This window comes from Oryza sativa, chromosome 9 (assembly GCF_034140825.1).
Source record: "Oryza sativa Japonica Group chromosome 9, ASM3414082v1".
NCBI lineage: Eukaryota > Viridiplantae > Streptophyta > Magnoliopsida > Poales > Poaceae > Oryza > Oryza sativa.
The window spans coordinates 10,308,782-10,379,245 of record NC_089043.1 but is presented as its reverse complement, the minus strand read 5'-3'; the positions used below and the strand labels follow the sequence as shown (position 1 = coordinate 10,379,245).

The 70,464-nt window shown below is 43.4% G+C and overlaps 5 protein-coding genes across 13 annotated transcripts; 2 read left to right on the top strand and 3 right to left on the bottom strand.

Moving 5' to 3' along the window:
* Positions 1-605: 605 nt before the first annotated feature.
* Positions 606-11,999, top strand: LOC4346616 (mediator of RNA polymerase II transcription subunit 14). Of its 2 annotated transcripts, XM_015756452.3 has the most exons (9): positions 1,093-1,239; positions 2,038-2,084; positions 2,233-3,306; positions 4,681-4,778; positions 5,724-5,898; positions 6,469-7,270; positions 7,921-8,897; positions 8,979-10,030; positions 10,774-11,999. In XM_015756452.3, the coding sequence occupies exons 3-9, from the start codon at positions 2,323-2,325 to the stop codon at positions 11,567-11,569; spliced, it is 4,884 nt and encodes a 1,627-aa protein (XP_015611938.1). In that variant the 5' UTR covers positions 1,093-1,239; positions 2,038-2,084; positions 2,233-2,322; the 3' UTR covers positions 11,570-11,999. The 2 variants fall into 2 exon arrangements, with proteins under 2 accessions (XP_015611937.1, XP_015611938.1); XM_015756451.3 differs by lacking the exon at positions 2,038-2,084 and having other exon boundaries at positions 606-1,239.
* A 2,745-nt stretch (positions 12,000-14,744) lies between these two features.
* Positions 14,745-18,674, bottom strand: LOC4346615 (uncharacterized). The gene is made up of 2 exons (XM_015755325.3): positions 18,238-18,674; positions 14,745-15,855 (listed from the first exon to the last, which is right to left on the bottom strand). The coding sequence occupies exons 1-2, from the start codon at positions 18,557-18,559 to the stop codon at positions 14,855-14,857; spliced, it is 1,323 nt and encodes a 440-aa protein (XP_015610811.1). The 5' UTR covers positions 18,560-18,674; the 3' UTR covers positions 14,745-14,854.
* Positions 18,675-24,178: 5,504 nt separating this feature from the next.
* Positions 24,179-27,930, bottom strand: LOC4346614 (ras-related protein RGP1-like). Its single transcript, NM_001422716.1, has 2 exons — positions 27,230-27,930; positions 24,179-24,886 (listed from the first exon to the last, which is right to left on the bottom strand). The coding sequence occupies exons 1-2, from the start codon at positions 27,463-27,465 to the stop codon at positions 24,442-24,444; spliced, it is 681 nt and encodes a 226-aa protein (NP_001409645.1). The 5' UTR covers positions 27,466-27,930; the 3' UTR covers positions 24,179-24,441.
* A 1,591-nt stretch (positions 27,931-29,521) lies between these two features.
* LOC4346613 (SURP and G-patch domain-containing protein 1-like protein) lies at positions 29,522-33,497 on the bottom strand. Of its 6 annotated transcripts, none has more exons than XM_066304015.1 (10): positions 33,396-33,497; positions 32,686-33,126; positions 31,860-31,986; positions 31,597-31,703; positions 31,369-31,512; positions 30,875-30,997; positions 30,594-30,776; positions 29,979-30,157; positions 29,846-29,900; positions 29,522-29,756 (listed from the first exon to the last, which is right to left on the bottom strand). In XM_066304015.1, the coding sequence occupies exons 2-9, from the start codon at positions 33,089-33,091 to the stop codon at positions 29,874-29,876; spliced, it is 1,296 nt and encodes a 431-aa protein (XP_066160112.1). In that variant the 5' UTR covers positions 33,092-33,126; positions 33,396-33,497; the 3' UTR covers positions 29,522-29,756; positions 29,846-29,873. The 6 variants fall into 6 exon arrangements, with proteins under 6 accessions (XP_066160112.1, XP_066160115.1, XP_066160111.1 ...); XM_066304018.1 differs by having other exon boundaries at positions 29,522-29,753; XM_066304014.1 differs by having other exon boundaries at positions 32,686-33,114.
* A 19,888-nt stretch (positions 33,498-53,385) lies between these two features.
* LOC4346612 (uncharacterized) lies at positions 53,386-58,682 on the top strand. Of its 3 annotated transcripts, none has more exons than XM_015795797.3 (4): positions 53,386-53,483; positions 53,596-53,754; positions 57,670-57,872; positions 57,964-58,682. In XM_015795797.3, the coding sequence occupies exons 2-4, from the start codon at positions 53,650-53,652 to the stop codon at positions 58,226-58,228; spliced, it is 573 nt and encodes a 190-aa protein (XP_015651283.1). In that variant the 5' UTR covers positions 53,386-53,483; positions 53,596-53,649; the 3' UTR covers positions 58,229-58,682. The 3 variants fall into 3 exon arrangements, with proteins under 3 accessions (XP_015651283.1, XP_015651281.1, XP_015651282.1); XM_015795795.3 differs by having other exon boundaries at positions 53,593-53,754; XM_015795796.3 differs by having other exon boundaries at positions 53,560-53,754.
* The last annotated feature ends 11,782 nt before the right edge of the window (positions 58,683-70,464 follow it).

The window sequence follows — 70,464 nt, the reverse complement described above, 5'->3', positions numbered from 1 at the left end:
AGTAGAACAAAGTCAAAATGTACAATAGTATGATTTTATGAAAATATTATGACCATAATACCTGGTGTTACGTGTCATGTTCCAAAATACCTGCGATTTTGTGTCACTTAGATCGTATTTTCTGTGATTAGGTGAAATTTACTCAATATAAACTTATATGGATGAAAATCTAATAGGATCTAAACTATAAAATCTTTAATTTTATGATAACTTTAATATTAAATAAGTAGTTCTGCGATAAATTTAGTGCTAAATATGCTCCATATTTTTTGATACAACATCTTAAACATATAGTGATGTGATAAATTTAGTGCTACATCTGTAATTTTATAATACATCATTTTATATATCTATAGATTTACAATAATTTAATCGATGTATATATACTTTTGTGAAATTTACTCAAATTAAAAATGCAGTTCCTTACCTGTGAAGAAATTCAGGAAAGAAAACGCTTGTCCGAACTCGAACTCGAACTCGAACTCGAACATCCTTAGCCGTTGATTTTCCGGATCGGACGGCTGATAAATACGCGCGGGCCAAAACTAGTTTCCCTACGCACACGCGTTCATCCACTACTCCACCACCCTCCCTCCCTCCCTCCCGTTGGACACACCGACCCCCAAATCGGCAAATCCTATTCGCTCCGCCGCCGCCGCCGCCGCCGCCGTCGCCGGCGATCCTCCACCGAGCCGGCCTCTCTCCTCCCTCGCCGGCGGCCTCCTCGAACGACGTTCGTCCCCCACCCTCCGACACACTCTGTCTACACGCGCGCGGCCGCTGAATCCTCGCGCCTCATCACCCCGTGCTGGGGGGTGCCACCACTGAGGCGGCGGAGGCGGCGGGGGAGGGGAGGGGGAGGATCTCCGGTTCCTCCGCCGGCGCATGCGGTCACTGGTGGTGGGTGGGATTCATCGGGCCCCTCTCGCGCGCGGGGTGGAGGGGGGGAAGTGAGGCCGGGCGGCGGGAAACCCTAGCTCCGGGGCGGTTATGGCGGAGGGGGAGCTGGGGCAGCAGACGGTGGAGCTGGGCGCGGTGGTGCGGCGGGCGGCGGAGGAGTCGTACCTCTCGCTGCGGGAGCTCGTGGAGAAGTCGCAGGACGAGGGCGAGGGGAAGGGTGGCGCCTATGGCGCGCGGCAGCGGTCCGACTCCGAGAAGAAGATCGACCTGCTCAAATTCATCGCCCGCACCCGCCAGCGCATGCTCCGCCTCCATGTCCTTGCCAAATGGTGCCAACAGGTCCGTGTCTCTTCACATTTTATCTTGTTGCCTCCATTTACTGATGTACTCCTAGTCTGTAATGGAATGTGGATAATCGGATGGGTGAATTCCTAGCCAAGAGACTTCAGTCCCCATCTATCCTTGCACGCTTTTCACATTACAAAGGATGTCCATTTTGATTGATTGATTGATTGATGCAAACGGCTTCTATTCAGTAGAAAGATATCCTGGTGTTAACAACATTAATATTTCAGTTAACTTATTTTCCTAGTGTACTGTACTGTACTTTCACCTAGGCCATCTGTAGTGAACTTTCACCAGGTCAGGTTTATTGGTTAGTGGTTACTGTTGGGTGGTTCCAGCTGATCCACCACTCTAGATCTCCTTTTTAAGGGAAGTACACTGTCAGCATATATTGATAACCAGTAAGTTATTGAGTGGATACTGTTGTCATGCTTTTGTACATTTTTTCGAAATGTTGGTGCAGATAATTTTACATTTTTTTAAACCTAGAAACATATATTTTTAAGACTTAAGAACATCATTTTAGTTTTTCTGATATTTTGGTTTGGTGGTATGCTCTAGCAATGCATTTAAGAACATAGTCTCATGTAGTCAAGAAACAGTAACTGAAATCACGATTCTATCTACAAACAATTGTTGCGAACTGATGTTTGGACAAATTCTGTTAAACAGAGGATATATACCTATCATCTGTACAGGTTGAGAATGGAATCTTTAAGGTTGATATAATATTCCATAGGTTATTCTGTCCATGTACTTTGCAGTCTTCTTCTTATACGTGTACTCGTGTAGATTCAAAGTGATTTGCGTGATTCCGCCGAGCTATTGTCTTGCACTAGGTACACCCCTCCAATTCTTCATTTTGTTGTTTCTCAATTGAACCTATCTAATATTTTGGTGCAAAAGCTTTGTTTTTTTGGACAGTTACTCTTCAAAAGATTCATTACTTCTATTTACCAAATAAGATTTTCCTTTTAATTTGTGCAGGTTCCATTGGTTAATTATTGTCAACAGCTTGGATCAACTCTCTCCAGCCATGAAACATGTTTCACACAAACAGCTGATTCGCTGTACTTTATGCATGAGGGGTTGCAGCAAGCTCGAGCTCCTATGTTTGACATCCCTTCTGCTTTAGAAGTCATGCTTACAGGAAACTATCAAAGATTGCCATTATGTATAGAAGATATAGGAAGCCAAAATAAACTTTCTCCGGATGAAGAGAAGCGTGCTTTACAGAAGTTGAATGCAAGCGTGCGGTACAAAGTTCTTGTGACTCCAAGACCCAAAGAAGTTTCTAATGTTTCAGTAGCTGATGGAATAGCTGTTTTTCGTGTGGATGGAGAATTTAAAGTTCTTCTTACACTTGGTTATCGTGGCCACTTAGATTTATGGAGGATTTTGCATTTAGAGGTACTTGTTGGTGACAAAGGCGGGCCTATTAAGCTAGAAGAGAGGAGGAGATTTGCACTTGGTGATGATATAGAAAGACGAATGGCAGTTTCTGAGAATCCCTTCATGGTGCTGTATGCCATACTTCATGAGTTGTGCATCTCACTTGCTATGGACACTATCATTAGGAAGACCAATGTTCTTCGGCAGGGAAGGTGGAAAGATGCAATAAGATCTGAGCTTGTCTTAGATAGCACCACAGGGCAAACTGGGAGTGCTCCTCTAATGCAGCTTGGTCAGGATGGGGAATATGATTTGAGTGGTTCTAGGATACCTGGCCTAAAAATAAATTACTGGCTTGATGAAAAAGCTGGTGGCTCAGCAGAATCTGATTCATCACCATTTATCAAAATTGAGGCCAGGCAAGACATGCAGATAAAGTGCCAGCATAGTTCGTTTATACTTGATCCTTTGACGGATAAAGAAGCCAATCTTTCTCTTGATCTGTGTTGCATTGATGTTGAACAGCTCATTTTGAGAGCAATTGCTTCTAATAGGCACACTCGTCTTCTTGATATCCAGAGACAGCTGTCCAAAAATGTTCAAATTTCTCAGTCACCAAAAGATGTTATCCTCAAACGAGATGTTGAAATAGCAAAGGACCCGGTGAAGGTAATAATAGGAAATATCATTCTTATTTACATTCCTGTTTGTAGCAGCATATTACAATTCATAACAGATCTACTGTTGACTAAACATTAATTCAATATTATATCTGAGCTGAGTTGGTATAGTTTATCTGAATTCAACCTATTCTGGTTTTCCCTTACCTCACCTGTTGCTCTTCCATATTTACAGATTTACTTATAAAAGACAAAAAAATGTTTGGGCAATTAAAAGAATTGAGTACAGTTATAGTGCTGTAGTGCGTTTTGTACTTATTTGTGTAGGTAACTTATATTGTTATGTGCATGCATATGTTAGTTTGGTTGTGCTAAAAATAGTTTACCTTATGATGTTTAAACTACATGTTGTATTGACACTTTTCTGTTTGCTGGCATAATCAAACTATTAGTTATTTTCAAATCTCAAACCTATATACATGATTATATGAAACCAATCGGCCACCTGCTTATACTCATATGCAAAGATGCAATATTTTTCTATCAAAATCTTACAACTAACATATGTTTTCCTACATATTTACACCCGCAAAAGATCTGCAGTGCAGTGTGTGTAGAAGTAACATATGTTTTACTCCCTCTTGTAAGGAGTATAAGATAAGATATGTATATTCTAGGTAAAATTTACAGCTTTAGTTTTAACATCAAATCAACTGATGGTTTGCAAGATGAAATTCTGAAGAACTCCTTACGGAGCATATGATATTTCCTGAGAGGTCTAGAGCTGAACCTTTTGTTTTGTTCAATTTAATATTATTATTGGTTCTGAATCTAGTGAAAAGTGGAGAATGCTTCTATTGAAAGTTGATCTACAGAGGATCTCACCGGGATAGGGGACATAAGTTGTTCCTTTCCTAACTTATCCTTCTCTGCTGTGGTCATGTTTGAATGTGAAATTTCTAATATTGTAGCTCAGTCCATATGTCACCTATATAATTTTTTTCCTGATGGGATACTTTTATATGTATCTGATAACTGAACTGGTAGAATTAGCATGTTAGTACCAAATTTGTTGTCTGAACTCAATAAACCCCTGCGCAGTCACTTGATTCGTGGCATGCTTGCTTAATTCACACCATATCAACCTTTTTTCTGTAATAACTTCTAATGATGTGCAAAGCATTGAAAGATGCGTGCCATCTTAGTACTGATTATTTACTCCAGGATAACATGGTAATATAATTCCTGAACAGATGATTGATAAATGAGGCACAAACATGGAATGATATATTTTTCATGTAGTAATTTTAATTGATGCATTACGGATCTTTTGTTTACATCATCTCCTTATGCAGTTGTGGCTATATATTAATCTTGTTCATTTGATTGAACTTTAATGTTAAACATTTACGAACTTGCGCAGAAAACAGAGCAAAAGGATTTTGCAGATTGTTGTGGAAATGAGGTGCTTCAAGTGAGGGCCTATGGTCAAGCATATATTGGTCTTGGAATAAATATCAGGTTGCTCAATTTTCAGTACTTCATTAACCGCCTCGTGCTAGTCTTCTTTATTTGAAAATAGAAGGTTTCTTTGTTTTGAATAAAATCATTATGCCTGTAATTGCGCAATTCTTTGTCACCTCATCTAGTCAGCATATAGATACACACTATTATAACGATAGTCTCATATTACTTAGCCAATCACAATAAACATTCCAATCAATGAAGTTTCTCACTTCTCGGTGCTTCATTGATCTTACATATTGGATGTACTGTTGTTACTAATGTTATTACGAAATATCTCATTGGTCCTAGTGGTTATCTTTCTAAAATAGAAGAATATTGGTTGCCTTGTCTCATCGTCTGTTAGCTTATAGAACCAGGCTGTTCGAGCTATAAGTAATCCCAAATTACACGGGGTATCAGAAGACACATTCTGGTGCTGAATGACAGACCCGCCTCTTTTACTGATGAATTGATCCTAGCAATTCAAATTGACTGTTAGATTGTTGATTGCCTGTGGGCATCTTTTCCTTCCCTACTCTAAAAGCATGTGGTACCTAAAGTTGTTTGATGGGTATTTTCCTACTTATAATATTGTTCGAACAAGTCTGGTCTGTCCCAGGTTTATACACCTGCTTCAGAATGAGAATCTTGGACAGAGATCGTTCCTTCAATTTTGGAATCAATTTAGACCCATAGTTCCGTACTGACATAGATTGATTAGATTGAAGCATGACTTGCCATTTCAGTGCTTGGCGCTTCTCTCGGGAACATTGTTGTGAATTGGTATAATAGAATATTTCCGCCCATAGTTGAGCACTGAATGATATAGCGTGCTGACAGTTTTGCTGTTTGCCTTGTTGCAATGATACCATCGTACCGTCTATGTATTGCACACGAACTCTTGACTGACTTTTTCTTTTTCTTTCTCCTAATATTTTAACTCTTTCCTAACTTTAATAGGAGCGGTCGTTTCCTCCTCCAGTCGCCGGAAAACATCTTACCCCCTTCTGCACTGCTAGATTGTGAAGAAGCTCTAAATAAAGGGAGTATTACAGCTACTGATGTTTTTGCAAGCTTAAGAACCAGGAGCATCCTCCACCTATTTGCTGCTACTGGAAGTTTTTTTGGCCTTAAGGTTGTCAAACTGTCTTGATCATATCTTAACTTCTTGACCATTGAAATTTGTAACACATGTATACAAGAATGTCATTGTGAGTGTGTGCAGACACACTTTTTCAATTTTATTGAATAATAATATCCTTAAAAATAGCATTATGAGGACATGTTTTTCCCCTGTAGACCCAGGATTTAGTTTGTGCTATTTATTTGCTAGTCAAACCTTTTTCTCTTGACGATTAGCCCATGGTACAAAAAATGTGTTTGTAAAGAGCATTAAAAAAATGCATGCAGCCATATATCATAGTCACTACAATCAATATGATCTTAATAATGCTTAGCTGTCACCTGTCGGACAACTCATGTGGTTCTGAAGTGTGAACCAACAACATTTCTGAAAGATTTTTTCACTTAGGGTCAACATGTTAATTACTGATATTTCCACTATTCGCAACCTTATGAACTTTCTTCTGTGTAGTCTGCTGATAAGAGTGTCTGGATGTGGTTACACAGTTGCCATCCTTTAGTTACTAAGCTAAGTTTGCTATGGTTCCTAGGTATGATGTGCTAAAATTCTGTTATTTTCCAGGTTTATGAGAAGTCTCAAGGTACTCTAAAGATTCCAAAGGACATATTGCATGGTTCAGACCTGATGGTGATGGGATTTCCACAGTGTGCAAATGCCTATTATCTATTGATGCAACTTGATAAGGACTTCAGGCCTGTTTTTCATTTGCTTGAGACACAATCTGATGCAAATGATAAGACAAACACAAATGCATGCACAAAGGAAGCTTTGAGGTTTAATAAGATTGATATTGGACAGATACAGATTAGTAAAAGTGAATCGAATACAAATATGTTTGATGCGAAGCTGCATGCCCTACAGAATATAGGGAATTGTGATGACGTAATGGAAAATAGACTCCCCATTCAAAGTGGCATTGAGCCTCTTCCACTGCTGCCTGCTTGTTCACCATCGTTCTCTTCTGTTGTTGATGAAGTTTTTGAATATGAACACGGGGCTCTTGCTGTTCCAAACCATTCTTTGCCGCAAACTACTTTGCAGTCTACCTCTCATCCAGGTTCTCTTTCTGTTGGTTTTCAAGGAGTAGGTACTAGAGCTAATGCATCAATTGAAGGGGCCTCATCAGCTTACAGTGGATCAAAATTTTCTCCCGGGGTTGGTTTGAACAGTTATTTACCAAGTAATTTGAGACATGTACAAAGTACAAACGCCTTTTCCTCAAGCACTGTAACAAAATCATCTTCAATCAAGTTGCCAAGTTCTAATTCTAATCATGAACTGAGCTCATTGAGCTCTCCAACTGAACATGTGATTGCTGATGGAAGTAAATCACTTCAGCTCGTCCCTGCAAGCAAGATTAATGGTAATTAAATCCCTGCTCAAAGTTCATATACAGGCAGTTTTGGAATAAGTTTTATGATAAATTAGATAGTTTTATAGTTTCTCTCCCTCAAACAAATTTGTCCAGCCACCTTGCACAGGCCAAGACACCAAATCAAAAAACTGTTAATAATAATATGGGCCATGCACACCCTATTTAATGGAATTACAGATGTATTCAAATTTGTATCAGTAAGATAGTGGTGGAGAGTGCAAATATAATATAATCATATTCTTAATTTCCCATTGAACTTCATTTTGAAGCAACACATAGCAATAAAATGGACTTAGGCTTTGTTTGTTACTGGTATGGATTATGATAATCTCCTTTGGTGCAACTGCTTTTAGTCATTTTTTTTCCTGTTTGGTGAACTGCTTTCCTTTTAATATCAAAGTTAATGATAATACGAATTGTATTAAAAAAGATTGCGCACTTGTGAGAAAACATTACCGTTGAATGGCATACTTTCTGTAACATTAATTTGATATGTAAATCAAACCACAAGGATTATATAGTTACATTTCTATAGTAATTTAAAAATAAGCACGGTGCAGCACAGCAACCAGAAAATAAGCCTTTGGTTGTGAAGGGGTTATAGTGAATATGTTTATCTTACTTGGGCATTTTGGCAGGATCAATCAACCTTATCACTATGGGCTCTGATGGTGCATCTAGAAAGCGTTCTATTTCAGATTTATTTCTGAACCTCCCTTCATTGCAAGGATTGAAACCCAGTAGCCCAAGGAAGCGAAGAAGAATATCAGAATCAATGGAGAGTTGGTCTCCTTTGCAAGCATATTCATCAGACTCACAATCAAGAACAAGCCTCACCTACGGAAATATTCTGGCTGAAAGAAATAATTGTGTCCCAGCAACTACATATGCTTCGGTGCTACTACATGTCATAAGACACTGTTCATTGTCCATTAAACATGCTCAAATAACTGCCCAGATGGATTCTCTTGCCATTCCATATGTTGAAGAAGTGGGCTTACGATCACCATCCTCTAATCTTTGGCTAAGGTTACCTTTTGCTCGGGATGATTCTTGGAAACACATATGCTTACGCCTCGGCAAGGCTGGAAGTATGTCTTGGGATGTTAGGATAAACGATCCACATTTTAGGGAACTCTGGGAGCTAAGTACAGGAAGCACCACAACCTCATGGGGTGTTGGTGTTCGTGTCGCAAACACCTCTGAGATGGATTCGCATATCTCTTTTGATGCAGAAGGTGTTATTTTAACTTACAGCAATGTTGAACCAGACAGTGTTCAGAAGCTTGTGTCAGATCTACGAAGGCTTGCAAATGCCCGTTCATTTGCCCGTGGAATGAGGAGATTGATTGGTGTCAAACTTAATGACAAGCTAGATGATGATCAGACATCTACGGATATAAAGTCGCAGCCTGTTAATAAGGGTAATAGTGATGCTGCAGACAGGCTATCTGAACAAATGAGAAAGACTTTCAGGATTGAAGCTGTTGGCTTAATGAGCTTGTGGTTCAGTTATGGCACAATGCCTATGGTACACTTTGTTGTTGAGTGGGAAAGTGCTAAGGGAGGCTGCACAATGCATGTTTCTCCTGATCAGCTTTGGCCACACACAAAGGTTTGCCAGTTTTTCTTTAGTTTTCTACTTATGTTTTTCTACTGAGAATGTTTAGTTATAATCAATTTCACATAAATGCAGTTTTTGGAGGATTTCGTGAACGGTGGTGAGGTAGCATCCTTCCTGGACTGCATTCGGCTGACAGCAGGGCCTTTGCTTGCCCTTGGGGGTGCAATTCGTCCAGCAAGAATGCCTGTAACGGTTTCTTCTGGATACAACTCCATGCCAAAGCAGATGAACAACATCCCCACCCAGGGACCATTAGCAAATGGTTCATCATCAACAACCATGCATCACGCACCTTCCCCCGCAAATGTTGCTGCCACCCATTTGGGAAGTCATAATCTCCACACTGCTGCGATGCTTTCCGCTGCTGGACGGGGTGGGCCTGGACTTGTTCCTAGTTCTTTGCTGCCCTTTGATGTTTCTGTTGTGCTCCGTGGGCCATACTGGATACGCATTATATATCGGAAGAAATTTTCTGTTGACATGCGCTGTTTCGCTGGGGATCAGGTTTGGCTACAACCAGCAACTCCTCCTAAAGGAGGACCTCTGGTTGGTGGATCGTTGCCGTGCCCACAATTTCGACCATTCATAATGGAACATGTTGCTCAGGGTCTAAATGCTCTTGAACCCAGTTTCATGAATGCTACACAGGCCGGTGCGCATTTAAATAGCAGTGCTGGAACTCTGCAACCTGCACCCAATGCAAATCGTGTAAACGCGACTCAAGGTATTGGTATGTCCAGGCCTGCTTCTGGAGTTGCTAACCATGTAGCAGCCAATTTGAGTCGAGCAGGTAATGCCATGTTGGCCTCTTCAGGACTTGCTTCAGGGATTGGTGGGGCCTCTGTGCGACTAACATCTGGAGCTAACCTCCCTGTTCATGTGAAAGGAGAGCTGAATACAGCTTTCATTGGGCTTGGGGATGATGGTGGCTACGGTGGTGGTTGGGTTCCTTTGGCAGCTCTCAAGAAGGTTTTAAGAGGGATCCTCAAGTACCTTGGAGTTCTATGGTTGTTTGCACAATTGCCTGAACTTCTGAAAGAGATACTGGGGTCGATTTTGAAGGAAAATGAGGGTGCTCTCTTGAATTTGGATCAAGAGCAACCTGCACTCCGGTTCTATGTGGGGTAAAATTACTGTTCTAATCTCTACTATTGCTTGAGAACCTGAAGTGTGTTGTCATGTTTTGATATCATAAAAAAATGTTATTCACTTCTACATTGAAGTAAGCTACAATAAAATAGTCGATTGCTAATCAGGGTTCAAAAACGAATGGCAACCAGCCAGTCACCGGTCTAGGGTAGTTGAGTGGTTATCAGCTGGAAGGATGCGAATTCAAATTGAAAAAGAATATAATATTTACTATTTAAATTTAGATTTTGTTTGGCCAGCCACTTTTCAAAATTTCAAATATTTGGATCTAATTTTTTTGTCCAGAAAAATTTGGTAATTGTCCAGTTACTGGTTTTCACCAGGGTCCAGTACTTCTGGCAAAACTGGCTTTGGAACCTTGGGGTCAATACTCAATAGCCCAATAATCTTATTGTACATAGGCAGTTCCCATCCATATCACTCTAGTGTTAACAATATTGAGCTCTTCCTGATTTTCTTTGGGAAATTGTGCCACTGCCCAGTGCCCACTACCCTTGAATGCTTCTTTTTTTTTTCTTTTGTAGTGACTATTGTTCTGATGTTCATTTTATTTATTGGGCTGTGATCAACATAACTATGCAAACCTAGTCTCAAGCGATAAGCTGGAAAAGTGACTCTTTATGCAGCTCAAAGTGCTTCTTATTTTTGTGTTCTTTCAATCAAGTTCAAGTATTGAAGAATTTATTATCTCTGGTAAATATTTTCTTCTATCTTGCAGAGGTTATGTATTTGCAGTTAGTGTTCATCGGGTTCAATTGCTTCTACAAGTTTTAAGCGTCAAGCGATTCCATCACCAGCAACAGCAGCAGCAAGCTCAGAACAGTGCACAGGAAGAGCTAGCTCCACCTGAAATCAACGAGATATGTGATTATTTCAGCAGGCGTGTTGCCTCTGAACCATATGATGCTTCCAGAGTTGCTTCATTTATCACTTTGCTTACACTACCGATTTCAGTGCTGCGAGAATTTTTAAAACTAATTGCTTGGAAGAAAGGTTTCTCCCAGGCTCATGGGGACATGGCCACTGCTCAGAGAGCCCGGATTGAGATTTGTCTGGAAAATCATTCAGGGTCAGTTTCAGATGATATCACAGAAAGCACTTTGGCTAAGAGCAATGTTAAGTATGATAGAGCCCACAGTTCTCTAGAGTTTGCTCTGACCTTTGTACTTGATCATGCTCTCATTCCTCATATGAATGTAGCTGGCGGAGCTGCCTGGCTTCCGTATTGTGTATCCGTACGACTAAAGTATTCTTTTGGGGAAAGCAACCATATAGCATACCTTGCAATGGACGGTAGCCATGGTGGCAGAGCTTGCTGGTTGCAATACGAGGACTGGGAAAGATGTAAGCAGAAGGTCGCCAGGGCAGTGGAGACTGTGAATGGCTCTGTTGCGGTTGGAGAATCAGGCCAAGGAAGATTGCGAATGGTCGCCGAGATGATCCAAAAGCAACTTCAGCTCTGTCTTCAGCAGCTGAGAGATGGTCCTCTTTCTGCTGGCTCAACTGCATCATGAGCAGACAAGTCTGTTGGGGGAATTTAGTGGCCAGGTTAGAGAATTTTGTCGCAACAGTTTGTCTCATTGAGTGCTGGGGATAGTCTCAGCGCCAAAGGCTCTTATTGTTATGAATGTTTTGTACAGTAAAGGTGTGAAGCCCTTGTGTTGCTTAACCTAGCCCCTTCCTGTAACATAGAAAATGTGGGTAATAATGCACCTAGGTGTGGTTGCTCATGGACTTCAGCAGTGCAAATTCAGCATAGATCTGTCCATACAGAATTTGTTATTCCTTTTATCAGAAGGGAGCTGGTGTTTTTGTTGCTGTTAATTTAGACATTTTATCAGGTTTGAGCAGTGTAGTGTACATTATATATAATATACTGGACTTGGACTAGCATTCTGTTTGTAAAATTAGTACTCCCAGTAAAACTAGGCTTTTTGTGCTGTATACTAATTCTTCTTTTTTGTGTTGTCTGGCGTAATAAAGAATTCACTTCATTGTTTCAGTATATTGCGCCCTGCATTTCATTGATCTCACACTATAGCCTGCATCGACTCTGAACATTGTACTTAATTTTTCTTAAAACTGAAACCAGGTGTCGGAAGCCAGATTTTAACTCATCATTAATTATGTTCCAAGCTTTTGTAGGGATTGTATTTTGGGTATACTAGATTTACCTACAAATAGCAAGTACAATCGTGAGTACAAAGAAGCTTGTCTGTATCTGTTTGTATCGAACTTTTATTTGGCTCCATCGTTAGGCTACTTATGCTTCTCTATGAGGATAGAGACTAATAGATTATCGTAATAGTTAATCCATGTCAGGTCAGGCCCATATAGTTAAAAATAAACTAGGAGCTCATATGTTAACGGCCCTGGATCAGGCCCATATAAGTAGAAATGAACTGGAAGCCCGTATGTTAAGGGGTCTGTCCTATATAATTAGGAAGTGAAAGCTCGTATGTTAACGGCCCTGGATTAGGCCCATATAAGTAAAAATGAACTTAAGGAGCCCGTATGTTAACAGGCCCGCCTATATAATTAGGAAATGACTATGGTCATTTTATCACGTATGGGCGTGTTGCGTATGTTGGAATGAAGGGATGACAGGAGAACGACTTCACTTTTCAAAAAGTAGAGATAATAACTGACATGTTACTATTGTGTTGTAATGAAACTTTAAAAACGAAGAACAATGCCCTTAATAGGAGCAAAAGACTTGGCAACAACCAGAATAATATATTATTTAATCGTGAAAATGCCATGCCAGGGTCACCTGTCAGAATCGTGTGCCATCACGTTTTACAAAGTATGTTTAAGTTTTACATGTAAGCTGTCTACCCACTAGAGTTTCGACCAACCACTACTGGTCAATTCCACTTTGAGGTCACCCTAACTCTACCATCATTATAGGGGTATGGGGTTTGAGACAAAAGAAGGGTATCAGTTTTTTTCTATATACTACATTCGTTCCAAAATGTTGCTACCTAGTACTAGTAATTGGACACTTGTTAGTACAACGAATATAGACAGGAAGTATCCGATTTCGTACTAGGTAGCAATATTTTAGGACGGGGAATTACTTTACTTGATCCATTTTTATGCTATTAGATATTATGTTGATTCTTCTCCAAACAGGAACACCAACTTACAAATTTTATCAACTGCGGATTTTAGTGAGACAGGTAAACCCTAAAAAGTTTCTTCACGGAAAACAGTGGTTGGTGGTGGTTTATGTCATATTCACCTCACTTCAATCATTCTTTTAAAATATGAGTACATATACAGATAGGATATTCTATTAGTAGATACTAGTTGATACCCTGTGCGTTGCAACAGGCATACGCTATAAAATTTTCCAAGTGCATAAAATAGATGCAAATTGGTCACTGAATCAGCATATATACGAAGAAAAGGATATTTACAATGCTGAGATAGAAATGCGCCTAAATGTTTGTTTGAACATATACAGTTCAATTAGGAAAGCAACCCCAATTCATGGTACATGGTATTCTACCATACTGAGCTGGTCGATTTGCTGGATTGCTTTGAAGATATGGTAGATGTAAAAATCAGGATTAGCCTCTTAGCAATATGATTAACTGAGTAAGTTTAAAACTTTATTAAACATAAATGGTATCTCACCTTCAGCAGACTTGAACCTTTAAGGAAAGTTAGTAGAACTGCAACTCAATTCTAGCAAGTAGCAACATGGCTGCCTTCTTCTCATCCTCTGGATAAAGCTAGGCTACATAAAGGCCATATTTATAGCATCTCTAACATGTATTCCAAGAAATCTATATATATTTTGGAACCGAATTCATACTGAAATTTATGGTTCGAGCACGTTAGGTGTACATCAAATTTGAGAAACGTGGTGTACTTTGCCCAGCATCCATTGGGTAAGCCCTTTGTTTTTTTATTTCAATCAACAGAGCTACTGGTTATATATTTTCAAATTATTGAAACTTTGCAAATTCAATCATGAGGGATACTGAATATATATTTTAAAATTATTGGAACTTTGCGAGTGTAGGATCTTAAAACGCATGAGCTATATTTGAAGCATGAAATGCAATGATAGGATAACGAAAGAAAACGACGGGTGCACGCAGCATGACCAACATAGGATAAGGTAAAAAAAACACATACCAGTAATATGCTTTGATGGGAGTCCTTTGCTAGGAAGATTATCCGTTGGTATGACAATCCTCGTATTTTTCCCCATGTGCTGGAATATCCTTCTATCTATTAAATCCATAGCACAATAAGCATAGGTCGCCAGCAGTATAAATCTTCTTTTTAAGAAGCTAACTTCTTTTAAGAAACTAAAAAATAGTCAATACACAAGTGTAGTACTACTAATAGTCGTTCTTTATTTAAGTTAGCATAAACAATTCATCAAAAACTTTTAGCTCGATAAGTAAACATAAGCAATTCACATATACAGAATTGTTATACAAATTATTATAAAAAAATTGTAGCGTTTAGTAGTTTAGGAAACGTGCGCATGAAAGATAAGTATAAGTTGAGAAAGTTGGGGAAAGAACACAGTCTAAATATAGCAGTAGGCTTGTAGTCTTGTACTGTTAAACTTGCTCTTATACAATGACATGGGTTGTGAAGATCATGCGCGCGGAACGGAAGTAGCGGGTGTCCGTAAATTAGCAAAATCAAAACCACCCAATAGACTTTGGAAACATGCTCATTTAGTACTAACTATATAAGTAAATAGTAGTTCTCTATTACACAATGTGTAAAACACACATTTTTTCTTGTTAAAATTAAAAAAAGAAAAAAATTCACAACCAGCTGTCCGGGAGGAGGTCGATGTTCTGGAACCTGAAGGACGAGTCCTTGCCGCCCTTGGCGCCGCTGCCGGGGGCCTCGTCGCCGTCGCCACTGGGCGGCGGCGCGTCCCCTTCCGCGTCGGACGGCGGCGGCGACGGCGGCGACGGCAGCATGAGCATTGTCGGCGGCGGCGGCAGCGGCGGCTTGGCCACGACGTCCTTGATGGCGAGGGCGGTGTCCCACATGAGGAAGTGGAGCGTGATGGGGCGGAGCGCGTGGCGGTGCAGCGACAGCTTCTGGCTGAGCGACACCGTGTCGAAGCACTTGACGTCGCCGGCGGTGGACACCATCCAGGGGAGCACCTTCTCGCCGCCGACGCGCGACACCACCAGCAGCCGCGACGCCCTGCGCGCGGCGCGGTGGAGCTCCAGGAGCCCCGACCGCGTCGACGCCACGCCGGGCGTGCTCTCCTCCGCCACCGACGACACGTAAATGAACCCTTCCTCGGTGCGGCTGATGGCGAACCCCAGCCGCGTGTCCCCCGGGAGCAGCTTGATCTCCAGCGCCGCCTCGCCGGCCACCGGCGTGTACCACAGCCGCACGGCGCGCACGACGCCGATGTCCACGCCGTGGTAGTCCTCGAACCCGTACAGGCTGGCGTTCGCCATGTTGGCGAGGTCGGACAGCGAGCCCATGTTCACCGTCGACAGCGCCATCTCGCCGGAGATCTTGGTGAGCAGCGCCTCCGTCTGGACGTTCATGAAGGCGACGGGGACGCCGGCGGCCTGCGACGACACCAGCCACGCGTCGGCGCGGGCGAGGGTGTCCTCCAGCGACTTGTACCGGGTGTGCGACCCGTCGGCGGACTTGGGCAGCAGCAGCATCGACAGGAAGCAGCTCGCCGCCGGCACCGGCAACAACTCCTTCATCTTCTTCTCCCACGGGAACGATTCGTAAGCGTAGCTGATCTTCGCGTCGCGCAGCGCCGCCAACACCTTGGCATTCTTGGATCCTTCATCAAAGATCAAACTATCAAACACTTATTCTTGATTATCACAATCTCAATCTCATCATATGCATGAGTTGAGTCCATTTGATATGCAATTAACCTAATTAAATTAGTATGTGAAGAACTGGAGATTAATTAGAAAAGGAAGTGCGAATGCTGTGCAGATTAACTAACAATTCTTGATGATGCCAATCTCAATCTCATATGAGTCCATTTGATATGCTAATTAATTAGTATTTGAAGAGCTGATGATTAGAAAAGAAAATACAAGTTCTGTGCAGATTAATAAACAATTCTTCATTATAGAAATGAGTTTTGGATCAAGGAACAAAATTAATCAAATGCTCACAAGTGGTCTCCACATTGATCAGTGATTAAGATCACTTGTTTACTGAAAGATATGCAACCTTGGCATGCGTTTTCTTTGACATTATTCAGAATGTCACAAAGATCAAGACATGCTTTGCAAGTGGAATTATTTTGCCTTCTTGATTTCTAAGCTGCCACTCTGCCAGTGTTTAAGGAAGCATTGGAGATCTAGCTGGCCGATGCTCTTCGCTCCATGAACTTGTTGAGATCCAAATCCAACAGAAAATCCAGTGGGAATCTTTTAACCAAATTGGCAGCTAGAAAGATATCATGGTCATGAAGTAAGAGGCTCCGAATGCAGATATTTTTAATAAAACAAGTGAGATAATGAGCACAATGCACGAGTCAATTGTTGCTTAACTGTCAGACAAGCATATGTTGGAATTTCGAGTGAAAAAAATAGTACATATGCAGGCATTTCTAAAATGGCTGTGCACCTAAAAAATTTGTGGAAAATTTTGCTTATATTTTTATGCTAGTAATGAATCAAGTAGACCATTTGTGGGTGCCACGTTTCAGTACTCCTTTCCTTCAGTATGACTAGAGCACTGCCAAGTTTTCAGATCCAACCTAAGATTGCATTATCTATAAAAGAAAGTGTGCTGATAAATGTATGGACTATTTGAGAAAGGGACTGCTCAATAAATTTGATCTGCTGTCCAAACTGATATAAGCCACCAATTTGATTAGCATGGGACCCAAGGTATTTTTCTTATGCTCCAGAACATTAAAAGAGCAGGCCAAGAAAGAAAAGGGGAGCCTGCTTGTTAGACTTTGTGATATATGAAAGCTACATCTGGGAAAGAGACAATTTTTCATGTTCTTCAGCTAGTTCAGCAGCTAAGATCTTTAATATGAAAAGGCAACTTTCATCCTCTATATTTGCAAAAGAAAAAAAGAAGAAGAAAAAAAAGAAGGAAATGCAAGAATTAAAAGATAACTATTAACTAGGCGAGGCTTAAGAGGAATGGTTGGATTACTTTACCAAAGAAGACAAGGAAAAGGGACAAAACCCAGCAATTCTGTGTTCTTAAGGAAAATTAAGAATGGCAATATATGTTCCAAACTACGGAAAATTTATTTCTTGTGTACTTAGTGTAGCTTCCAAGAACATGACCCAACATTAATTCTATTAATTACAGGGGAGACTTCGCTGGATAATCATCGATGCTTACGGCGCCACTGAATCATATTGGGATATCTTTATTACAGTACATCCTAACTTCCGTGGTGTTAGTACATGTCTTTCCTAAACATGTCACTGTCATGAATGACAAAAATATTGTGATTAAACAGTAGAATTAGGTGAATACAAAAATGGGTGAGCTCTGCAACTAACAACTTCCACGACCATCACTAACCAATCATAAGTCATTGCTTGTTATATAGTTTTTGCAACAGGGAATAAACATCACAGTACTTAAGAGGGGGGGGGGAAAATGCAATTAAAAAAATCAGCAAGTCCTAACGCACGTTCCCTGATTTGTTGTATTTCATAAAAAAAACATGTGTTCTGGTAATGAAATCCCATTAAAGTAGAAGATGAAATATAAACAATAGTATTAGGAAAAGTATTAAACGAATTATCGATTTATTCATTTTTGCTAACACTATCTTTTAAGACTAATTTATTCTCATTGGTGAATGGACAAACAATTAACAGTTTTGTTTTTTTAGTTTGTTGCATAAACCCCAGCTGTGAACAGTTTACGAAGACTGACTTCAATTATGTGTTTTTAGGTGAGTGTTACACACTTGCTATCATGCGTTCGATTCTCACTATTATAAGCTGGTGCCTTGCGACAATAATCCATAGATAGTTGACTAGTTAAAAAAAATCTAGCACCAAAAGAAAATGCAGAAATGGTTATCGAGAATTTCACGTTGTTTTAAATTTTCACCAAACCATATAAAATTCGCTCTAATTTCACCTAATTGATCCAACGAAGCAGATAAACGGAGAAAAATTAGAACGAATTACTCCAATTAAGGGGGGCAGGCAGGTCGGCTGCTCACCGTCGAGCTCGCCGCTCTCGCCGTCGACGGAGGAGCAGGTGTCGTCGCCCCTCCTCCCGCCGCCGCCGCGCCTCCCGGAAGACGACGACGCCGCCCTGCTGCTGCTCGCCGCCGACGTCGACGACGACCCGGACGCCGACCGGCTCAGCAGGTCCCCCTCCTGGTCGCCGCCGCCACCGCCGCTGCCGGGGTGGTGGTGGTCACCGCCGCGCTTGAACGCCGACTTGAGCAGCTTGTGCACCTTCCCGCCGCCGTGGTGGTGGTGGGCCCCCTTCCCCGCCGCCGCCGCCGCCGCATCCGGGTGGTGGTGGTCGGTCGGCATGGCTTGCTAGCTTCTTCGTCTCCGGCGCCGGCGAGCTGCTCGCTTCTCGGCGGCGGCGGCGGCGATGGAAGAAAGGGACAGTAGAGGTTTTGGTAATTTGGTTTGGTTTTGTTGCATTTGATTTCGAGGGGTTCAGGTTATTTATATATGGGGAAGAAGGGGCGTTGGGATCTGAGGTGGGACTAAAAAAATTGTGGATTAATATTGTATCTGGGCCGTCCAATCGCGTGCGGATGGTCCCGATCCACCGCTGGGAAGAAATTGGAGGGTTGGGATTCCGAGATTTTTGTTTCGCTTTTCCGGACAATCGCGTTGGTTGTAGAGGGACAGGCTCAATCAACTGATACGCAGCCAATCACGTCCGTCCACACCTATCTCAATAAGGCATAAGGGCACCCAGAATGGTTATCTATAGGCTCTCTATAAGATATCCATATCAGCATATTTTTCTACTTGGAAGAGATTAAATGAAGAGAGAGAGCAAAACTATCTACTAACCTGGAGATAGTCTATAGAGAAAAACGAGGCAATGTATTATAGAGCTATAGATACCCATGTAGACATACTATTGAGGTGGTTTATTATTAATCTAGTCTATTGCTGAGATGTACATGTTTTATAGAGAGCACCTTACTTTACTATTGTGGATGCTCTAATAGTCACACGGTTAGGGAACTATTTTATTTCACTATATCCTTCATACGTGTCTTGTGTAGTACTGCATCTATAGTCTATACAAGAATCCTCGTCACTGAGCCTGCTATCATCTGTAACAAGTTTGTGTTTAACATTGGATGGGAAAATAGAATCACAATTTGGTTGGCAAAAGAGAGGTGTCTAATTGAGAGATGCATTTGATAGTACAGTTGTAAGGGATAGAGATCCTCTGTAGTCAAAGTCACGTGTCTTTGTCACTAATATATTAGGGCCCATATGTCAATGATAAAGGCACCGTACATTTGACTGCAGAGGATCTCAGTCTAGTTGCACGAGGTGTGTAGTTTCAATTCTAAGGTCTTGTGTTCAATTCTCAACATGTTCATAATTTTTTCTTAGAAAATGTTCGGATGGACGTCTCTCCTCAAAATCTCTTTTGAGTGGTGTCTAATTGGGGCAAAAGGTAAAAAAAATAATAATAAAAGAATCTTGCAACAAGTAAAGCATTGAATAATTAGGCTATTTTATGTTGACTAAAATAGTGTAAATTTAGGAAGGGTAATGCGGGAAAATGAAGAGAATAGATTAACTCTCAAAGTCAGGGAAGCAAAAGCATATGACCCATTGACCTGAAAGGTGGGCCCGAAGGAATCCAGGGGCAAGAAATGGTGAACTGCACCCAGAGAAACTATTCAAGGTAAACATGATGCACATGATCAGATTAACACAGGGTTCAGAAATTCAGATCAAAGAAGCTGGAAACATTCAGCAGCAGAAATTTTGTCTTCTGTATGTAATCCATCCACCAATGATGCATTTACCTTTAGTACTATTATTATTTTCTTTAGTTCTGAATAGATTAGTCCACTCAAATGATGATAAACTCAGAGCAGAAACCAAGGTGCCAAACATCAAGGGCGCATTGTTCTAGGTCAAGCTCTCGGATCAAGCAAGATCGAACAGGTTAACTTCTGTTTGTTCATCATTGGTCAAGAGCTCTGCCATTCACTAATGATCAAGTTAACTTCAGTTCAGTTCCAAGTAAAAAAAAAAAACTGAACTTTCAGAAAATTCAGTTTAACAGGGGACCAAGAACGCATTCACTTGCAAAGAAAATACGATCTGATCAATTCCGAGGCCAGAATTTCTGCAGAGGGATATGAAATCTCCAAGGTAGATTCTAACTAGCTACTGGTAACTAGTGACCTGGTGTCAACTGATCAATCAACTTTGTTTTGACTACTGGTCCAAATTTGCTGTCTAATCTTGACATTCCAAGCAGATGATCACTAACTCTGACCTCCCGAATTGTACCCAAAACATTTCTTTTTACCAACTACTACTATCTAGTTGCCAACTTGACATGCAGGATAATCACTTGCCTATGGCTATGATCTGCTTGATGGCATGCAGTTTGCATTGCTAATTTTTTATTTGTGCAGTACAAACGAAGTAAAGTGTGAAACATTATTGAAGAAAGAAATTGAACGGACAGATTAATTTGATTCCAACCTAATTAATTAACTGATCAGTTAGTCAAGGGAGAAATTGGAGTACCTTTGGTTGGACTTGTAGGTGAGGAGTTCTTCAGCTTTGGAACGCTCTTTGATCGAATAAGCTTCCAATCCATGCCGATGAATTCGACTTCTTGAAATAGTAGGATCTCAAAATCAGTTTCTACTCTCTCTCCCCCTTCTGAACCAAGAAATTCAGCTATGATCCTAGCTTCCCTTGAACAGAACTAATTTCAGGAACAATTAATCCTCGATTTGTTCAAGGTAGAGAATCATCCAATGCCAGGTTCCTTGTTGCAATGCTGATCTTATGCTTTGGCTATATACCTATAAGATGCCAAGGGCAAAATGCCATTACTTCCAATGTAATTGGTTTGTCTGAAGATGAGAGCTAGCTTCTACATTATTCCAGATTCTGAACCAATTGAAAATTTGACATATAATTTTCTTTGCGTTCATATCCAAATTAGACTGCAAGAATTCTGATGGAGACAGGTGGACGGTGCATAGAATTCATCTCCACCATCACAAACCAAACAGTGAACTTCTGATAATAGCAAAGCTGCAATGCAGTACAGTCTATGCTTATTGTCAATTCAGTAAGTAGTCTTTTTAGACAAAAGTACAAATTGAAACAAATTTTAAATTGTCCAACTGTACTCAAACTTTATTGGCCCAACCAAACAGGAATTCAGGAAACATATATTAGGCCAACTGGTTGGCTTCTCGCTCATTGTGCAATATACAATCTGATCATGCAAATAGAAGTAATTTTCAAGTATCAGAATCAAGCTATTTTTCAAATACTAGTTACAGCATTGGCCTGTTCTTGAAAAGTACTAGTGTACTGCAAACTGTAGCCATTGTACCTGTTTTTTGAATGCTGTGAACAAAACAACCTATGAAAGCTAGAATATTTTCTTAATTACTTTGAATGATCCATTGTGCCATGGTTTTTAACAGACAGTATACTTCCAGTAATCGTACTTGATGTTTTTGCAGCATCAAAATTAATCACAGTGGATGCTCTAATGCCCAATAAAATGAAAGGAAGGATTATTTTTTCAGAGCCAACCAGTGATATGTCCTTAACATGTAGGCAACACATTGAAAAAGGGGACTTTGTTTGTGTGCAAGTGGAAGGATTTATTATAATGAGGCCAGCAGGCAGATTAATTCAGCTGCAGCTTGCATATATACTATTATGCTGTAGTACACTGAATCAGGCAGTGTCCTTGGTCTTGGGGACTTGGCAGTGATTAAAGCTTCTTGATTCTAGAAAGAAAACACACCTAAGAAAATGAGCAACCATGAACCATCCACACATATAGTACTGATTGATTGTAAAGTCAACAAAAGATCATGATGCTCGGCAACCTTCCACTGGAGTTTCGGTGTTGGAAGTGCAGCTGGAATGCATGATTCCTCATGGAATGATGAAAAATCATTGAATCTTCATGTTTCTTTATGTTAATTAATTCTTTTGGTGCAGGATAAGACATTTCAGTATGTCATGAAAAGATAAAGAAATAAAACAAGAGGTTATATGAAATTCTTGAAGGTAAATAACTAAATACGGGCAGATTTTGATTTGCACATTAAAATTGCAAAAGGATAATTGAGGTGTTGTTATACCTTAAGTTCATTTTCAGATTAAATTTCACACATATACAGTTACCTTGACAAAACTATCAAAAAATTACAGGTTTGAGTCTATTAAAAAACTACATATTCAGTATAGAATTTCGAGATAATAAGTACAGTCACCAAATTTAGATTCAGCAATGAATTTTTCACAAAACTAGGGATTTACAAATAGATCACTAGGACTATGGTTATGATGATACTTTTGAAATTTGTAGTTTATGATACATTTGGTGCTAAATCTTTTTGTTTTAAGATACTTGGCAGATATATGTGATTTTGTAACAAATTCAATGTTAAAATTTTAATTTGAGATATTGCGTCTTGAATCTATAGTTTTGCTATAATTTTATCGAAATATCTGTAGTTCCTGAATTTTATCATATTGTTTTGCGATAATTTTGTCAAAACTAGTTTTGTTTCGCTCAGAACTCTAAAGACATCACAAATGAACCGTTTCTCCTCTTATTTTCTGAAAATCAAGTCTCCTTATCTTCCAGCTCAGAGCTGAAGTCCTGTGAAACAGTGCATGAACAGTGTTGTCATGTTGGGTGTATCATTCTCATCTCTGCATCAAGATGGAGAGACACTCACAACCTTTTTTAAAGACATTGCTTTCCAGGTTTTCAGTAGGGGACAATGGATATACTTGAATCTATCTGTTAGTAACCTTGAAAGATCCCCTCATGGAACTTTGGAAGGATCCCCAGCTTCTGATTTTTGTGCATCAGGAAGATATATTGGAAAGAGGGAGCTGAAACAAGGGGCTCTTCTTGGAAAATTCCCCAGACTAGCTTGGAACTTGATATGTAGAAGCTTCTTTTTCTGGACTTCTCCCTTCATTAGAGGAATAATAATAATAATACCAGAGAGATGTGATCATGGTAATTAGACAAGGTAACATGGAAGTTCCTGAGTTCTGAAGAAAAGTTGTGTCCAAATTGCATGAAGGATATAACAGAATATGTCACATCTCACAAAGCTTGGGCATTGTTTTAAGATTTCACTGTTAGCATAAGGCCCACTACACTACATGATTCATTCACTCATTGCTCAAGAATCAAACCTGTGGGTTGTGCAAAAGATAAGTGCCTGCATTCTTCACACCTGAATATTTGAAGCAGTTTTGGAAATAGTGAACCCTACACTGGTTGTGTACTGGTCTCAGGATCAAGTAGTTTCAACCTTCAGCTATGGGTATTTTCCACCCTCTCCATTTCAAAATGTAAGTACTTTACGTTGTTTAGTAAAAATTAAGGTTCAGGGCAAAAGACTTGGTACCCCTTATTAAATGAGGGACGGTTGAATATGGGATGGCAGTTGGAAGTAAAATGGGAAGAAATTTGAATGGGAGGTAAACGATGATAAAGTATTACCCTCAATAGTGCTAGAAGTGATTATATTTGGTACAAATTTTAAATACTAGAAATGGTTATATTTTGAAATGGAGTGAGTATCAAATTGAATATACAAAAGATGATCCGCTGAAGCCTTTGTTGATATATCCTCTTATCGGGCAAAAATTACTGGGACAGAAAATCAATACCACAAGAAAAGGGCTGATTTAAGCACGAAGTACATTTTTCCAGTTTTGGATAATATTGGCAGCAGGAAAAGCTGGCACCTTCAGACTTCAGGAAAACAATATCCTGAATCATTGCAACGTAATGTTGAATTATAGCGTGAGCCCTTTTTCTTTAATTACAGAATGGATTTTCTCTATGTTTTCTAGATGGGCAGAAGTAAGAACAGATAATTAAAGGTTAGTATCTCCCATTTTTTTTATTACACAGGTAAGTAAGGTAAACAAATGCATATATGTTTTGTGCTTGGATAAGAATGATATAGCAAACAGATAAGATTGGGCCAATTATATCTGAGAATGCTCTAAATGACTACACACACCATCACACAATCAGATACAAAAAAGAGTGATTCATAAAATTACAACATATGTGAGTTAACTGTCCACATGTAGACCTTTTCATCTTTACTCACAGGAATCCCAGCTATTCAGTGTTGATATGGCAGGAGTAAACTCCGAAACAACACAGTACAATGCTATGCCTAGGACATACAACATGATGCTTTGGTTGGAGGGGCTGGCTCCTGACCTGGGACAACAATTTTTGTACCTTTCAGTAAGCTCGAGTTTCCGCTAGAATCAACCTCCTCATTTGCAACAAGGTTTTTCTTGCTGACAATACGGTAAATCTCCGTAAGTACGGTCATGAAAGCATTTTCAACATTGGTAGACTCAAGAGCAGAGGTCTCCATGAAGAAGAGATTCTCACGCTCAGCAAATTCCTTTGCATCCTCAGTCGGTACAACCCGAAGCGTGCCTAGATCAGATTTGTTACCGATAAGCATAATAACAATGTTCTTGTCAGCATGGCCTCTTAACTCCTCGAGCCACCTAGCTACATGATCAAATGACTGACGCTTTGTTATGTCATATACTAACATAGCTCCCACTGCACCACGGTAGTATGCACTTGTTACTGCTCGGTACCTATTATCACATTCAGAGAGGTTACTTAGCCAGTGAATAATTTTAGATGAAATGCACCAGAAACAAAAAACCAAATGCCAATATTGGAGCATGCATTCCAAAATGGAAATGTTAGTGATACAACAAACCATTCAACTATAGCAGATCTTACAATAAATCATCTGTACTTTGTTCAAGGGAGTAATCATTAAAAATGTCACTCTAGTACTTCTTTTAGTTCTTTCCAACAAGTATCTTATTTATCATTTCTTACAATTTAATAAAATATGCAATAGGAAACATCTATGAATACTTCAGATGTAAATTGCTAAACATATTACTATTGGGGTGCCAAAAGTCATCACTGCCACTGGGATTAGAATAGCAAATTCTGGCTTCAGATATATATCTAATTTCCCTGAAATAGTTGCTTGTAATATTTAATTACATGAATTTAAAATCCAAACATTTGTCGTAAAAGCAGTATGCAGTAAGAGAGTATTACTAGATAACATCCTGTTTTACCAACTGCAGCAAGAATATAGATAATTTTTATTTGAGTAAAATATTTAATTTCTCTGAAAAATATATTGCCTAAGAAGTTGTTTAAAGTGATATTTACCTTGACATGTTTTATTATTTTCTCAAGAAAAATGCATCTAGTTGTGTTTACATGTGGCATCTGCTTTGCTCGATACAAGCATCTACTACATGTGTTCAGTAAAACGAGAAATAACTGTAATATTCACTAACTGAATTGTTAAATATCTACATAGGGATAAGTCAAAAGATGTAGATGTCAAATATGAGTTTGTCTTGAGTACACTGATCAATTATTACTCCCTTATTCCACCTGGTTCATGGGATAAGAACATATTGATGGTCCATACAGGGCTGCAAAAAATGGCAGGAATCTGCCAGTTCCCTGTGGTAACTCTGTAACATGAGGTTCATAAGTTGTTTTGGCCAATTTTAGCTATTTTTTTAAAAAAAAAACTCCACTTCTTGTTACGTGCTATTGGAAACTTGAATTGCAGAATAATTTTACAAATATATTTTGAATTTTATCTGGGATTAGATAAGTAATCAGGTCCAAAGAAACACTTCCCAAAAGGGGATTGAAACCCTGGCCCAAAGGATATGCACATTATTCAATTCAACGTTATTGTATGGCACCATATTCATTGTTCCTTGCTATGGTGCTAATAGCAAATAATAGCTCAAAAGGACATATTCATGTATGCAAGTAATAGACATATTTCACTTTTTTGAGGACTTTAATTTTTTGAGGATGCTTGCCATGCTGCTTGTCAATATATCTTATTTCTTATTGAAAGTGCAAATTATATGATTCTGTACTGAATATAAACATATTGTTAATGATCTTGCAAGTCAAAACAATCTGATGTGTACAGCAGAACAAACATCTTACATGTTGTAAATATCTGATCTGTATAGTAGAACTCCAATTTCAGTATGCATTTCATTGAAGCCTCCTCTTATGTGTTCTGTGTGGGGATTTGTGCTAGGTTTTGGCTTTTGGGGTAAAATTCTCATTCGATCGGGGTTTGCGCATGTATTCAGGTTGAGCATCAATTACTAATTGCAGCAAACTGAGTGGATCAATACTTTCAATAATTCTGATTCTTTGAAATTTTTTTTCTAATCTAAGATTTGTTTGGAGGCGACACCGTGATGTTGCTTTTTAGGCTGGTCTCCTCTAGCTGCTGCAGCCATCTGAACAATGAACACTGGACTTTAGGCAGGGGCTCTAGCATTCATTAAAAAAGAGGTGCAAAACTCGAGCCAATCCTAGCATTCAAGCTTCCGAACTTCTTTCCGAGAAGATAGTGTCCCCATTTCATCATGCCGGGGCACAACAAAATACAGCTCCTCCAGCTGACAAAGTGAATATTGTATCGCTATTTCGTTTTGTTGAACATTATGGACAAATCAGATTCCAGAAGCAGCACACAAAGGCCTTCCAAGAACTTAGTAAGCTCATGACCTCTTCTCTTCATGTATCCCACAAAAACATCCTCATTAAGCAATTAAAAAGGGACTACAAAGAGAGTAACCTACTAACTTCAAGGGACTACAAAGAGAGTAACCTACTAACTTCATAAATGGCATAAGTGCACTAGAAAGAACATGGCCTACTCCTATTAATGAAATGAAACTATTGAGTGCATACTACCCATACTACCTTAGCCAAAAAAACCATTAAGCTCATAAAACAGCACAGTAGCATCAGTTGTTGTTCTTGTTGGATCAAGGGTTAACTTTTTTTATTTATTTATCATCTCATTATGCTGAACAAACTGAAACAAAAAAAAAAAAAAAGGCTGGCAGTGGCAGCTATACCTTTCCTGGCCGGCGGTGTCCCAGATCTGGGCCTTGACGGTGCGGGCGTCGATGTGGAGGGTTCGCGTCTGGAACTCGACGCCGATGGTGGCCTTGGAGTCGAGGTTGAACTCGTTGCGGGCGAACCGCGCCAGCAGCTGCGACTTCCCCACCGCGGAGTCGCCGATCAGCACCACCTTGAACACGTAGTCGATCTTCTGCCCCACCTCCCCGTAGCTCCCTCCTCCTCGCGACATCTTTCCCCCACCTCCTCCTCTTCTCCTTCTACCTCAACAACACAAAAGACTGCAATCTTTTCTTTCTTCTTCTTCTTCTTCTCCCGTCCCGTCTCTCCAATCCAAGAACCGAACAGCAATCGATTCTTGGATCGACCCTGCTCTCCCTGGCGAGTTGCTGAATTTTTAGTATCAAAATGGAGGGGGGAGCTTGGTGGTGAGATGGGGGTAGAGCAGAGAGAGGCGGCGGTGCTTGGATTTCTTTGGTATTGTTTTTGGGAGAAGAAAGGAGGATGATTACACTGGATTAGAATAAATAGTGGAGATGATACTCAACTAGCGCTAATTGCTAATTGGATGGTAAAATAGAGCGGTGTTGAAGGGATCAATGGGAAGCCGCCATGGGCATGAGGAGGTGGAAGAAGAAGAGGAGATGGAGACCAAGTGACCAAGACGACGACGACCACGCCAACACGAGGAGCAACCAAAGAGGATTAGAGGAGCGTCTTTGTGTTTGTGAGTGTGAGTCAGACTGGAAGTTTTGAGGACCAAAACCAAAGCGAAGCGTGTTCAAGTGTCAACGCAACGGGGGCCCTTCGAGGGGTTCTCTGCAAGATTTTTTTTCTCTTTGTTTATACTCGTTATATTTGAGATAAGATTTGATCAAATGTTTTATAAACTTTTTCCAAACAAAAAGGTGTAACTGTATTAATTGAGTAAAGAATTATAACAGTTTGACACCGCATCCTTTCAGCTTGCGGTATGACTAATTGTTCGAGCTAATCGTGAGCGATCTTATTACGCCCTTTTGAAAGGGTGCTAGGTCTTAGCTCCCAGTTACGATTGAGCGCCATCTAAATCGGTTTCTCCTATTAGGAACAGAACCACAATCATCAAAGAGCGATCCGATTCCACGGTCAGTAGTTTATAAAATTATCAATATTTCATAAATTTGACTTCTTAACTAGTTGTCGTACATATATTTATGCACTCTACTATGTACTTATTAGATTTTGCAAATTTATTTTAATATAAAATTGACAATCAAAATTTAGAGCAACTATGGAGTACTTATTACATAATCTTGTCCCAAGTATATAATATCTAGTATGACTATATTTTTGCAAATCTTTACATGAATTGAATAACTTGAAGAGAAATCTGAGACAAGAAGGGAACAAATTGTCGACTAATTTCAAGTTCTGTAGCTATTTAAGTGGATTCATGCGCATGTTGACCTATTCTTGATTTGATTGTGAAGTTGTAAACGACAAATTTGTAAGATGCTTTGAGGCGTGAAAAGGACAGTTTGTGCCTACGCGTTGATAAAGACCGGAAATAAGTATAGTAAAGAAATGAAAAAAAAATGCTTGACGAATGATTATCAATAATCCATTTGCCAACAAGCCCGAATAATGCCGTTGCTTCAGATTCTCTAGTTTTGCTTCAGATTCTCTAGTTTTCTTCTCACAAATAGCATGTATATTTCTTCTCGCAAATAGCATGTATACGGGTATAGATAAAGAACTCCCTCAATCTTTCATTGAGGGAGTTGATTGGTTTATTAGACATATGATTGGTTTATTGTCATAGTTGTAGCCATTGCCACACTTTTTTAATAACACGTCCCACAGATCATAGACTTGATTTTTTTTTGTCAATTTTATCACACTTTGCGACTATTGTCATGTTGTCTAATCTTAGTTGTGGTAAAATATGACTAGCAACCAAACACACTCACAGTTTATTAGGCATATGATTGGTTTATTGTCACAGTTGACAGTTTATTAGGCATATGATTGGTTTACTGCCACAGTTGTAGCTTTAGACACACTGTTTTAATAACACGTCCCACACATCATAAACTTAATTTTCTTGTCAACTTTGTCACACTTTGCGACTAGCAATTTCTGTAGCGAAGCAAATAAATCAAATTGAGAGCTAGCTGACTGCTGACCTGGAGTGAACCCCTGATATTGTTATTAATGCCAGTTCTTCAAAACAACTAGAATAACTTTCGATTAGTATTTCGGAAGCATATGCTTTACAGTTTCCACATATTTGAAGAAACAAGGAGTAGCAATCACGTGACATAAGTTCAATATGGGTTGAATAATCATGAAGATACATTATTCATCAATAGCAACATGAATACATCACCATGTGAAACAAAAGGGGAAACACACACCAAATGACATGTTGAAAGTAGCATAGATGTAACACTACGTAAAACCAAAGCTACTGCAGAACACCGGGAAGCCTCTGGCATTCAAAGATTATATGCTGAATAAATGAACTTCTTGGCTTCTCTGCTGGTGAACAAAAACTTTCAATACTGTTAGTGATATCCCTAGGCAGTAGTTAGTTCTGTTAGCTAAAATGTAACAAAATTGTGCCTTACATCGCCCCTTGGATGACCTCCCATTATATCAGTAGTATGCTTTCCTTGGATTGTTCTGTAAAAGTGAGATGATCATTAGGTGAACAGGGATGACCAAACCACTCATTTACACAGCTTATGGCAGACAACATACCAGTGGGTTTGGCCTATAACGGTAGCCAAGCATCATTCGCTTCTTGTATTGCTCATAGATATCATCTTCAGATGTGACCTCACCAGGTTGGACAGCGCCAACACCAAGATGGTCTTTCTTCACGTCTCCAGCCATAATGGGATCTGCACGTCCACTTCTCTCACTGCCAAGACCCTCACCTGCACAAGACAACTTAGCATCTCAAAATCTGATGTATAAAACATAACCTTGAGAAAACAGGAAACACCAGCAACAGTTGCGTTCTGTTAATCATTAATGATAAATTCTTATCACAATTTTTAGCACGGTGTCTGTGGGTAGAGGTGGCTAATTTGCGACAGAACTGTACAGCAACAAATATTTGCTGGAAGAACACAGGAAACAGGATATGGCGATAGACAGGAGGAGATGGGCAGCAACCAGCAAGAGAGCACAGAATCAAGAATGAATACCAGAGTTCAGATAGGATTTGAAATGAAATTTACAGTCTACCACTACCAGACACCCAATTGATTTCTTTGCTGGGGGGTTGATTTGGATTTCGTACTGATTAAAGGGAAATCCAAGAGGAACAAAGTAAGATCCAAATGATAATTCAAATATTCAAGGACTAACCTTCCCTCCATCCCATCTTAGACAGAAGTTTGTGTCCGATATTGTCAGCCTGAATCTTAGCCTTCTCTGCAGCTTCTTTGGTAGCTTTTTGTGCAGCAGCATCGTTACAACGTGCCATAAACTTTTCAAGTTCTTCTTGAGGAATGAAGTCGCCCATGTGATGTCCCTTCTTGGAAGAAGGAGCTGCAAAACACAGACCAGATAGAAAGGAAACAAATATGAGGTCTCCGGTTTCCCCAACCCTTGAATACAGACAAACAAATACTATAAAAGAAGGGTACCTTGAAGAGAAGGAGGTGGTGGCATTTCATCTTTTGATTGTTTCGGTGGCCTTTTCCGTTCTTCCTGTGCAGCTTTCTTCATGTAGAATTCCATCAATGCTACTGGATCCTTGGGAGGCTCACCTGCAAAAAAATAAAACAACACTGAGCACATAAAAAAATTAAGATGAAAAGATCAAATATATCAAGTTGGAAATATCAACTTCTGAGGGAAACTAAAAGTTGGAAATAGAACAGCCAATACAGTTTGAAGCATGAAAAAAAGAAACTCGTGTTGGTTCTGTTTGTTGCAGTACACCCCAACTATATAAAACAGGCCGTGCAACATAGTTGTAACAAAAAAGAAATTAGAAGTAACAATAACAATTGAAGCGGCAAACTTACATTGGGCATAAAAGTTTGATAACCAGAACACAGTATAGAAACACAGGTAATGTAATTGAACACTCAGCCACAAGACAATAAAAAACAAGGAAACAACGAATATAATTTACCATAGCCAGATGAGCTTCCTTGGGAAGAACTACCCTCATATGCCCCATACAAAGCTGAAGCAGGTGTTTGATAATTAGTCTTTTGTTCAAATGAGCTTCTCTGTGGGGCACTTGGTGCTCTGGAGCTTGGAGTGCTTGAGCTAGCTGAATTTGACAAGGGCATGTAATTTGATTACTTGCACTGAAGCCGAATTAAACCAAAAACCACAGAACTTTTGTGTCACAAACCATGTTTTGATGCCTGGGCCTCCTTTGACTGAGCAAGTAACATTTCTTCTTCAGCAAGCCGAAACTCATAGTATTTGTAGTCTGAACAGTTCTTATCAAACAGAAACCTGAAAATCACAAAGAATTGTATTAACACAATGGTGCAGCTAGTCTTACAAGCTGAAAGTCAAAACTCAAATACATTTATCTATAAATTATTTTTTAAAATTAAATTCATAGAATAGAATAGTGATAACGCGATCAGAACAGTTTAGCCTGCATACTTGAATGGTGTATCTCCAGGATTCCTTTGACGCGTGACATTCTCAAACTGTCTCCCATTTTTGGCAACAAAATTTGCTAATTTGTCAGCAACTTGCTTCACAGTCATATCATTTGGTGGTGATGGGGCTGCATGTCACTTAAATAACTGATTAATATCAAGCGCATGAACAAGGAATGCAAATTACTGCTGTAGCAGTAATGCATCCAACTCTTTCAATCAACATCCTTCCCATCAATGTCGATACAGTTAATCTATAAGCTGCAGTCAGAAGAAAAAAAACCAAAGCCTTCACAAATTTCTGTTTCCAATACCAGTTCAAGTAATTTCATATGCTGGGAACAGATGTTATTTTTGACAACCTAAACAGTATATCATATATGCATGAATCATATATATTATGTCCACAGCTCCTTGGTTTAACAGTAAATTGTCCTGGTATAAGAGCTTGAGAGCTTTACAATAGGCAGACCATGTCAGTCAGTCAGCAGCTCAAGGGATACTTATGTAGTATCACCGGTTACATGTTCAGCAGTTTATCAGAAACCTACGACATATCAAATGCTTGTATAAAGACTGCAACAAATTCAATGAGCTAATCTAAACCATGAACAGAAGCTATACTGAATAATGATGAATACCTACTATTTCGATTGTGCTTTCATTATAATCAAAATACATCCAATGATTAAATCCAAAGTTCCAATCCAGTTGGAGATGGACTATAATATAACCCATAGTAACCAACAAACATATAACAAAAGTATTTGATACTATGTCACAGGAAAAGAATGCGATTACAGGAACAAATGTGAATAAATGATTACCAACGACCCCTGACAGGGCAGCCACCGATGCAGGAGCTTCAGGTTGCGCATACTTCTGCCGCTTCACAGGCTCCTCCCTGTCCGCACCAACATCTTCCTCATCCTCATCGTCAGCCGCAAACTTGACTGGCGCCACGGCGACCTTATTCTTCTTGAGGCTAAAGGCGAGCTTGGCGCCCGACGAGATCGAACCGGCCTTCTTCACCTCGCCCCCCTTGAGCTCCAGCGGCCTCTTGCTCGCCGACGGGGTGTTGGCGGCGACGACAACCGGCTTGGGGTTGGTGGCCTTGGCCGCGGCGGCGGCGGACGACGAGGCGGCGGCGGCCTTCTCCTTCTCCTTCTCCTGCATCTGCTTGAACCGCTCCATGAAGGAGCCGTCGTTGGCGAAGAGTCCCTTGTCGGCCATGGCTGCTGCTGCGGCTGTTGCTACTACACAAAATCCTTTCAAGCCCCAATCAACAACGCCATCGTTACACCACAAGATGCAGTAGAACTACGCTGACCGATCCAACCCCCCACGAGAGCAAACCACACCCTAGCGGAAGCGATTGGTCTCGGCTCGAATCTAGCTCGAATGCGCGGCGAGAGCGAGATACCGGGAGAGAATCGGGGGCGACAAAACAAAAAAAAAATCGAGGGGCAATTGGAGGACGGAGGCTCGAGGCCTCCGGCTAGTAGCCGGGATCGGGAAGGGAGAGGAGGGTGGTTACCTTGGTCGGCCGGGAGGGATCGGAGCGGAAACCCTAGAACGGCGAGAGCGCGTGGGGTGTGGTGTGGTGGGGTGGGGATCGGTGGAGAGAGAATATGACGATGGGATCGTGGGAGGATGCCGACCGATTCCGATTTCCGCGATTCGTGAACAGCTCCGCGTGGTTCTGGGCCGGACAAGTGTGAAATGGTTCGTACGGGCCCAACAATTCTGATTGGGTTTTGGACTATTTTTGCCGCTCTCCCGATAGCGTGCTGTCAAATTGCCGCTCTTCCGGATGACTTCGGCTGCATTCGTCGTGGGCATTTGGGAACAAACCTGAGCAATTTATTAATTATTAAGTATTAGCTATTTTTTTCAAAAATAGATAATATGATTTTTTTAAGCAACTACTCCCTCCATTCCAAAATATAAGGCACAACTAATTTTTAAAGTTGTTTCATAATATAAGGCATGCATGCATGCATGTAATTAATTAGCACATTCTCTCCCCTAAATTATTATTATTATGAATCCTGCACTTACAAGATCTTTAATTCTATTGGTTGCATGTATTGTACTAGTTGAGGTGATTCATGACAATGATATGATATTAAATATTTCTTGGTCTTTGGGTTAAGAGTGGTTGTGCCTTATATTTTGGAATGGAGGGAGTATATCGTATAGAAACTTTTTATAAAAAAACACAATGTTTAGCAGTTTGAAAAACGTGTGTGTGGAACACAAGTAAGAGGGGTTGGGAACACCTAGCAACGAACACGGCCTTTGTCATTTTGTCATTGGAGATTGAAGATTATTATTTTTTACTTGTGTCATTTTTGAGCGCATGAGACGCCACATCACCAAATCTGAGGATAAAATAGTAGTTTTGCTCTTCTTCATCCTCTAGCTTGGGTCTATCTCTTCCAACCTTCCTCCAAAATAAATGAGCTGGTGATGTCGCCGCCACCGGTGTTGAGCCATCAATCCGAAGCCAGGACGACGTGAAGAGGACCTCAAGCGTCCCGCCACCAAATAGCTATGAAGGAGACGGACGACCCTGGGCTCTCTACCACCAGACTGACCATGTCACCGCCTTGCCATGCGCCACCAGATCTGTCGCCCTGCATCGGTACCACCTCCGCCAGATCTATTGCAAGTCAGGGCCATGCTTTCCCTTTGAATGTAAGGCCATTATTGGAAAAGAAGAAAAGGAAGAAGCTCTCCACTCTGGTGCTTTGTGCTCAGAGGACGATGACGACGGTGGTGATGGAGTGAGGCACCGACGGTGGCATCTTGTCGTCGAATAACCATCTCTGCTGGTCCCCAACTGCATTGGCAACAGCGGAATGACCGAGGGGTCAAGGAGATAGGGTTGTAGGCATGGAGTGGAGCAAAGGAGGGAGGAGCACGAGGCTAGGAGCTCACTGGCCAGGGAAATGAAGAGATGAAAGAGATTGAGCAAGGGAAGGAGAAATGAAGAAGAAAGGCAAGACAATTATTTTACCCTCAGATCTGGTGACATGGCGCCTCGCGGGCTCAAAAATGGCACACGAGCAAGAAATATTCTCTCTTCGGTGGCAAAAAGACAAAGTCATCGGGAGAGTGGTATTTGAGAACACACCATTTGGGAGAGTGGCAAATAGTCCAAAACACCAATTCTAGGGATTTTGGGTCAGCTTTATTCGTGCCCTTGGGCTGTAAAACCGGATATGGCTTGTCCTACAACTTTTAAAACCAACATAAATCGAATTCCTAGACAGTATTGATAAAAGTTTCAGCTAACATGGCACCTACATGACTTCTTGACTTGATATCCGTCCCCTACGACATCTACATAGCTCTAGAAGAAAAAAATGAAACTAAAAACACCACCAGGACCTATATGTCATTGAGAATCTAGTTAGAAGAAAACTAAAACAGATAAAACATGGAGGCTGCCTATCAATCCACTGCCCCTTCACCACCACCCGTACACCCCCGTTGTCATGGCTGCACACTTCTTTGCTGCTCAATCGGGTTAACTTGGCTTCTCCTGCGCAGATCCCGCAACCAATTCTCTATATTGTGGTGATGCCATGTGTCCCCTGATCACACGATGCTTCAGTGCCGCTTGGCTGATAGGTGGGCCCCCTCGTCCCAACTTGTTAGCACTAAAATTTGGTACGGTTCTTTAGTGGATTCGGTTAAGGAAAGAAATCGATTGGCAGAAAAAATTTATATAGGCTAGATGATGCATTGTGCTTTGCTGTCGGATATATGTTTTCGGCTCTTCTTTATCGGTAGTCTTTCTTGCTATAGGTAATGTCTTGACTTCGTTGATGGTTGCAGGAACTGCTTCAGTTTCACAGGCCCCTTTCAGAACGATATGTAGTAGCTCATCCTAATTGAAGTATTTCATTCTGGCGAGCGTTCCTTTCTTTACATAGAAATGACAGAATGATTTGGATTGAAATATTATGAAATGACTTGAGAATGAGAATGATGATTTAGCATGTGTACGTTGAGTTTTAGAATAAAATAAATTGTTAATGTAATTACTATGATTGCATGTTGAGCTTTGGGTGTTTAGTGGGTTAATGTGGCATGCTTGCATGTTAAGCTTTAGAAGTACTAATAAATACTATGCTTGCATGTGAAGCTTTAGGTGTTTAGTGGGTTGTAACTTTATAGAAGATATAGATAAGATTGAATTCAAGGAAGAATTATAAAGACCACGACAAGACATTTTTATTTTTCGTATATCACTTAAATAGGCAGGATTAGTTATTTTTCTTTTCTTTTTAGGTAATCTTATCTCGTGTCCGGTATGGACTTGTACAAACCCAAGGGTATAAATATGTACACCTAGGGTATTTGTAATCATCAACAAAATCAATGCAATAAAATTTTGGCACATCGCCTCTCTTTCGATGGGTTCTTGTTTTCAAGTAGGGCTGCATCGGTTAAGTTTAATCTCCAGTGAGAAATCAAGTTCGGGGTCTTACTCTCGAGTTGGGCTGTATCGGTTAAGTTTGATCTCTAGTGAGGAAGTAAGTTCCGTCAACTTCGTTTATATCGGCCCTGGTTAGGACTTCCTCAGTTTGGTCTGATATTCTAATCAGGCATTTGTAAACGTTGTCATTTTTTGTTTTTATCGGTTTGGTTAGGACTTTCTCGGTTAAGTCTGATATTCTAATTGGACTATTACGGGCATTGCTTATCTGATATATCGACTCTATTTTTAGCTGCATCACTATTTAAAGTTGTATTGGCTTAGTCAGGACTACCTCGGTTAGGTCCCATATTCTAATTAGATTAGATTGATATCTCTTTTAACCGCATTGATGTTTTAGATTGATTCGATATATCCATCACGTTTGTGCAGATTTATCAGCTAAATAAGTTTTTCTTATTATCTTCAATCCCATACTGTTTCGGTTATGTCTGATCTATTAGATTACTACTAATAAGTTTAATTCTAGTAAGCCGATAGGTTTTATGCAATGTTTCATCGGAGTTCTAGCCGATGTCATCATTATTATGGGCTTTATCTATGAAATGTATCGGTTAGTTAGCCGATATACATGCAAATCTACCTGCATCAGATCTTTAGCTGATATATGCTTTAACCATCGGACCTGCACCTACCACACTATATCAGTATCGACCAATTGGTTTATTGGTTCAATTCTGTCTATCTATCTTGTTAGTTGCAGAATCAAACTAACTGACACGTCCTAAATTTAGGACCTACACTGGAGTTAAACAAACCTCTCAGGCCTTCGTGTGTTGGACAAATTTTGTGCTAACGCAACAGCCAACAACCCCTCTCCTCTACGCGGTCACACCTCCATGACACACGACACATGATGGCTCATGTTTGCACCCTCACATAAAAAAGCGAAGGAATGGGAGCTCAACATAACTGTCAACTGCTATCTCACGCGCCTCTCTAATTGATCTCCCTCTTTCATCATGATTCACGTGTAGTGGCGGTGGCATGGCATCTCGATCTCTAACGTACGTGGGAGGAGGTGAGAAGGGGAGTCAAGCTATACAAGCGTGTGCTTGTGCATACTGGCTGCCGGCTGCGGTGGCATCTGTGGCCATAGCCACCAGGATCACTTAATACCATTTGTGTTAAGGGTTAGTCTGCTTTACCCTCCTCAATTATCACAAAAGTTTGATTTACCCCCAACTCTAATACCGGTCATTATATACCAACTTTTCAGACGAGACCAATTATCCCCTCCCAAAATTCAGAGTGGTTTTAGTCCCATGTGGCATCCAAATATCCTAATCAGCTTTGTAGGGCCTAGGCGCCCTTCCCACCTAATCAACACTGCAGGCTCACCATCTATGTTGATACTACTGCAATTGGCTGAGGAAGAAGGTAGTTGGTCAAGGAAGGAGGTATACGTGAGGCAAGACAAGGCGCAATGACAAATTGGAGCTAAAGGATGAGCTAGCGGCGGGCAGGGCAACGCTGACTTGGTGTTGGGGGATGTTGAGCAACAAAGGCGACTTAATGGGCGATGAATTGGTCCCAAGTTCCGAGGCCACCGCCATGAATCTTTTTTTTATTTATTATCACTGCTCTTTGCATTGTATGTGTGGGCCCACTAATTAGTTCGTTTGAGACTACAACACTTCTTCGACTCCCTTGTCCTCCTGGTTGCTTGGTACTTATGGAAAGAAAGGAACGCCCGCGTCTTCGACAACGTTATGTCCTAGGTGCCGACGATGGTGGATCGGATTGTGCAAGAAGGGTGGCAATGGGTTGAGAGAAGACCGGAAGAGCTTAGTTTATTTCGCTTCTCTCACCTTCCTTTTAGTAGTTGCACTCAGTTTAGCAAGCTCTTTAGCGCCATACTATACCCCCTACCCCTGTAACTGCCTCAGCGTGTTACCGATACATGCTACTCTTCTTCTAATATATTGATGAGTAATGCTTTTGCACGTTCGAAAAAAAGAGAAAACTTTGACACTTGCTGCTTCCAGTCCCACTCACACGAGTGCTGTCTTTCTATTTTAAAGTTAAATGAGAAAAGTCAAAATTTAACGTTAAAACGTTTGTTCAGATAGACAATTAGGAACCTAAATGTGTAGATTTTGTTGAGTTGCAAAATTAAATTAAGTTGGTGGTAATCAGGGTCCGAACAAGTTATGGGTTTGAATTAATAGGGGCTGTTAAATCCTTTCTAGTAGTTTCTTTCTAGCAAAATTGGTTATAGAGCATCGAAAATTTACGTTTTTTTTTCTAGAACTAGTTACTGAGTTCACTTTAATAACGTGTTCACTTTAATAACACTGAGTTTAGTCCGTCCCCTTTTTGAAACTGTCGTCTCTTTTATCTGAGTTTGCCCTCAATTTTGACCCAAATTGAGCAAGATCTCTCTCGCTGCCATGGAAGATCGACCTCACTCTAGATCAAATCATATTGGAAGATTGGAACCAGCAAAGCCCCGAATGACTTTATTTCATTCTATTTCACTTTTGCGCACTTCCTAATAGAACCCAAACGGAGGAGAGAACAAACAACCGAACACATAATCTCCAGGAATATTAACCCAATTGTTGTGGAATTGAGGAATGATGCCGCCACAGCGCCACCTGCGGAGAGAGAAAGAGAGGTCACGGGATGCTGCTCGATTCGATGTCTCGTGGGGTAGAATTACTTAAAGTTGACGGCAAATTGAGTTGAGAGAGAAAGAGACGGTAGTGTTAAAATAAAAAAAAAGGTAAACGAGAGTAAACTTTCAGTGCTACTAACATAAAAGGTACTAACTTTCGATGTTACATAATGTAAAACGTGAACATTCGGTGTTTTAAAACCAATTTTGCTCTTCTTTGTTAAACCAACAGAGGAAAAAAAGAGTAAATTATGTTTTAGACAACGTATACTTATGAGATCACTTTAAAAACATATTTTCGGACTAACCACCTCTATCATTTAGTACATGTGAACCATCTCATCCAAAGTGTAATATCTATTGCAATAATATATACTCCCTCCGTCCCATAATATAGCAGCCTAGTACTAGACGAGACACTTTATAGTACAATGAATCCAGACATACTTCCTGTCTAGATTCGTTGTACTATGAAATATCACATCTAGTTCTAGATTGCTATATTATAGGATGAAGAGAGTAGTCCAAAGTAAAAAGAATATTATAAGGGTCGTACAAAGAATATATGCCCAAAGTGCAATCTATCTACTATATATACTACTTAAAAAATAAAAGAAATTTCCGTCTTCCGTTTGGGAAAAAAAGCGAGAAAAACAAAAAAGAGGCAAAAAAAAAACATCAATCGGAAAAAAAAAAGTCCGACTCCTCTGTTAGAAAAAAAAAAGAGAGAAAAAAAATGTCCGACTCCCCGGTGGAGAAAAAAAGCGAGAAAAAAAAAGAAAAAACTTCTACCGTGAAAAAAAGAAAAAAAAATGTCCGACTCCTCGATAAAAGCTACGACTCCTAAAAAAAAATTCTCGTCCGTAATCTTCTCTTCTACTTTACTACTTTACTTTTTTAAAAAATATATATATAAAAATTGAAGATGTTTTTGCCGGTAATTTGATACGTCATCTATCTGTGTATGGGTCGGTTTTTAAATTTGTTCGCTTTTAGAAATACAGATCTCGGTTTTTAGTTCGTTCGTTTTTGAAAATATATAAGGAATCATATAAGAAATCATTTTTAAAAAGTCGCATGTTAATTTGAGACGATCGAACTCCTAATTACGATTGCAGCTCATGATTTGCTAACAAAATATATATCCAAGCGAAATTAACACGATGAATTTCATCTTAACTAAACCATATCTATATAACTAATATAAATATTCGTATTTTTCCTTTCGTTACGTTCGTACGCAATCCGACTCGGTTAGCAATAGCCATAGAAAAAATTGCAAAAAAAAAAAAAAAATCGGTGGCCGGCGTTGTCACGCCCAGAAATTCTCAAACCAGAATTTCTAAGCTGAATGTGCATTAAATCCCTGTCCAGGACCAGCCAGGGTACACAAACGACAATTGTTGACATACAGATCCACGTCTTACAAAAATAGAAAAGATCTCAAATGCAGCGGAAAAGAATAAAAGCGAGCTAAACCGGGAAGCTTGACTTCAGCAGCGGGCGACTCCACTCCACAGGCAATCCTTGACGGCAGCGACGAAACCAACTTTGACAAAACAGCTCCAACTAGGAAGATCTTCAGCTCTGGTGTGGGGGAAAAAGAGAGCAAGACTGAGTACTACCCACTGTACTCAGCAAGTCATACCGGAAGAGGAGGTATGATGCAGGATATAACCAAAGGAGGCTAGAGGTTCTTTTGCATAAAGCTAGCATTTAAAAGCAGTAGTTGAAAGCAGTAAAACAGCTGTAGTAATTAATCAATATTAACCAATCACTGTCCAACGCTACACCACGTTGCAACAGGCCCAACCAACCACCTGAACTACACCAGTTCATTAAGCTAAACTAGGGGTGAGACTAATCACGGTGAATCTGGTTGATCGCCCATAACCGCGGGCACGGCTATTCGAATAGTTTTACTCTGGCCAGAGGTGTACAACTGTACCCACAAGACACGATTCCACACATGTCGCCATGCCCCGAAGTATCACCATGATACTGCAAAGGGGGAAATCGTGACAAGACCCTCCACATAACCCTCCCCTAACCATCCACACCACGCTAAGGTTTCACCCCCACCCCTCAAAAGGCAGTGGGCGGTCCCCTCTTGCGCCGCGGTGAATCCGGCAGCTGGACAACCGGACACCCCGGCCGACCCAACTCCATCACGCCCACCCTCGCCACCGGTGCCTAGGAAAGGGTCGAGCTATACTTCAGATCAAGCAGTTACCCACTCCCGCTTGTGGTAAGCACGGTAAGTCTCCCAGGGTTTCCCGTGAACCGGTCCTTAATTGCCATGGGTGCGACCAGCAAAACCATGCACCCACAGCCCACCATTCAATGTATTTTAATTAACTAACACCATTGCGGTGGCACCAATCTAAAGCTATGCCAATAGACAAAGTCTATGTAATAAGGTGATCCCCATTTGTGTGCTAGTTGAACTAAGCATGGCTAAGCATTTCCTAAACCAACATCTAGTCATTTTGATACCCAAGTTATCAACGGCATATGGTAAACAATATGTGGCTGAGGAATAGGACCCATCCCACATTACATTGTAAAAGAATGCAACATTTAATAGAAATGCGGGATACTTGTAAATTGGGTACAATATGATCAAACGTATTGCATGACTTGCCTTGCTCTCGAACTGATGAGACCTCAGCAACGTCTTCGAGAAACCGCGGATCGACGAAACGGCCGAAACCTACGCGACAAACAAAGCACACAAGCAAAACATGCTATAAGACTACAGAAACAGGAAACAAAACCATTTTTAATGGATTCTTTGCATTTTTCTTGATTTACTGAGACTTGAATGGACTTAAACGGAGCTCGGATGAATTACTTATGAATTTTAGAAGATAAACTGTGTTTTTACTAATAAAGAAAAGTCCTTAATTAATTATTGCGCAATATTGCCCCAGGGCTGACGTCAGCGAGGGGAGGGGGCGACGCTGACATGCGGGCCCCACTGGTCAGCGGCACTAAGAGAGGGAAAGGGGGCGGCTGGCAAGCGGGCCCCACTGGCAGCGGCACAAGGGGAAAGGAGAGGGAGGCGCCGGCATGTGGGCCCCACGGGCAGTGGCTCAAGGGGGAGGGAGTGGGCGGCGTCATGCTCGGCACGACTCAAGCCGGCCGGCCATGGCGAGGCGACGACGGCGCACGACCGCCGGCGGTGACCGGCGGCGCGGGGAGACGGCGGCGGCCGGCGCGAAGGCGGCGGCGGCAGCCGAAGACGACGGCGCACGCGCGGAGGGCGGCGGCGCTCACGGGGGAGAGGAAAGGAAGGAGGAAAGGGGATTCCTCACCGAGGCGATGGCGGCGACCGGCGTGGGGAGAGACGAGCGGCGATGACCGGCGACGCGGAGGCACGGACGGGCGGCGGCGACACCCTAGGGGAAGATGGAGAGGCGTTAGGAGAGGAGACGACGACCACGGCGGCTTGAATTGCCGGCCGGAGATGGAGGGGAGGGAAAACTCACCGGCTCGCGAGGGGAGAGGTGCTCCGGTGGGATTCCGGCGACGCGAGGCGGCGGCCGGGAAAGCTCTTGCAGCGGCGAAGCTAACGGCGGCGGCGGTTTGGCGCGGCGGCGACTCTAGCGGCGGCGGCTCGCGGCCGAAGGCGGCGGCAAGCGGCGGAGCTCGGGTGCGACGGCGCGAGGGCGGTAGACGGCACGGGAGAGCGCGGCGAGTGCGAAAAATGAGAGAGGAAGACGCGGGGAGCGATTTATAGGCGGAGGGGGAGGCGGACGTGGCCGGGAACCCACCCTATTGCGCCGGCGACGTGGGAAGGTGGGGGAGAGAGAGAGGGGTGGGATTCAAATTCGAATCCCGCCCATTTGCGAGGCGCGCGAGGGCGGGAGACGCGGGGGAGAGGCGGCGACGTGGGGGGGGACGCGGGAGCGGCGCGGCGTGGGCGCGGGAAGAGCGGAGGAGGCGGCGACGTGGCGGATTCGGCGGCGGTTGCCGTCGGAGGCGGGTGGCTGGAGGAAGGGGACGACCTGACAGGTGGGCCCCACCTGTCAGCGTCCCGGAGAGAGGAGGAAGGAGAACGGGCCGGCCCACAAGGGGAGGCCGAGCGCGGGCGACGGGTGGAGTGGACTGGGCCGACGGCCCAATAGAGAAAAAGGAAGGAAAAGAAAAGGAAAAAGAAGAAAGGATTTTTCCTGGGATTAAAAATTGCACTTTGGTGATTTTTAATTGGTTAAAATTATTTCCAAGGCTCTGAAAATTCCACTAAAAATCCTGTTAATATATTGTGACATGTAGAATCCAAGAAAAATTCCACATGCCGATTCCGATTATTATTTGCATTTATTAATTAGGGAATTAGCTCTAGGTTAATTAAGATAATTTCTTCGGACGATTTATTTAGCCAAATTTTTAAAGCAAGCAAAAAGGGGGAAAACTTCAGGGCGTGACAAACCTACCCCCCTTAAACGGAATCTCGACCCCGAGATTCGGAAGAGCTGGCGAAGAGGTGCGGGTGGGTGGCCTTCAACTCATCTTCTCTTTCCCAAGTGGCCTCTTCCTCTGAGTGGTGGCTCCACTGAACCTTGCAGAATCTTATTACTTTGTTTCTGGTCTTTCTCTCGCTGGTTTCGAGGATACGAGTTGGCTTCTCCACATACGTCAAGTCTTCCTGGATTTCGATTTGATCCGGACTTGCCCGTTCCTCAGGAACTCTCAAACATTTCTTCAACTGGGAGACGTGGAACACATTATGGATGCCAAGCATGTTGGAGGGAAGCTCGAGCTGGTAAGCAACTTCACCTCTACGTTCCAAAATCCGATATGGTCCCACAAAGCGTGGTGCCAACTTTCCTTTGGTTTGGAAGCGATGTACTCCCCTGAGCGGAGTGACACGGAGATACACATAATCCCCTGTTTCGAAAGCGAGCTCCCTTCGGCGGTTGTCTGCATAGCTTTTCTGCCGAGACTGCGCGATTCTCAATCTTTCCCTAACAGCTCTGACTTTCTCTTCTGCCTCATTTAAAACTTCTGTACCAAACAACTGGCGTTCCCCTGTCTGATCCCAGAAGAGCGGAGTACGACACCTCCGTCCATACAGTGCTTCAAACGGTGCCATCTGCAGACTAGCTTGGTAACTGTTGTTGTACGAGAACTCAGCATACGGCAAGCTTTTGTCCCATGCCCCACCAAAGTCAAGCGCACAGGCTCTCAACATATCATCTAGTATTTGATTGACTCGCTCGGTCTGGCCATCTGTTTGTGGATGGTAAGCGGTGCTGAAATTCAACCGGGTTCCTAATTCTTCTTGTAATTTCTGCCAGAACTTTGAAGTGAATTGGCTTCCTCGATCAGACACGATCTTCTTAGGTACACCATGTAAACACATAATTCTTGCCAGATAGAGTTCTGCTAATTTCTTCCCTGAGTAGGTAGTGTGCACCGGAATGAAGTGAGCCACTTTGGTGAGTCGGTCAACGACTACCCAAATAGAATCATGCCCCGATGATGTCCTGGGCAAACCGGTGATGAAATCCATTCCGATTTCTTCCCACTTCCATTCTGGAATCTGAAGTGGCTGTAGCAAACCTGCTGGCCTTTGGTGTTCTGCCTTTACTCGTTGACAGACGTCACAGAGTGCTACGAATTCAGCTATTTCCCTTCTCATGCTGACCCACCAAAACTTCTCTTTGAGGTCTTGGTACATCTTAGTACTACCGGGATGAATGGAATATTGAGTTTGATGAGCCTCGGTTAGTATCAGGTCTTTTAATTCCTTGTTTTCGGGTACACACAATCTTTCTCCCATCCAGATTGTTCCTTGTTCATCCTCAACAAAACCTCGGGCTTTTCCAACCCTCATGTTCTTTTTGAGCTCTGCTATTTCAGGATCACTTGCCTGAGCTATGCGAACCTGCTCCACCAGTGTGGGTTGTGCCTCTAGGGCAGCCACGAATCCGTGCTCAACTATACCAAGGTTCAGATGTTCCAAATCGCGTTGAACCTCACAACATAGTTGCTCTACCCATGCAACATTGCAGTAGCTCTTCCTGCTCAAGGCATCCGCAACCACATTAGCCTTGCCGGGATGATAATGTATTCCCATATCATAATCTTTAATTAGCTCCAACCATCTTCGCTGTCGGAGATTCAGATCAGGTTGGGTGAAGATGTACTTTAGACTTTTGTGATCTGTATATACCTCACAACGGTTACCGATGAGATAGTGCCGCCAAATCTTTAAAGCATGAACAACTGCGGCTAATTCCAGATCATGCGTCGGGTAGTTGCCTTCATGAGGACGCAACTGCCGTGAAGCATAAGAAACCACTTTGCCATCCTGCATCAACACACATCCTAGCCCCTGGCGAGATGCATCACAATAGACCTGAAAATCTTTCGTCTGATCAGGCAGGATTAAGACTGGTGCAGACACCAACCGTCGTTTGAGTTCTTCAAAACTCCTATTGCATTCAGCAGACCAGATAAACTTTTCTTCCTTCTTCAATAGCTGTGTCATTGGCTTAGCAATTTTAGAGAAGTTCTCAATGAACCGGCGGTAATAACCCGCAAGTCCTAAGAAACTCCGAACCTGAGTGACTGTCCTTTGTGGGGTCCACTTGGTAACTGACTCCACATTTGCTGGATCCACAGCTACTCCTTGAGCATTCACGATGTGACCGAGAAACTGAACTTCCTTAAGCCAGAAGTCGCACTTGCTGAACTTGGCATATAGCTGGTGCTCTTTTAACTTTTCAAGTACCAGCCGAAGATGCTGCTCATGTTCTTCCTCGGACTTGGAGTAGATAAGTATGTCATCGATGAAAACCACGACAAACTTGTCTAGAAATTCCATAAACACCTTGTTCATCAAATTCATGAAGAAGGCAGGTGCGTTAGTGAGTCCGAAAGACATAACTGTGCATTCGAACAACCCGTACCGAGTGATGAATGCTGTCTTTGGAATATCCTCTTCGCGGATCCTCAACTGGTGATAGCCTGACCGAAGGTCTATCTTAGAGAACACAGTAGCTCCTTTCAGCTGATCGAACAGATCATCAATCCTTGGCAAAGGGTACTTGTTCTTAATAGTGACCTCATTGAGTGCGCGGTAGTCCACGCACATCCTCTTGGTTTTGTCTTTCTTTTCCACAAAGATAACCGGAGCACCCCAAGGCGACGTGCTCGGGCGGATGTATCCCTTCTGTAACTGTTCATCAACTTGCTTCTTGACTTCCGCCAACTCGTTGGCTCCCATTCTGTAAGGCCTCTTGTGGATCGGTGCAGTTCCAGGTACCAAGTCAATCCGGAACTCGATATCCCTTTTTGGTGGCATTGTTGTCAGATCGTCCGGAAAAACCTCTGGATACTCTCTGACTATAGGAATATCCTCTAGTTTCTTAGTGGTTTTCTCCACTGCTACCTCTTGTTCTTCACCAGCAGCCTGGTTTAAACTAATCCCTGGCTTCTGCGGCACTTGAGACTGGAAGGTTACCACCTCTCCTTTTGCATTGGTCAACTTGATGGTGCGGCTGGCGCAATCAATCACTCCTCTGTGCCTTGTCAACCAATCCATTCCAAGTATGACATCTAGGTCCTTGGATTCGAGAAGAATGAGGTTGGCTGGAAAAATCAACCCTTGAATTTCAACTGTCACAGATGGGCAGTAGTGAGTTGTGGTCATGCCACCTCCAGGAGTATGAACTCGCATTGGTATCTTAAGCTTCACTAAAGATAACCCATGTGCACCAGCAAAACGCTTGGAAATAAAGGAATGGGTTGCACCAGAATCAAACAATATTACTGCCGGTGTCGAGTTGACGGGGAATGTGCCCAATATAACCTCTGGTGCTGACTGCGCCTCCTCTGCAGATGCATGATTAACACGGGCCTGAACGAACTTGGGTCCGGCACGTCTTGGCTTCGGGCACTTTCCAACCGTGTGTCCGGGTTTGTTACAATTGAAGCAGAGTTCGGGTTTTTCTCCCAACCTCTTGGGCTGTTCTGGCAGAGCTGGCTGAGCTAGCTGATCTGACTGATCTGACTGAGCTGGAATCATTAATGGACTTGGAGTCGGGTTGAGGCTGCTGTGACTGCCACTGTTGTTGTTCTTGTTGAAATTACCCGGGTGGTAGGGACGGTGCTGCCGGATAATCATGGTGGAAGGTCCACCCTGATGTCCCATCGTGAAACGAGGCTTCTGACACTTCCCCTGGGGAGTCCTGAACTGGGCTGCCTTCCTCTTACGGTTCATTTTGTTACACTGCTCCTCTTGACGGATAGCCTTGTCCACAAGCTTCTCAAAGTCCTCATAATCTCTAGAGATCAACTGGTTGGTCAATTCATCATCAAGACCCGACAGAAACTTCTCCTGCCTCTCGGCATCGGTACGCACGTCCTCAGGGGCGTAGCGCGCGAGGCGGTTGAACTCATGCAAATACTCTATAACTGTTCTGGTTCCTTGTTGCAGGGAACGGAACTCTCTCTTCTTTTGTGCCACAATTCCCTCGGGAACCTGTGCTTTATTGAAACTATGACGAAACTCTGTCCAAGTAACCTCTGCCCCAGTTGGACGGGTCACCATGTAGTTGTCCCACCAAATAGAAGCGGGACCTTGTAGCTGGTGTGTAGCAAAAGCAACCTTCTCTTGCTCGTTGCATTGCAAAAGATTCAGCTTCTTCTCAATGGCATGAAGCCAGTCGTGGGCCTCGATTGGGTTGGTGGTGCTTGAGAAGGTGGGCGGCTTGACACGAAGAAATTCTAGCAGTTTGGACTGAGGAGGTGGAGAACCAAACTGCAGGTTCTGCTGCTGCAGCTGTGCTTGCTGCTGCACCTGCTGCAACACCTGATGGTACTGTTGCTGCATCTGTTGCATCATCATTGTCATCATCTGAGTCTGATTGTCCAACACCTGAGCAATTGTTGGGTTCTCGGGCGGTGGGGACGGACTGTTGTCAGATGCACCGTTGGCACGTGCTCCATTGATCGGCTCTTCGCTGCCACTGGCGTTGTTCGAGTCGCGTGAACCATTCCTTGTCTCCATCTGAAGGGGATAGGTAGAAATATGAGAAAAGGAAGAAAAACAGGGGGCTCAGAAACTAATCTTGCTTATGAATTTAAGTGCAATTATCTTAATCTTGATTAAAACACTGAAAAAGAGGCACGCAACTCCTAATTGAGGCTGTCATACCACTCACACATGATATCGACCGCCGACTAACCCACAAGCAACAAACCTAAACACAAAAACTAGCACGCAAACAGACTAAGAAGACGATAAAGCTAAGGGTGGCGACTCTGAAGCTTGGAGCGGCGCTTGCGATCGGAGAATAGGTCTGACATCTAAAGAGTACAGAGGGATAGGAATCAATGCATGCTCAAATCCAAATTTAAATAAAGCAATAAAAGACTCAAAATAAGGGAAACGAATAAAAGCGAAATTTTATGCATAGATCATTTTGCATGAGAGCGAATAAATAAGACAGACTCACATAACGACAAAATAATGAGAAATTAGATACATATTAATAATAACAAACGAAGCATAAACACCTTGCAACCCATGTTATAGAGCTAGGACCTAATGCATTTCACCCATCAAACCCCAACTGTCTGACGAATAAATCCCAATAATTTTACTAAAACCCTAGACTGACTTGTTTTGAAAAACCCCACTTAAACGAGCGACCAAGATTTTTCCCTTGAACCGCAAGAACAGATCCCAATTTTCCCGGAACAAATCCAATTGCAAAGAACATATGCAATGAAAAGGATTCAGAGGGCTCTTAGGTTTTTCCATTTGGCTTGTCCTACGGTCAAGGTCGGCTCTGATACCAACTTGTCACGCCCAGAAATTCTCAAACTAGAATTTCTAAGCTGAATGTGCATTAAATCCCTGTCCAGGACCAGCCAGGGTACACAAACGACAATTGTTGACATACAGATCCACGTCTTACAAAAATAGAAAAGATCTCAAATGCAGCGGAAAAGAATAAAAGCGAGCTAAACCGGGAAGCTTGACTTCAGCAGCGGGCGACTCCACTCCACAGGCAATCCTTGACGGCAGCGACGAAACCAACTTTGACAAAACAGCTCCAACTAGGAAGATCTTCAGCTCTGGTGTGGGGGAAAAAGAGAGCAAGACTGAGTACTACCCACTGTACTCAGCAAGTCATACCGGAAGAGGAGGTATGATGCAGGATATAACCAAAGGAGGCTAGAGGTTCTTTTGCATAAAGCTAGCATTTAAAAGCAGTAGTTGAAAGCAGTAAAACAGCTGTAGTAATTAATCAATATTAACCAATCACTGTCCAACGCTACACCACGTTGCAACAGGCCCAACCAACCACCTGAACTACACCAGTTCATTAAGCTAAACTAGGGGTGAGACTAATCACGGTGAATCTGGTTGATCGCCCATAACCGCGGGCACGGCTATTCGAATAGTTTTACTCTGGCCAGAGGTGTACAACTGTACCCACAAGACACGATTCCACACATGTCGCCATGCCCCGAAGTATCACCATGATACTGCAAAGGGGGAAATCGTGACAAGACCCTCCACATAACCCTCCCCTAACCATCCACACCACGCTAAGGTTTCACCCCCACCCCTCAAAAGGCAGTGGGCGGTCCCCTCTTGCGCCGCGGTGAATCCGGCAGCTGGACAACCGGACACCCCGGCCGACCCAACTCCATCACGCCCACCCTCGCCACCGGTGCCTAGGAAAGGGTCGAGCTATACTTCAGATCAAGCAGTTACCCACTCCCGCTTGTGGTAAGCACGGTAAGTCTCCCAGGGTTTCCCGTGAACCGGTCCTTAATTGCCATGGGTGCGACCAGCAAAACCATGCACCCACAGCCCACCATTCAATGTATTTTAATTAACTAACACCATTGCGGTGGCACCAATCTAAAGCTATGCCAATAGACAAAGTCTATGTAATAAGGTGATCCCCATTTGTGTGCTAGTTGAACTAAGCATGGCTAAGCATTTCCTAAACCAACATCTAGTCATTTTGATACCCAAGTTATCAACGGCATATGGTAAACAATATGTGGCTGAGGAATAGGACCCATCCCACATTACATTGTAAAAGAATGCAACATTTAATAGAAATGCGGGATACTTGTAAATTGGGTACAATATGATCAAACGTATTGCATGACTTGCCTTGCTCTCGAACTGATGAGACCTCAGCAACGTCTTCGAGAAACCGCGGATCGACGAAACGGCCGAAACCTACGCGACAAACAAAGCACACAAGCAAAACATGCTATAAGACTACAGAAACAGGAAACAAAACCATTTTTAATGGATTCTTTGCATTTTTCTTGATTTACTGAGACTTGAATGGACTTAAACGGAGCTCGGATGAATTACTTATGAATTTTAGAAGATAAACTGTGTTTTTACTAATAAAGAAAAGTCCTTAATTAATTATTGCGCAATATTGCCCCAGGGCTGACGTCAGCGAGGGGAGGGGGCGACGCTGACATGCGGGCCCCACTGGTCAGCGGCACTAAGAGAGGGAAAGGGGGCGGCTGGCAAGCGGGCCCCACTGGCAGCGGCACAAGGGGAAAGGAGAGGGAGGCGCCGGCATGTGGGCCCCACGGGCAGTGGCTCAAGGGGGAGGGAGTGGGCGGCGTCATGCTCGGCACGGCTCAAGCCGGCCGGCCATGGCGAGGCGACGACGGCGCACGACCGCCGGCGGTGACCGGCGGCGCGGGGAGACGGCGGCGGCCGGCGCGAAGGCGGCGGCGGCAGCCGAAGACGACGGCGCACGCGCGGAGGGCGGCGGCGCTCACGGGGGAGAGGAAAGGAAGGAGGAAAGGGGATTCCTCACCGAGGCGATGGCGGCGACCGGCGTGGGGAGAGACGAGCGGCGATGACCGGCGACGCGGAGGCACGGACGGGCGGCGGCGACACCCTAGGGGAAGATGGAGAGGCGTTAGGAGAGGAGACGACGACCACGGCGGCTTGAATTGCCGGCCGGAGATGGAGGGGAGGGAAAACTCACCGGCTCGCGAGGGGAGAGGTGCTCCGGTGGGATTCCGGCGACGCGAGGCGGCGGCCGGGAAAGCTCTTGCAGCGGCGAAGCTAACGGCGGCGGCGGTTTGGCGCGGCGGCGACTCTAGCGGCGGCGGCTCGCGGCCGAAGGCGGCGGCAAGCGGCGGAGCTCGGGTGCGACGGCGCGAGGGCGGTAGACGGCACGGGAGAGCGCGGCGAGTGCGAAAAATGAGAGAGGAAGACGCGGGGAGCGATTTATAGGCGGAGGGGGAGGCGGACGTGGCCGGGAACCCACCCTATTGCGCCGGCGACGTGGGAAGGTGGGGGAGAGAGAGAGGGGTGGGATTCAAATTCGAATCCCGCCCATTTGCGAGGCGCGCGAGGGCGGGAGACGCGGGGGAGAGGCGGCGACGTGGGGGGGGACGCGGGAGCGGCGCGGCGTGGGCGCGGGAAGAGCGGAGGAGGCGGCGACGTGGCGGATTCGGCGGCGGTTGCCGTCGGAGGCGGGTGGCTGGAGGAAGGGGACGACCTGACAGGTGGGCCCCACCTGTCAGCGTCCCGGAGAGAGGAGGAAGGAGAACGGGCCGGCCCACAAGGGGAGGCCGAGCGCGGGCGACGGGTGGAGTGGACTGGGCCGACGGCCCAATAGAGAAAAAGGAAGGAAAAGAAAAGGAAAAAGAAGAAAGGATTTTTCCTGGGATTAAAAATTGCACTTTGGTGATTTTTAATTGGTTAAAATTATTTCCAAGGCTCTGAAAATTCCACTAAAAATCCTGTTAATATATTGTGACATGTAGAATCCAAGAAAAATTCCACATGCCGATTCCGATTATTATTTGCATTTATTAATTAGGGAATTAGCTCTAGGTTAATTAAGATAATTTCTTCGGACGATTTATTTAGCCAAATTTTTAAAGCAAGCAAAAAGGGGGAAAACTTCAGGGCGTGACAGGCGTGGAGAAGAGAGGCGGTGGAGGGAGCCACCGCTGCAGGTTCCGCCCGCGGTGGCCGCCACCGCCGACGGATTCACCCGCGGACGAAGCCGACGCTGTCGTCGCTATCGACGCCGCCGTTGAGAGGGTGTCGTCGCCGTCGAGGCCGACGGGGAGAGGGAGAGGGGGAGGGACAACCGTCGCCGCTGTCTCTGCCGCACCCCGCCGTCGCTACGCCGTGCCGGCGAGACGGTAAGGAGAGCGGGAGAGGGAGCGCGGACGCCGTTGACGCCGCCGTTGGGAGGGCGCCGTCTCTGCCGCACCCTGTCGTCGTCACGCCATGCCGGCGAGAAGGGAGGGAGAAGGAAAGGGAAGCGGCGCCGGTGGTGAGAGAGATGGTGCCGGTGGCGGGGGAGGCGGTCGGCATGGGGGAGGGGAAGAGGCGGGAGATGGGGAAAGGGAGCGGTGCCGCCGGAGGGGAGGGGAGGAGAAGCGGCGCCGGTGGGGAGAGGGGGAGGGGGAGAGGCGGCGTCGTGGGCGGGAGAGGCGGCCGGCTGGGGGAGGGGGAGAGGCGGGAGATGGGGAGAGGGAACGGCGCCGCTGGAGGGAAGGGGAGGGGAAGCGGCGCCGGTGGGGAGAGAGGGAGGGGGAGAGGCGGCGTCGGGTGCGGGGTTGGCGGCCGGCTCGGCTAGGGGGGAGGGAGAGGGTTAGGGTTTTCATCAATTTAGAACTGATCTGAGCCGTCCATCAAAACAAACGGCTCAAATCGATCGAGGGTTTGGCCGCACCACTTGGGCCGCACGCGGGCCGGTGGTCCAACAAGTGAGAGGAGGAGTATGGGGTATTAAGTAAACTTTTACGCTTGCGGGCTAAAGAAGAAAATGGGTTGAAAAAGGCCCATAGAGAAAAATGATTTTTATTTAAATAAATGCTGAAATGATATTTGTATTATCAAAATTACCAATTAAGCTATGTAAATTTCAAAGAGTGTAATTAATATAGAAAATTTAACAAAAATTAAATCCAACCATAATATTTTATTTCTCAGACTTACTTTACTTGAAAATTAATTTAATTATATACCGACCAACATAAAAAATACCCTAATATTCTAGAAAATGTGTATTTCATTTAATTAGAATTTAATATATTTTAATTTAACTGTTGCTTTTTTTTTTCTTTCCGTTGCAACACACATGCACTTTTGCTAAAATTTCAAAGTGTATAATTAATATTGTAGAATATTTATTTTTCATTAAATTAGAATTTAATATGTTTTAATTTAATTTTCTCGTTTTTTCTTTCGGTTGCAACGTACGGGCACTTTTGCTAAACCAAACAACATTTTTGGTCAATATACAAACTCCGTAATCACCCGGTGTAACGCACGGGTATTTTTGCTAGTGTAGGAAAAAAAAGGAAGAAGAAGAAAATGGGGAAAGGAGAAAAAGAGACATCGGGGGGTTTTCCAGCCCTAAGCGCCGCCATTCATCGCTGCTGCGTGGTCGTCGTCGTCGCCGCCGCCGTCGTCCGCCATTACAGCCGACTGATCCCTCCTGCTCGGCTCCTTCCTGGTGAGCTACTGCTGCCGGCGGATTCTTTGCTATCTTTCCCCCCATTCACAGCCTCCTCTCCCGTCTCCCCGTGCAGCCATGCTCACTCACTCACCCACTCACTCACCAGTAGGACTGAGGAGCAAGCGAATCCGGTGAGCAAGTGCGTCGAGAACCAAGAGGAGAGATGGGGGACACCGAGAGGAGCTCTATACTGGTCCACATCTTGGTCATCGCCCTCTGCCTCACCGCATTCGGCTTCGCCATCGCCGCGGAGCGCCGCCGCAGCACGGTACTCAACTATGCCTCCTCGCTTTTCTTTTTCTTTTTTTTTATTTCCCTTTCCCCTTTCATCTTCATTCCAGTAATCCTTCAAGAATCGATCGATCTTCCCGAGTAGCGGACCTCTGGATCGGAAGGATTTGAATAGAGCATTGGACTTTTGTTAAGGGGCTGGGCTGGCTACTGATGATTTTTAGTTTTGCCGACGTTTTTTTGTGACCAAGATTCTCGATATGAATTGTTTTGTCTTTGGATAAGGGAGATTTAACTTGTGTTTCAGTTGATGTACTGGATGTCTAACTTGGCTTCTTTATGGAGTGCGTAACTAGTACTCGCGAGTCCAGATTAATCCTTAGTCAACGGAATAGCAAATTAGCACTACTAATAATTGTTTAACTGATGTACGGTCACTCAATGTTCAACTACTTACTGTTGAGGTTGGATACTTAGATCCACAGTTTTTCTGAGCTAACGTGCTATAGAGTGTAATGGAAGGGGGTGGGGCGTTAGGAGTAGGGAATTGCTCTGAGACTTTTGGGATTTAGTTTGAACTAAAACTAATGGTTGTGTGTAAGGCATCCAAACATCGAATGGAAGTGTATTTCTCTTGGCAATCCCAACCAATATCTCAATAGATTGTAAGATGACTAGAAACTCGTTGTGAGTCTTAACAGCCCTATCCCAAACATGCAAGCACAACTTATGTGGACTTACTGTGTTTAGAATGATATGTGGTATTAACATGTGTTTTTTTCCTATTAAGTTGTTAAATTCCTATATGTTAGAGTTCAGTTCTTAAGCTCTTTTTAGAACAATAGGAAGGGTTTAACATCAGGGAAAAAATGTGAGAGAATTACTCAAGCAGTTTGTTATATTTGTTTTTGTCTCTCATTTAATTGGACCATGTGATTTACATAGGTCAAAAGTACATATCTAAGATACATTTTGAATTTTGTTTTTGAGTTTATGGATGGAGTATTTTTTACAATTTACATAGTTCAGGTAATTTGCAACACATTCCAACCTAGTTATGACATTGTGTGAAGTTGCATGTCTTTTTTTTTTTCTTTGGAACTCTAGTGCTAGTTGATATTATGGAAGCTTTGTCTAGGTACTTATTGACTGCTTATCTCTTGCTGATAAAAAATTAAGGGTTGGAATCAAGTTTTATCATACTGAAATAAAGTACATATTTTGTTAGCAACTTAGCATTGGTTTGTATGCTCATGTTCTTGGGTTTCTACCTTATTTCATCTAGTCGTAGGTATCTTTTTTTTCTTGAAAATGCATGAGGCTTGAGCTTCATTTCATTAAGAGAAGAAATACACAAGCGAGGCCGAAAGGGCCCTCCTCCAAAACACGTCAGACAAAGACGCACCACCAAAACCCCTACTAAGTCTTAAGGATCTTAGAGATATACATATGATGCTTTTGCAAACTTCACACAAAGCTAACTCTGAAGACCAAAACGTTGGTCAAATCTATTTTCATATGAAAGTAACTCCATAAAACTTTTACCCAATCCTATGCACGGACTCGTTTGCATGTAACCAAATTTGGATTTTTAACAGTAATTGAAACATCGCATTTTCAGAACATTTGCAAATGTATATACTGCACTAAAAAGGTAAGTTTGTTGCAATAATGAACAAGAAACAAAACAAAGCAGATTGTAAGACATGTATTCACTAATCAAATATCAAAGTGGATATGCGGTATAAAGATTATTTTAGCTCACTGCCTTAGCTATCTGGACGGTTCTTTTTTTTGCAACTTCTCTCCCTAGCGGTCCTTGGAGATTACCTACCTATAAGCATAGATGGTTCAGCCTCCACCAGATTGTGCTTTCCCCATGCATTATTTTGACACTGGCAGTGTGCCGGTGGATGATTTGAGACAGCAGTGAAAAGGACAGCTGATCAATCTAGGGTCAAAGATCTGAAACAATAATGGTCTGGACAATTCAGTCAAGTGAGGACGGTCCATTGATTATACTCTAACCTAGCTTAGAACTCTTGGGCAGGATGGTCTGCTCCTTTCGTAGGACGGTCGATTTGTTGTATCTTACCCAGTCAACATCTCTATTTGGCGGATGGTCCGCCAACCTTGCCATACTGTCTTTCCCATAGAGGTTACCTATGCATGCCCTATAATGTACGGACAGTCTGGCAACACCGGACAGCCCTGTCCATTTAACTAGGGAACCCTTTACCCTATCCAAATATTATTGAACACCTAATTAACTTGGAACTGTTTTGTATAATGCAATAGTATGAGCTACTGTTTCAAGCAAATTTTCATTTAACATTACAACAAAGATAACATAAAATTAAATAAAAAAAAAGATAACATAATCGAATGCACATTACGTCAACATATGCACAAGCATATCAGAGGATAAAACGGCTATGTCAAAACTACCAAGAATTGTGCCTACAGTAAGAAAATAATTTGCTTTAGTTGCATTGCTGGATTGTGGTATGAGCTCGGCAACTTTGGAGACAAGTCTGGAAAAGGCTAACTAGATTGTCGTAGTTGTGCGTAGGAATTAGTACGAGCCCACTAATTTGACCATTTATCTAGACATAATTGGAAGCAATAAAATTCTACAGTACACAGTTCACTAATTGACCTTCATGAGCTTATTCCTCACCATTGGGAGATGCAGTTAACAGTGCCACAGTGTTGTTGATTCATATGCCTCTGGTAAAGTGATAAACTGATAATATTCAGAAGCAAATGTGGAGTCTACTATAGCATTCATTTAGGAGTACTTCCAGGGTATGTTTTATCCTCGCAAAATTCAGGATGTAAATCCCGAAATCCCCTTTTATCTCTGAGGCACAACCAAAGTTAGGCAAGTGCTTGGAGTCCTAGTAATAAAAATGGACCTAATTTCTTCTGTGTTCTTAAGATGTCTACATTCTATCGCACCATGGCCCATAGAAGTAGTAAAAAAATGACTATCCACAATTCCTGGTGCCAATCATCCTAGTTGATCCTTAGATTGTTTGCAGCTTGCTCTAGGTGGCTGAGTGTGGTGGTCAACCTAGGGTACATTCTGTTGTTGACATGAAATATGCAAAATATTTTTAATACCAAACGATTGTACTGGGTAACTGTACCTTTTCCTCCAGAGTATTGTATAGCTATCTTAAGTCTTAACCATAAGTAATCAACTACTGAACAATTCAGGTTTCCTAACCAATATATAGACTAACCTCAAATCAAAACTAAGGTATTGCATGGCCCAGAGTTGTTTTAGTGCATATTTGTATTTCAGCAAGAAAGATTATAATTGCATTAATAATGGAAGGACGAGAAACAGCCATCTTGCTGTATTTTGAAGGTCAAATAGGAAATGTGTTCTTTAACCACCAAAGTAGCTTCACCAATCAATTCACCGCCTTATAATGTTGTCTAAATCTTCAACATTAACACAGTTACACCCTTGCCCAAAGGTCCATTTGCCTCTGTTGCTATATATTGAGACTGTCGTCCTTATGAAGAATTCGGACTGAAATTTTCACAGAAAATATCAATCATCTTGTATAGTAAAATATTGTTAACTGGAATTTTGTAGTCAAATTTTATTGGGGATGTACACCTGAACCTTTTAGTTTCAACATGCTTTTACTCGTTTGTCACCAACTTCTGGTTCGCAATCTTGTTCTAATTGCAGTATTGCTACACTAAAGTTAGTTATGTTTTTTTTTAACAAATTTAGCTTCTATGTTCTATCAGAAGAGGAATATCTTTCTACTGCAAGCACTTATCCAAAGGGCTAGCATGTAATAATCTCTAATATGCTAAACATTGATTTTTTTTTCTAGTTTATACTAGTCGTATGTTCTCTTGAGTTGATTCTGTTTATCTTACATTTCTGCTGACCATAATATCTTGTCAATTACTTTGTACATAACAGGGCTCAATTGTTACAGACAGCTTCAATTCCACATTTTGTGTTTATGACTCTGATATTGCTACTGGCTATGGTGTTGGTGCATTCCTGTTTCTCCTCTCTGGTCAGTCACTTCTTATGGTAGTTACCAAATGCATGTGTTTTGGCAAGCCACTTGCACCTGGAGGAAGTAGAGCTTGGTCAATCATATACTTTGCATCTTCATGGTAAATTGCGAAGAGCACCAATAGAAAAATTTTCGGGTCATGCCCATTTCTTGTTTCCTTACATAATAAATTTTTCCTGCCGCATTGTCAGGGTCACATTCATGATCGCGGAGTCGTGCCTGATAGCTGGAGCAACAAAGAACGCGTACCACACCAGGTATAGGCATATGGTATACGTGGGGAGCTGGACTTGCGAGTCCCTGCGCAAAGGAGTTTTTATCGCGGGAGCGGTCTTCGTGGTGTTCACTATGATTCTGAACGTGTACTTCTACATGTACTACACGAAATCGACAAGCCAGGCTGCCAAAAAGATCAACAAGACTACCCCCAATGTCGGTATGACTGGCTACGCATGACAATTGGATTTCGGTGCATCCTGGGCAGAAGATTAGTTTTTGGATAACTTGGCTACGGTGTCATTGTACTATCAGATGCTTCCGAAGAAGCATGTGGTGCAGGGTTGTGCAGGTTTTGGCCTGTCAGAGCTAATTCTAGTCAGTTTATGGCTGGGTGCCTGGGCCAAGCCCTATATTGCTAGGATGGGAGTGATTCGTTTTTGTTTTGTGCTGGTTAGGGTTAAGCACATCATGTTCTGTTTGTAACTGGTGAAGCTGCCGCCTAGAGCAGCTTGGCAGGCTAGCAATTTGGTGTGTGTTGTAGTCTGTTGTAAGTCGATTGCCTGTATTTTATTTGTGTGCGCTAGAGAAGAGATGAATCTGCTGGTTTCAGTAATTTCCTGGCCAAGGACATCAATTTATTTGCTTTGGGGGATCTGAGCCAATCTATAAAAATCCTATATTAGTGTGACCATTAGCTCGGATCGTGTGTAGCCACATCATCAATACTAGGCTGACTGTTGGATTTCATCTAAATGGCTGAAGAGAAGTGCTTGCAGCCCGACTGTTCCATCTTCTATTAATGATGTTATTTTCTTTATCTTAGTAATGGTGTTAATTGATGCATCAGCAAATTAAACTGTCTAAGGACGTGAACAGTTCACAATTCCTTACTCCCTAAGTTAACTCCATTGCACTATATATAATTGCACCAGATGTCACTCATTCACACAGCATGCATCTACTTTTGGTCCTTCACACACTTCATCGAGAACATATTCAGCATTCATTTTTAGACGATTGGCCATGTCTCTACCCCAATCTAGCTGATGATTAATTCTTCTTTTTGCTGTGTGCTTAACCATTGTTTTTCTTTTCTCAAGTTACCACAGAACAATTGCTAGGCCGTGCGCGACTTCATGTAAATCCTGGAGTCCAACATAAGATAGGTCACTCTCATTGGTTATTTACTACGTGCTCTTCAGGTTTCATATGAGTTTTATGAGAAGAATCACTTATCTAAATTAAATTTCAGGGGAAGTTAAAAGAGGGTGCATGCTTTCTAAGTGAAACCAAATACCATCCTTGAACGATGTTGATCAAATGCCCTAAATATCATCCTTTTGGATAATCATGTTTGCTTCTAAATGTGTTTTAAAGAAACTAAAGTATCACAATGTTATAGCATACTTTTAAGCAAATCATGTGCTGCTTTATATATTCCTCTAATTTCTCATGATATATTTTGAGTTAGTCTGTCAAGCGCGTTGTAGGACAGGGTAGCTGGCCCTCGGCTACGGAGTTCGTAGCCGCGCGCCGTGGTAGGAAGTTTTGAGATTCAAATTGCTTGCCTTCCCAAATATCATTACAACAGCTAAATAGGCTCTTGGGCCTTAATTCTTGGGATAAAGTAAATCTTTGAGCTAATTATTCCTATTTCTAAGGATCTCATTGATTTTCTTTCCTTCTGAACCGTGCGCCTGGCGCGTGTGATCGCAGCTATGGAGCTGCTGGCGCGTCATTAGCGTCCCTGCTAATACGCCCTTTCCTTGTATATGTGCGGCCCCACATGACATCTCTCCCCCCCCTCGACGAGCAGCTCGTCCTCAAGCTGAAAAGTTGGATAGCGATCCATGAATGTGTCCACATCTTCCCAAGTAGCAGATGTCGCGGGCTCGCCTTTCCACTGGATGAGAGCTTGGCGAACTCCTCGAGTGAGACGCATGCGAGTGGCCCTTTCTGGTTTCGGGACTGCAGCTCCATTAATTGTGGATGGCCGGCAGTGGCGGTGGTGCGTCCGGGAGAGTGCCGACGAACTTCTTGAGTAGGCCGACGTGGAAGACATCATGAAGACGAGCGCGTGCAGGAAGTGCGAGGCGCACCGCGAGGTTGTTGATGAGCTCGATGACGTGGTATGGGCCGAAGAACCGTGGCTTGAGCTTGCCTTTCGTGATCTGTGGGAGAGAAGCTGGCGCTCGGTGGCAGAGGCGAAGCCAAACCCAGTCGCCCACCTCATAGGAGACTGCACGGTGATGCCAGTTGTAGAATGCCTTCTGGACAGCTTGCTCCAGGCGATAGCGCACATCGGCTAGGAAGTCGTCCCGTTCTTCCATGTTGCGAGCGACGGCTGCCACCCGTGTTTCGCCCGGCTCGTATGACCGAATGGTTGGTGGGTCGCGGCCGTACACCACACGAAACGGTGTATCGCGTAGCGAAGTTTGGTAGGCCGTGTTGTAGACGTACTCGGCCCATGGGAGCCATCGGAGCCATTGTCGTGGTCGGTCGCCGGTGAAACAACGCAGGTACATGATGATGACCCGGTTTGCTGCCTCCGACTCGCCGTCGGATTGTGGATGGAACGCCGTCGTCATGTGCAGCTTCGTGCCCATGAGCCGCATCAGTTCGCGCCAGAACGTAGAGGTGAACACCGGGTCACGGTCGGAGACCATGGACTGTGGCACGCCATGTAGACGTACAATATCGGTGAAGAAAGCTTGAGCCACAGATTCAGCCGTGTATGGATGTGCCAAGGGAATGAAGTGGCATTACTTGGTGAAGCGATCGACGACCGTGAGGATGACCGACTTGCCACTGACGCGTGGCAGTGCCTCAACGAAGTCGAGGGCGACATCAGCCCAAATAGCTATCGGCACAGGCAAGGGCATGAGGAGGCCGGTTGGGTGGAGATGCTCTGACTTGTACTGCTGGCAAGTCGCGCATGCCCTGACGTAGTCTTGTACCACTCGACGTATGTTGGGGATGTGGAAGTCGTGGCGGATACGGTGGATGGTGTGCTGCACCCCTTCATGGCCGTCGTCGTGGATGGCGGTCAGCGGCTCGGCTAGCATTGGTGATGACGGTGGGATGTAGATGTGTGAATCGAAAGCCACCATACCGTCGATTGGTGACCATGGTGGTAGCCTTGTGTCGGCAGTGATCTCATCTCGAATTGCGACGAGAGCGGGGTCAGTAGCTTGAGCTTGCCGAAGACGCTCGATGTAGTCGAACCGAGGCGTGGAGATGGCGAGTAGGGCGCTGTCTTCTGTGTTGCGGCGGGAAAGTGCATCGGCCACCGTGTTCATGGCGCCCGGTTTGTACTCGACGGTGAAGTCGAAGCCGAGGAGCTTGCCGACCCAATGGTGCTGTGGTATTGTCGCCAGTCACTGGTCAAGGAGGAACTTTAAACTGTAGTGGTCTGTACGTACCAAGAAACGGCGTCTCCATAGATATGGCCGCCAATGACGAATGGCGTGGACGAGGCCGATCAGTTCGCGCTCGTATGCGGTAAGCGAGCGATGACGAGGGGCGACCGGCTTGCTGAAGTATGCGACCGGATGCTTGTCTTGTATGAGCACGGCGCCAAACCCATGAGACGAGGCATCACATTCGACGACGAATGGCTTGGAGAAGTCCGGCAAGATGAGGACCGCCGCCGACGTGACCGCTGTCTTGAGCGCTTGGAATGCTGACGTTGCATCGTCACTCCACAGGAAGCCTTCTTTCTTGAGCAGCGCCGTTAATGGTGCCGCTATGGTGCCGTAGTTCGCGGACGAATTTGCGGTAGTAGCCTGCCAAGCCGAGAAGCCCCTCACGGCCAAGACCGACTGTGGTTGAGGCCAGTCACGGACAGCCTGCACCTTTGCCAGATCCATGGCGACGCCAGCCACGGTGATGACGTGACCAAGGTAGGAGATGGAGGAGACCCCGAACGCGCACTTGGAACGCTTGACGTAGAGTCGGTGCTGTTGCAGCATGTCAAGGACGGCGCGAAGATGTCAGAGATGATCCGCCCATGTGACGCTATAAACGAGTATGTCATCAAAGAAAACAAGGACGAACCGCCTGAGGAACGGTCGCAGGACGTCATTCATGAGTGCTTGGAACGTGGCCGGTGCATTGCAAAGGCCGAATGGCATCACCAGGAACTCATACAGGCCATCATGCATGCAGAACGCCGTCTTGGCGATGTCGGCCGGGTTCATCCGGACTTGGTGATATCCTGAGCGGAGGTCCAGCTTGGTGAAGAACTTGGCGCCATGAAGCTTGTCCAAAAGTTCATCTACCACCGGGATGGGAAAAGCGTCCTTGATGGTGATGGCATTCAGTGCGCGGTAGTCGACGCAGAAACGCCATGTTGCATCGGCTTTCTTGACGAGTAAAACCGGCGAGGAGAACGCTGAAGAGCTCCTGCAGATGAGGCCTTGCTCCATCATGGCCTTGCACTGCCGCTCCAGCTCGTCCTTGTGCGTGGCCGGGTATCGGTATGGCCGGACGGCCGCCGGTTGTGCCCCTGGCGTGAGGATGATGTTGTGGTCGCGACTCCGCGGCAGCGGAAGACCTTGAGGCTCGGTGAAGACATCGGCGAACACGGTGAGCAGCGCCTCGAGAAGGTTGTCGCCGGCGGATGCGGTGTGCAAAGTGGTTGCCTCCGGTCCTGCCACTCCTTGCCATCGGACTTGACGATCCCGCGGCCAAAAAGACATGGTCCTGGAGCTAAAATCCCAAAGGATAGGGCCCAGAGACGCAAGCCAATTAGTGCCAAGGACAACATCATATCCGGCCAAGGGTAGGACGAAGAGATCGGCGGTGAAGTTGTCTCCGTTGATGATGAACGATGCTTGGCGCAGGACGCCGAGGTAGGGAACCTGCTCTCCGTTGGCGACAATGACCTTCATGCTTGCGCGTTGGTGCAGTTTCATGGATGTGCATGTAGCTGCCTCCTCGGAGATGAAATTGTTGGTGGAGCCCGAGTCGAGTAATGCCAAGAGAGTGATGTCGCCGATCGTGATGCGTAGCTGCGTGGTCGCGCTAAGGCGGATGCCGGCGATGGCGTGGAGGGAGATGTGCGGCTCCGTGTCGTCGTCGCCGGCGCCCTGAGACTCATCGTCGGAATCGTTTGCCATGTCCAGCAAGAAGAGGCGCTGGCATACCTTGTTGTGTCCACGGCCGAATTTTTCGTTGCAGTTGTAGCAGAGACCGAGACGACGCCTTTCTTCCATCTCGCTCTGCAAGAGAGGCTTGATGGGATGGCCTTCGACGGAGATCATGGTCGGCGTGGCTGGAGGCGCAGGAAGAGCAAGGCGTGGCGATGGTGGTGGAAGGAGTGCCCGCTGCTGCCTTGCTGGAGGGTGATGTGGCGCGACGCACTGATCCCGCGGCTCCATCTTGCGTGCCAAGCTCATGGCGCTGGCCAACGAGGTGGGGTTGTGGACCTCGACGTCGAGGCTGAGCGGTGGTTGGAGACCGGCGGTGAAGAGCTACACCTTCTGTCCTTCCGTGAGACAGCCGGCGCGTGGAAGAAGAGCCTCGAAGCGATCTTGGTACTCCACCAATGACCCCGTACGTTTGCAGGCCGCTAATTCCCCCAGGGGGTTTGAGCGGAGCGGCGGCCCGTAGCGCAGGTGAAGAAGCTCGGAGAAGCAACGCCAAGATGGTGTTCCTTCATCTCGTTGGACTTGTATGTACCACATCTGTGCCCCCTCTTCGAGGTTGTATGAAGCCATCCATACAAATGCTGTGGAATAAGTCTATATATGAATAACTAATACAAATAAGTGAGGGGGCGGGGGGATGAAATCAATATTCTCAAAGATATATGCTGTCCTAGAGAGTGGTAGAAACCCTGAAAAAATTGGCAGCTCTATCGGAACTATTGATAGTACAGGTAAAGTAGTACCTAAGAAGCTATTAGCTAATACAAAAGAGCATTCAAGAATAGACTAAACCTTCTGGCCAGTGAGACATCGTTCAGTACAGTAACTTAGTAAGACGGAGGTGAGATCTGGTGGTCGTCGATGGAGGTCAGGCAGCGGTGCCTAAGGGTGCCACTCAGTGGTTTAGCCAGGAATTTTTCGTTAGGTAGTCCTACTTTACAAATCACAAGTTTTTATCATATACCAAAATTTTTGAACACCATATATATCCCATATACATGTTGATAAATTTCTGTTGGAAACCGTGCCTGCTAATTTTATCAATATGATTTTAGATAGAAATAGAAACAACCTATACTAAAGCCCTCAAAATATTAAAATTCAACATGATTATCACTGATTTTTTTATATATAATAATTAATAACCCCGTAATTAGATATCTGGTAATTGTGTGCAAGTAATTAGCGAAGTAGGATGGACGTTGTTTTTGTTAGCGTCCAGATGTGGACGCTATTCTCTAGAGCGTGCAGGTCCGAACGTTATTGCGAACAACGTCCACCATACGGGTGCAGTCGAACCGTGCCAAACCCTAATGTATCCACCTAAAACCAATCAGCGCCGAAATAACTACCGTTCTCTAGCGACCGCATCCTGGCCTCCTCGGCAATCCCTCGGCGATTGGACGCGTAGCGGTGACGGATGGATAGGCGACGCTGTTCCGCGCGTGGAGGACGGCAGTGGCGTCGCCAAGAATGGTTCCTGAATCCTCTTCTCGTTTTTCTTTTTTTTTTCCTTTTTCATTTTGCTTCTGTTCGTATAGGGACCGTCGGACCGACCTAGGCGACCGGTCGTATGCTGGACGTAGTTAGCCAGAGCGTCCAGCTCTGGATGATTTTACAAATAGCGTCCATACCTAGACGCTGTATTCTTTAGCGTCCATCCTATTATTAAAAATCTCAACTTTGATTTACCAGATATTTAATTATGGGGTTATTAATTATTATATTAAAAAAATTCGGTGATTATCAAATTTTGCATCGATAGAACTCAATTATGAAAGCATGCATTGCTCCGATTACTATTCTAATTCAAACGTTGTAGATGGCAACAAAATTAGAGCTGTCCTGTCATGTCATGTATGGATGCGCAAGAAATGTATTTACAGACAATTAGTCCGTGTATCACTGAAATTAAAATTGGAAACGCAAAAGCAGATCCCAACACAGCAATAAACAATATTTGCAGAATACATTTTTGATTGATGTGGCAGTCCTAATGCAGCAATGACTCTCAAAGAGTGCATATATGTCTAGAATTCAATCACTCTTACAAGTTCATGAATCAAAACTTTTGGAGTAGCGACTAGCGAGAGCAGATTACCGAGTTTTAGAGAGCACAAAATTAATTAAGCCGGGTGGCCAGGGGTCTTGGGCTCCCAGTGTGTGCCAGCAGCCAGTGGCGCCTCGGGCGCCTGCCATGCGGTGACCGGTCAGTGGCAGCGTGGTCGCCGTGGTGCCTTGGCGCCTCGACCCTCTGCCGCGCGCTCCGCGGATTCAACAACCGGGGGGCAAATGACGTTGGTGGACGACGGGGAGTTGGGGAGACTGATCGAGGCCAGGGAGAGGCCAGCGGAGAAGCAGCGGCGGCCGGCCGGAGTGAACTCCAGGCTTGACTTATTGGGCCCAAGTGAGCAACTGGGCTGATATTTCTTTTTAGTCTCGGGCCCACCAGGACTACGCCCCTCAGCCCCTGGTGACGCGGCGCGGCGTGGGGGATGACGGTGACAGGGCGCATACGCGATCAGCCGCGCGCGGGGGGTCAGTCGCCCCCTAGCCTCTTCTCTGTATCTACTATACTTATGTATATACCCCACACACACATACACACATATATGTATATATATATTAACTGATGCTACATGGAGTATGGGCTCTAACAACATCCACTGTTTAAGTGCTTTATGATTCGTGCTACTTAAACTGGATTATTAGACCTGTTATATATATATATATATATATATATATATATATATATACACACACGTGTGTATATATATCTACAGATATATTTTTAATGCATAAAAATATATACACATATACAAAGTTTTATACGACATATACAAACTTTATATAAGACATATATAAACTTTGTATACGATTATACAAACTTTATATACATACATATTAAAAAAAATAAAAAAACAAGAAATTACATCACGTATACAAAGTTTACATATGGGAATATAAACTTTGTATACGCATATACGCGTATACAAACTTTACATACGTGTATATAAACTTTGTACACGTACGAATACAAACTAGTTTGGTATACATACGAATACAAACTTTGTATTCATACATCTTAAAAAAAAACAAAAAAAAACAGAAGAGAAAAAAAAAACCGAACTGAAGAAACGAAGAAAAAAGAACGGAATTGCAACAAAACTTGCGACAGTTTTCTTTGGAAAAAACTGTCGATTTTTCAGCCCTCGGATTCGCTCCGAGATTCGTGAGTGCGTGACGGAAGAAAAGACTTGGAAAAAACTGTCGATTTTTCAGCCTTGGGATTCGCTCCGAGATTCGTGCAGGCGTGACGGAAGAAAAGAGCAGAAAATAGTGCCTTAGGAGGAGTCGATCCTGCTGCCTACCCTTCTACGTAGAGCAGCGTACAAACCACTAAGCCAGCTAAGTTTTCGAATTAAAATCACGGTTACATGCTACTTACATCGCAACTACAATTAGACCTTGTTTGCCCCCCTAATTTTTGGGATAATCCTAGCAATGACGTCAGTGTTGGAACCAAAGGCTAAAATAATTCGAATATTTTGGTAACTTGTTTCTGTCGAACGTTCTATGAGCAGTATTCGCGTACTTTAATCTACTTACATAGCACTTACATCCTAGTTACAGAGTAGTTATAAACTTACATATCACTTGCACCTTAGTTAGAGAGCAGTTACATATCACTTATACCCCAGTTATATGATAGTTATAGGGTATTTACATCGTGTAAAATTAGAATTTGTAATTCTTTTCAAAAGCATGCGTACTAAGATTTGTGGTTTTTATTGGTGCAGACATGTTTTCCAGTAATTGTTGATGATATATCCCGTGGTTGAAAATTTTGAAAGTTCCGGGTCTCAAAAACTGTCGACAACTCGCTAGCTAGTCCCAAAAAGAAAAACCGAACCGAATAGAAACGAAAAACACGGAAAAAAAGGCAAACCGAATAGAAACGAAAAACACGGAAAAAGTAAAAAAAAACGAAAAACTCGCTCTCCCGCAGTCCCGCGCGGCGCGTCCGCCGTCCCCTCTCCGCGCGCGACACGTGTCCAGTCGCGCGGGGAGGGCGCGCACGACTGATCACGTAATAGCATTCTCGTGACGGTGACCTGACAACGTGTGATTGCGCGAGATATGGAAACGGAGGGGCGCGGTGGAGTCCTGGGGAGCCAAGAGATTAGTGGAACGGAGAACCTGGCAGTGGGTTGTGTTATGATGAGAGGTGCCGCTCGATGCGAAGGAAGTTAGATGCGCAGATGCGGAGAGAACCGTGGGTCTGTCTATCGATCTGAACCGTTCGATCTGCCAATCCTACGGTCCATATTACACGCGTATGTTAGGGTTAGCTTCACCGCCACCACTACATACTTTTTATTAAAAAAAGTAAGTAAATATAAATCTACCCTATAATAATTAAACAAGTTGTTTTACTTATTCATGACGTGACACGCCAGCAAATCAATCGCCGCCCCTTTCCCTTCGAACGCCTTCATCCGCTCATCGCCGCGTCCCCGTCCTGTCCGCTTCCGAGATCAGCGCTCGATCCCAGGTCGCTCCCATCGGCCTCTCGTCTCTCGCACCCTCTCCTACCTTTGCCGCTGCCGCGCGAGGGTGCAGCTGCGGTGGAGCTCCCTATTGAACATGCCGGTTGCGGATTAAAATCGAGGATGATTTAGTGCGGTATTGAATGGGATTTGTTGGGGGAATTGATGCCCACTACACAAGAAACCCATTTTTGCGATCAATTGAAAGGGGAAACGCTTGATCTAGGTGGCCGGCGGTGCTAGGTTTCAACGGGGGAGGGGAGAGAGAGGAACGGTCGGGGTGGAGGTAGGGGACGCCTCCGACAGGCGGACCCCACGGGGGGCGCACGCGTGCAGTGCACGTGCGGCCTGGTGGGCGCGATGGCTAGGTTGGGCCGGGAAGGAGAGAAGGGCCGGAGCAAGAGCAGGATTTTATTTTAGTTTTTCTTTTTTTAAAAAAAATCTGAGAAAGGTTATTGCTGCATTAAAATTATTTATAATGCTCTTAAAATTCCAGTAAAAAATGGTTAAGTGTTTTGTAGCACGAGGAACTTAAAATAAAATTCTCACACATGAATTTGAGTTGAAACTTGATGATATTTAATTGTTGAAGGCTATTTTTGGCTGTTTACAATTTATAGGAATAATTTAGACGATAAAATTTTAGGATGACTTTAGGGCGTGGCATCCTGTGTGTTCTTTGCTCGTGTGTGCTTGGTGAAGAAGAGAGCAAGACATTTCTTCAACGTGATGAAGCGGGCCACGAGTTCAAGCTCACGACACCATTCTCATAGCTCGAACACATGCTCGTCCAACGAGTACGCACCGATCGAGTGACCGATGCCCAACTCGGAAGCTACCTGGCACTAATGCGGGCACCGTCAACTCGCTAACGCAAGCACGAGCAACAGTTAGAATTCAATCTTTAACTGGTCTTCTTCAATCAAAGGCGTGATTTTTTATGAGTTGGATTTGAAGGATATGGGGCATGGCATCGGGTCTGCGAGATTGATCGCCGCAAGACTGGGGGTCTGAGGCACAAGCGGAGGCCAAAGTTTCTTCTTCTTTTTTTTTTTCTGAAGTACTTTCCTCCGTGTGCTGTGATGAGATGATTAAAGATCAAGTTTCTGCCTTAATTTCTCAATTGGAGCATGATTTTTCATGTGTTCCATTGTTTTCAGAATGGAACCAATAATGTTAGAAGGTGCTTTATTTCATACCTAGAAAAATGTGCGTTGCAGAGAAATCAAGAGGCCATGGTAGGAGACCTTGCCATATATTTTTTTAAGAAGAATCGCTAATATACATTGGCTAGGGTTTAGTATCTAATTTTATTGCAGCTGGTCATGCTTGGAGACCTTGCCATGTATATAGGTGAGGTATAGCATTATGTTCTATATTGATGCTAACTTAAGGATAAGAGATATTTTACGTTCCTCTGATTCAGCTCATGGTGACAAGTTATTATATGACTCACAGTTGCACCGGAACCGGAGAATTTACTATTTACCACTCTACCAAAATGCCAATGCTCAAATACCACTCTCCTAAATTTCCATTCCCAAATACCACCCGGGCCCACATGTCAGCCTCATCCAGCACAGGGTCCCACATCACTTTTGTTTGAATGGAAAGTGAGGCTGACATGTGGGCCCGGATGGTATTTGGTAATGAAAATTTGGGAGAGTGGTATTTGAGCACTGGCATTTTGGTAGAGTGGCAAATAGTAAATTCTCCCAACACCTACCAAAGTAAATTGCTATTGGAGAGAAATTGTGTGTATTTTGGTGGTATTTCGGATGAACAATGTGTTTTTTCAGAGGAACAATGTGAAATATCCACCTTGTAATTTGCCTTAAATATATAGCATAATTTGAATTAAAGCTCCCATTAAATTGATTATTTTGACTAACACAAAATTTTAGTCATTTATTAAAAAAAATTAAAGATCGTAGCGTTAGCACGGGCATATTACTAGTATAAATAAAAGCCGAGAATTTGGTGAGAAGAGAGAATGCAGAAAAGGTCCGAAATACTTGTAGATTTCAACTTTCAAGTAATATATTATGCAAATCATTGGAAATTTTATTTCAATAAACACTAAAAGAAATGATGCTTTTCAAGTGAAGATTTTACACGGATTTAATTTCTGTTCTTGTTTATATTTCTATAAAATATACCATGAAGTACAAATTATTTATTAGTTTACTTTTATCGTTTAAGTTAGTACTCCAACAAGATTTTATATGGGCCGCTCAAATTTCACGGGATAGTCTGGTTAAACAAAGGCCCATTAACTACATAATAATTAGCAGCAATTATTGTGTAGGATGGTGTCGAGGAGGACGGAGAAAATGATGGTGGTCCTTAGGATCCTATGCCTGTTTTTCTGTGCGGCGGCATTTAGGATGGCCTTCCTAGCGACCAACAAAGCTCCGATATGGTTGACGCCTATCGCGTAAGTGTCGACAAGTATATAACAGTTGATAACTACTCCCTCCGTTTCGAAATGTTTGACGCCGTTAACTTTTTAGCATATGTTTGACCGCTCGTCTTATTCAAAAAATTTAAGTAATTATTAATTCTTTTCCTATGATTTGATTCATTGTTAAATATATTTTTATGTAGGCATATAATTTTACATATTTCATAAAAATTTTTGAATAAGACGAACGGTCAAACATGTGCTAAAAAGTCAACGGTGTCAAACATTTCGAAATGGAGGGAGTATAACAACAACATATGCTTTTTTTTTTCTAAGTTGTGCATGTACGTGCAGGACCATGATTGTTGC

What these genes read in the sequence shown, in the direction of transcription:
- LOC4346614 (NM_001422716.1), bottom strand. Translation starts at nt 27,465, where the DNA reads ATGTCGCGAGGAGGAGGGAGCTACGGGGAGGTGGGGCAGAAGATCGAC. An exon ending in GACACCGCCGGCCAGGAAAG is followed by an intron (nt 24,887 to 27,229) that starts GTATAGCTGCCA and finishes ATGTGATAATAG; the next exon opens with GTACCGAGCAGTAACAAGTG.
- LOC4346613 (XM_066304015.1), bottom strand. Translation starts at nt 33,091, where the DNA reads ATGGCCGACAAGGGACTCTTCGCCAACGACGGCTCCTTCATGGAGCGG. An exon ending in CCTGGAGATACACCATTCAA is followed by an intron (nt 31,704 to 31,859) that starts GTATGCAGGCTA and finishes TGTGATTTTCAG; the next exon opens with GTTTCTGTTTGATAAGAACT. An exon ending in AGGAAGCTCATCTGGCTATG is followed by an intron (nt 30,998 to 31,368) that starts GTAAATTATATT and finishes ATTTTTTTGCAG; the next exon opens with GTGAGCCTCCCAAGGATCCA.
- LOC4346612 (XM_015795797.3), top strand. Translation starts at nt 53,650, where the DNA reads ATGGGGGACACCGAGAGGAGCTCTATACTGGTCCACATCTTGGTCATC. An exon ending in CGGAGCGCCGCCGCAGCACG is followed by an intron (nt 53,755 to 57,669) that starts GTACTCAACTAT and finishes TGTACATAACAG; the next exon opens with GGCTCAATTGTTACAGACAG. An exon ending in ATATACTTTGCATCTTCATG is followed by an intron (nt 57,873 to 57,963) that starts GTAAATTGCGAA and finishes CCGCATTGTCAG; the next exon opens with GGTCACATTCATGATCGCGG.
- LOC4346616 (XM_015756451.3), top strand. Translation starts at nt 991, where the DNA reads ATGGCGGAGGGGGAGCTGGGGCAGCAGACGGTGGAGCTGGGCGCGGTG. An exon ending in TTGCCAAATGGTGCCAACAG is followed by an intron (nt 1,240 to 2,232) that starts GTCCGTGTCTCT and finishes TAATTTGTGCAG; the next exon opens with GTTCCATTGGTTAATTATTG. An exon ending in GGTCTTGGAATAAATATCAG is followed by an intron (nt 4,779 to 5,723) that starts GTTGCTCAATTT and finishes TAACTTTAATAG; the next exon opens with GAGCGGTCGTTTCCTCCTCC.
- LOC4346615 (XM_015755325.3), bottom strand. Translation starts at nt 18,559, where the DNA reads ATGCCGACCGACCACCACCACCCGGATGCGGCGGCGGCGGCGGCGGGG. An exon ending in CGAGAGCGGCGAGCTCGACG is followed by an intron (nt 15,856 to 18,237) that starts GTGAGCAGCCGA and finishes TCTTTGATGAAG; the next exon opens with GATCCAAGAATGCCAAGGTG.